The sequence below is a fragment of the Anolis sagrei genome, chromosome 6, assembly GCF_037176765.1.
Source record: "Anolis sagrei isolate rAnoSag1 chromosome 6, rAnoSag1.mat, whole genome shotgun sequence".
Classification (NCBI taxonomy): Eukaryota; Metazoa; Chordata; class Lepidosauria; order Squamata; family Dactyloidae; genus Anolis; species Anolis sagrei.
The window spans coordinates 23,833,513-23,905,601 of record NC_090026.1 but is presented as its reverse complement, the minus strand read 5'-3'; the positions used below and the strand labels follow the sequence as shown (position 1 = coordinate 23,905,601).

The window sequence follows — 72,089 nt, the reverse complement described above, 5'->3', positions numbered from 1 at the left end:
TGGGGCGTTTTGAATGCAATTTTCCTGCTTCTTGGCAGAGGGTTGGACTGGATGGCCCATAAAGTCTCTTCCAACACAATGATTCTATGATTTTCTCCTTCCAACTTTCTGAGACCTCAGTCTTCATCCTCACTCCCCTTAAATCCACACAATTGTATTTGCTCCACAGTTATTGCTTCGTCGAAGGCTTTCATGGCCGGAATCACTGGGTTGTTGTAGGTTTTTTCAGGCTATATGGCCATGTTCTAAAGGCATTTTCTCCCGACGTTTCACCTGCATCTATGGCAAGCATCTTCAGAGCCCGAAAAAACCTACAACAACCCAGTTATTGCTTCATTTACCCCCACCCCCAGCCTGATAAACTTCACATTCTGTCTGTTTTCAGAAGGTAAACAGAGTCAGCCCTAGGCTTGGAGACTGCCAACAAATTCCAGGTGCCGTTCGGCTATATTTCAGAAGAAGGACCTGGCAAAACCGCTTTTGAGTATTCATTTCAAAAGAAAACCCCATGAAATTCATGGGTCACCAGAAGTCAACAGGCAACTTGAAGGCACACGCATAAACGTTGTTTTTCCTTCCACAGCATCAGCATCATCCTGTTATCTTCCCCCATGGTCAAGTTCAGATTACACGATTGCTAAGAGGACTTTTTCCACTCCCCTTTCGATTATCAGAAAACTTTTTTAACACCCAAGAGTTGTTATCTCCTTCCCACGTACCTCAAAATTCCCTCTCTATCTTTATGTAAACCCTCCACTAGCTAGAGCCAAGATTTTTTTTCTTATGTCTCCAATCCACATTAAATTCAGGGCTCTTGCATGTACACAAAAGAGCAGTGAGAGTCTGGAAAGCATGTTTAGATACCATTTGCTGCAACATGCTCTACTGCTTGAAGCACTTCTGGAAATGTCTGCAGCTTTCCTGGCTCTCTCCCCATTATTTGTCAAACTGTAACTTCCTCATACTCCTTCCACAAAAATGAGGGGTTTCATGTGCAGAGGATAGAAACTGGTTCAAATTCAGAGCAGAAATGGTTGTTTCTACTATGTGTGTTATGTAGAATACAAGGCCTGTAACTAAGGCGGCATTTGATTTTAAATGTGTTAATTCAAGTTGGTTTAGGTCAGTGTTTCTCAACCTGGGGGTTGGAACCCTGGGGGGAAGGTCATGAGAGGGTGTCAGAGGGGTCACCAAAAACCATCAGAAAACACAGTATTTTCTGTTGGTCATGGGGGTTCTATGTGGGAAGTTTGGCCCAATTCTATTGTTGATGGGGTTCAGAATGCTCTTCGATTGTAGGTGAACTATAAATCCCAGCAACTACAACTCCCAAATGTTAAGGTCTATTTTCCCCTAACTCCACCAGTGTTCACATTTAAGCATATTGAGTATTTGTGCCATGTTTGGGCCAGATCCATCATTGTTTGAGTCGACAGTGCTCTCTGGATGTATGTGAACTACAACTCCAAAATTCAAGGTCAGTGCCCACCCACCAAACCATTCCAGTATTTTCTGTTGGTCATGGGAGTTCTGTATGCCAAGTTTGGTTCAACTCCATCCTTGGTGGAGTTCAGAATCTTCTTTGATTGTAGGTGAAATTTAAATCCCAGGAACTACAACTCCCAAATGACAAAATCAATCCCCCCAACCCCATCAGTATTCAAATTTGGACATATCGGGAAATGCACCCACCCCCCCACCCCCCGCAACCCAACAGTATTTAAATTTGGATGTAGCGGGTATTTGTGCCAAATTTGGTACAGCGATTGAAGATACATCCTGCATATCAGATATTTACATTACAATTCATAACCGTAGCAAAATTACAGTTATGAAGTAGCAATGAAAGTATTGTTATGGTTAGGGATCACCACCACATGAGGAACTGTATTAAGGGCTTGCAGCATTAGGAAGGTTGAGAAACACTGGTCTAGGTAAAGGTTTTCCCCTGACATTAAGTCCAGTCGTGTCCAACTCTGACGGTTGGTGCTCATCTCCATTTCTAAGCCAAAGAGCTGGTGTTATCCGTAGAAACCTCCAAGGTCATGTGGCCGGCATGACTGCATGGAACACCATTACCTTCCTGTCAGAGGGGTACCTATTGATCTACTCACATTTGCATGTTTTCAATCTGCTAGGTTGGCAGAAGCTGGGGCTAACATCGGGAGCTTCACCCCTGCTCCCCCGGATTTGAACAGCCAATATTTCGGTCAGCAAGTGCAGCAGCTCAGCAGTTTAACCTGCTGCATCACCAGGGGGCCCAAGAGATTCAAAGTATCTTACAGTAAATCCAATACAATATACATACCTCAAAACATACAAACATTAAAATAGAGTTAAATATTAACAGTATTCCAAATAAAGTTAAAACAAAACAGATTTTAAAACCTATTTATAGCTAAAACCACAGCATACCCCTAACTTGAGCTTAAAAACCTTCTTTAAAAGCCTGCCTGAACAAAAAGATGTTGGCTTTCCATTGGAAGGATAGCAGGGAGGGGACTATTCTGGCTTCCACGGGCAGGGAGTTCCAGAGTCGAGGGGCAGCCACCAAATGAGCTTGCAATGGAAGCGGAACTGAGAGAAGGGCCTCCCCTGAAGATCTCAGGAGCCAGGCAGGCTTATATGAGGAAATATGGTCAGCTAATTAACCTGGATTTGAGGTGTACAGGGCCTTAAAAGTCATAACGAGTACTTTGAATTGTGCCCGGAAACCAACTGGAGCTGCTGCAGCAAAGGGGTTGCCAGCAGGACAAGTTGGTCTAGGAAAAGCTTTTTGTAAAGACTGCAACCCACAAAACTCTCCATTCAGCATATGAGGGAAGGGGGGTGAGTAGTAAGATGTCAGTCATGGTATCCTTCTCAGACACCGCACAGGAATGGGACTTGGAGGCACTGTTATGCAGTGGCTCTGCTCTTTCCTGGAGGGCCGCTCACAGAAGGTGTTATTGGGGGACACCTGCTCGACCCCACAACCTTTGTCCTGTGGGATCCTGCAGTGTTCAGTACTGTCTCCCATGTTCTACTTAGTCCTAATCTTTTTATATACTGGTTTTAAACCACTTCATTAGATATGTTGCAATAGCAGATTCCCAGATAAGTTTAGTGTTTACCCCTTATTTAATTTTTCTGGTTATTTAATCTTTAATGTTTATTTTACTTCAGTGATATTTGCCTTTACTGTTCTAATATAGCACAAATCCTATGTAAAATCATACTACGTATTTTTGACATTAATATTGAAATCTGAAATATATACAGAAAGTCTGGGAGAGATCATCTGGAGTTCTGAAGTTCAATGTCATCTGTATGCCCCTTTTCACCTGCTTCTAAGGAAGCTGTCCAAGTCCTGAACCAGTGCTTGGCCGCTGTGACGATCTGGATGAGGACAAACAAATTGAAATTGAATCCAGACAAAACAGAGGTACTCCTGGTCAGTCAAAAGGCCGAACAGGGTATAGGGTTACAGCCTGTGCTGGACATGGTTACGTTCCCCCTGAAATCACAGGTTCGCAGCTTGGGAGTCCTTCTGGATTCATCGCTGAGCCTGGAACCACAGGTTTCAGTGGTGGCCAGGGGAGCTTTCACACAATAAAAACTTGTGTGCCCATACCTTGAGAAGGCACAATGGTCCATGCTCTTGGTACATCTTGAATAGACTACTGCAATGTGTTCTATGTGGGGCTGCCTTTGAAGATTGTCCAGAAGCTCCTAGTAGTTCAATGGGCAGCAGCTAGATTCCATCCCTGGAGTGGCATATAGGGAGCACACAACTTATGTGTGTGTGCGCGCACACACACACCCATTACGTCAGCTCCACTTGCTGCCAGTTTGCTACCAGGCTCAATTCAAAGTGCTGGCTTTGGCCTATAAATTCCTAAATGGTTCTGGCCTAACTTACTTGTCTGAACATATCTCCCTCTATGAGCCAACCTGAGAATTAATATCTGACAGGGAGGCGTTGCTCTCAGTCCCACCCCCTTCGCAAGCGCAACTGGTGGGGAAGAGAGACAGAGCCTTCTCATTGGTGGCCCCTCAGCTATGGAACTCCCTCCCCAGTGAGATCAGATTGATCCCCTCCCTCCTGATGTTTAGGAAAAAGCTAAAGACCTGGCTCTAGGAACAAGCATTTGGGGTGTAGTTTAATAATGGAATATGGAATATACAATATGGGATTGGACATTATGTTTTAATTGTATTAATTGATTATATGCATTATTGGCTTTATCATTATGTTTTGATTTGTATTAATTGCTTATTTGTATTTTATAATGCGCCATTGAATCTTGTGTTATTTGTAAGCTGAGTTCCCCACAGGGTGAGAACAGCAGGATAGAAATATAGTAAATTAAGAGAATAAATAAATATTCAATAAAGTAAATTTTCCATTTTCCATGTTCTAGTTTTAGCCTATGGAGCTTGATCTTCTGGTTCATCTATAGTGATTCAGCCTGTGGTTGTTTCGTTGCCTGAGATTTTAAGAGAATACTGACCAAGATCCTGCAGACCCACAGGAGTCTGGAAATGGGGATTTTGGGCAGGAGAGTGCTGTTAGCCATGATGAAGCTGAGGATTTTGGGGTGTTAAGCCTGCATTAGATGTTCCAGTAGAGACAGAGAAAGAGGCTGATAGGTTTGTGTTAGATTTCCCAAGGGAGTCAAGGTCGCAATGTGAAAAGAATGTGTTAATTGGGGATCCAGGGAAGGATCAGGTTTGTCAAGGGGTCAGGTTTGTCAACAGAGACATCTGGCCAGGGAGAGGCACCGCTCCCAAAGATTAATAGACAAGAAGAATCCTTCTGAATCTTCTCAAGGGAAAAGGCATGGGTTCTTGAGTATATGTGAGGGCAACTGAGATTGATTCCTCAGAGGAATCAAAGTTTGGTTAAGGAATACCTTTCTCGTGCCTTGGATTTCATATTCATGTTTATATTTCTGTAACTTCTCGTGCCTTGGATTTCATGCTTCAAGTTTTTGTTCCTGTATCTTCATGTGTCATGGTTTGCTGTTCCTGGATTATGTTGATGTCACAGACTCTTGTAACTTTTGGATCTTGGTTATGGTTTTATGCTTTCCTGTTTCCTGAACTTAGTGTTTAGATTCCTGTTTTTTTCAAGTTTAAGTGACTCTTATCATGGACAATATCCTATACATCTAATCACCTCTCAACAAAAGTTTGCTCCAGGCACTGTTAGGCCATTATATGCTAATCAAGGTGGTCAGTTGTAACATTCACACCTAGCTCCAGCAGACAAGAGTCCTTTGTCCCACCCTGGTCATTCCACAGATATATAAACCCTTTTTCCTAGTCCCAACAGACCTCACTGCCTCTGAGGATGCTTGCCATAGATGCAGGCAAAACGTCAGGCGAGAATGCCTCTAGACCATGGCCATATAGCCCGAAAAAACCTACAACAACCCAATATCCAATACTACTTTTGATCCTTTTGCTGAAGCTATTTTTATTCTTTAATAAACTGCTTTGCTTATACTCTGGAGTGTGAGATTGGTTCAGAGGTCCCTTCCCAGACCTGGTGTACAACATCATTGTCCTTCAAAACCTTCTTGTATCAGTCCTCCATTCATTTCTATATAACAAATCAATCCCTACTTCAACAGAAAAGATTGGCAGTGTGGAAAATACCCCTCTCCCTTTAAAAAAGTTCATAAAATACTTCATGGAAAAGAAATTACTAAGCAAGTATAAAACTGGAACATGACCTGAGTGCAGAAGAATGAGCTAGAGAATACAAGAAGGATGTACAGTGTTCCCTCACTTATTGCGGGGGTTCCATTCCAGGACCCCCCGCAATAAGTGAAAATTCATGAAGTAGGGACGCCATATTAATTTTAATATTTATGCATTATTTTATATATTATTTTCTTACCCACGCTTCCTTACCCGCCTCCCGGCCCATCCCAAGGGTGTCTGCCTGCCTCCCTGGTCTCCACAGACCCCTGCAGAGCCTCTGTAGCCATGCAAGCAACAGCAGGCCAGGGAGGAAGGTCTTCCCTGCTGCACCTCAGGCCACCGCACTCCCAGGGTCTATGGAGTCCAGGTAGACAGGCCTTCCCTGCTGCACTTCAGGCCACCACACTTCTGGGGTCACTGCCCTCCACTGGATGTAACTATTTTATATTAATATTTTCAAAAACCCGTGAAACATTGAGTCCACTAAAATCGAACCACGAAGTAGCGAGGGAACACTGTACTCAATAAAGATCCAAAGCAAATTATTCTCAAAGTCGAAAGAGGAAATGTTCGTCTATCCAATCTCCTAACCAGCACCCTGCTTACAAATACAACATTATCACAGGATGAGAGTAATGGCTCATTGTCTCTCAAGTTCACAAAAGATGAAAAAACCAAGTGATGATTATCCAGAAGATGTTCAAAGTACACCTCTCCTAGCTGAGAAATGTATAAAAATTGGTAGACCAGAAGTTGAAAGCATTTGAGCTCCAAAGACCCTCTAATTAGCTCGCCTGAAAATCAGATTCCCAAGCTTTATCACAATTAGTCTGTCTAAAATTAATGAGAAAACATCAGTCTATTGGTAGAGCACATGCTTTGCATGCAGATGGTCTGGGCACACTCCAAGCATCTCCTGTTGAAAAGGGCAAGGCGCAGATGATGGAAAAGGATCTTTTCCTAACAGTTTGGAGAGATGCTCCCTGTCAGAACTGACCAACTATCTCCATTTCAATGCCTGTTAAATATCCTTCACTCTAGCTCCCTGACCCTGAGTACTCGCCATATCTGAGTTCAGGAGCTTTAGCCCAAAACATCTAGAAGATATCCAATTGAGCAAAGCTGGAGTGGACAACAGCAGGTTGAACTACAAATCCAAGAATCTCCTGGCTAGAACAGTTACTGGACAAGCTGGCTGAGGCCTTCGGGGAGTCTGCAGTCCAAACTTCAGAGTAGACAACACTAGCCTAAATGAAGTAATAGCTTGACTTGGTATATCCAGGTGTTTGAGTAAAAACATATAAATGAATCCCTATCACAGAATGGTAGCCTCCAGTAGTGCAATGGGCTAAACCGGTGCTTCTCAACCTTCCTAATGCCATGACCCCTTAATACAGTTCCTCATGCTGTGGTGACCCCCCAACCAAAAAAATATATTTGTTGCTACTTCATAACTCTAATCTTAATGTAAATATCCGAAATGCAGGTTGTATTCACTGGACCAAATTTGGTACAAATACCTAATATGCCCAAATTTGAATACTGATGGGATTGGGGGGATTGATTTTGTCATTTGGGAGTTGTAGTTGCTGGGATTTATAGTTCATCTACAATCAAAGAGCATTCTGAACTCCACCAACAATGGAATTGAACCAAACTTGGCACACAGAACTCCCATGACCTACAGAAAATACCGGAAGGGTTTGGTGGGCATTGACCTTGAGTTTTGGAGTTGTAGTTCACCTACATCAAGACAGCACTGTGGATTCAAACAATGATGGATTTGGACCAATCTTGGCATGAATACTCAATATGCCCAAATGTGAACACTGATGGAGTTTGGAAAAAATTGACCTTGACATTTGGGAGTTGTAGTTGCTGGGATTTATACTTCACCTACAATCAAAGAGCATCCTGAACCCCACCAATAATAGAATTGGGCCAAAATTCCCACACAGAACCCCCGGCCAACAGAAAGTACTGTGTTTTCCTATGGTCTTTGGTGACCCCTCTGACACCCCCTCATAACCCCCCAGGTGTCCTGACCCCCAGGCTGAGAAACACTGGTGTAGAGGCCTCTGACACCCCCTCGCTACCCTCCCAGGGGTCCCCAGGTTGAGAAACGCTGGGTCAAACCGTTGTGCCAACATACTGAAGACCAACAGGTAGGAGGTTTGAATCCAGGGAGATTTTGGATGAGCTCCCTCTGTCAGCTCCAGCTCCCCATGTGGGGGCATGAGAGAAGCCTCCCACAAAGATGGTAAAACATCAAAACATCCGGGCATCCCCTGGGCAACATCCTTGCAGATGGTCAATTCTCTCACACCAGAAACAACTTGCATTTTCTCGAGTTGCTCCTGACACACACATACACACACACACACACAAAACATTGGTGAGCTGTTGTGGCTGTTAGGATACTGTCGCTTCTCTTTCCAAAGGAGTAAAGAAATGGAAGGGCCACAGGGAACCACATCTTAAAGGAGTGAAAGGGCTCTATCTTTCAGGTCACCTCTTATACAAAGAGCCTTGGTAGATCAGGCCAAATATCTATCTAGATTAGCATCCCATTTCTCAATGGCCAAGCAGTTCTAGAATGTCCACAAACAAGTGCCAATGGCAGTCGGGTTTTTTTTCCTCAGTGCAACTGGTACACAGTGAAGTATAGCTTGAAGACACAGAGGTTTCATTGTCATTACTAACAGGAATACCATGTTTGGACCTCCAAGAAGAGGCTGACCCAGTCAGGATGGTATATATTTGTTTGTGAGCACAGAAACTTGGTCTTATAGTGCACACATGCACCTGCACACCAACTCTTAATGCAGAAAGCAGTAACAGAAAAATCTGACTTGTTATGGAGTCAGAATTTCAGCTATGACACCATTTCCTGCCTGCTTCAGTGAATTAAAATAAATTCTCATCCCATCAGATAAGACTTTGGTTAGCATTAAAAAGTCCCAGTTGAGGAAAAACAACAGGGTTCCCTAGTATTAATACTCTTTAACCACAACACTAGGACTCAGAAACCTTGAGTAAAAGGAAAATATAATACCAGTCACAGTATAGTTTAGGGCCCATAAAGGCGGAGGGGGAGGGGAGAGAATTAAACATAAAGGGAGTTCTAGTCTTGCATTTCCAACTTCTCATCTGGGTCGCGTTCCGTTCCTCTTTGCAAAAGTACATCCCTTCTGAATTTGCTCCCATTTTCAATGAGATCATGTTATACCATTGCAGGTTCTCCTTTCATCTGCTGTTGGGAGAGGAACTGTTTTCTCTGTGGTCAACATGGCCATACAAAAAGGATTAGGACAGGCTGTCCACAGGGATGTTCACATGAACCCTGGAGTGAAGAAGCCTGGGTTCCTCTTCACATCACGTTTTAACTTGCTTCATGAATTAAAGCAGAACCACAGTTAGGGAAGCAGGAGGAGGTAAATATGGCCTCCAGATGCTTTTTCAAGTCTGCTTTCATACCATTGCTTATACTGGTTTGGACTGGGGAAATTTTAGGTCCAAACCTCTGGAGGGACTCAGTTGTCTATGCCTGAGCTATAGGAATTATCATTTGGATCTTGTATATTTTTCATTTTTTTTCTTTTCTATGAAGTGTGCATTAAAATAACTGATTAAATGGGACCTTTGGGCTTATACACGCCATGAAATATATTGGCAGTAAGGATGAAGTTATGCCACTTTAAGAACAAGATCTATTTGAAGTGGAAATCTTTCTATACATTGTGATTGCAGAAACCTAAAAATCAAGGTGTTGTCTGTCAGCACATTCTGTAGAACTCAAAGGCAGTTTAAAGGTGTTTGTACTTTATGTGAGTGTCACGTTGGCAAGTCCCTGACCTCCACCATCACATTCACACTGGCCAAATTTTACTTATCTATTCCTCTTTCAACCTCTTCTTTCTATGCTTTATATTTTCCAGAACCTCTTCAATCGTCACTATAATCTTCATTTTCAATACTGGGCAGTTTCAGAATGATATAGGGTTGAGTGAGTGGGTGTTAAAAAGCCAAGTGTCACATTACAGCTCGCCACAAAACTAATGGCATTAGCAAAGAAGGAGCATCTGCTAGAGATGTGCGCACAGTGAAGTCAACTTTGCTTTCCATAAGCCATTACTCTGAAGATGCCAAAAGGAAAACTAGACAGAAAATGCAACACAAGATAAAGCTAGAACAAGGGGAAAAATAGCTGGGAAGGAGAAGGCTAGGAGAAGAAAATACCACCAAAAGTTACAACTAAGCTCCAGCCAGAGCAGAATGGAGGTAAAACTAGGACAGAAAGGAAGAAAAAGACAGGATACAGGATTGCCCAAGACCAGATGTTTCATGAAGTTAATTTTCTAGCAGAAACTGAAGTCTAGCCAAATGAATCATCTGCCGCAATAAGCTGCCTGGAAATATAATGTAGGATTTAAGTTTTATCAATCTCTTTATTTCAGGGGTTTCCAACCTTTTTCTGACCAGGGACCACTTGGGTCTGGCACCACTTTGATCAGGGACCACTTGACCAGGGACGACTTCACCAGGGACCACTTTGACCAGGTACCACTTTGATCAGGGACCACTTGACCAGGGACCACTTTGACCAGGGACCACTTTGATCAGGAAGCACTTGGATCAGGGAGCACTTGACCAGGGACCACTTTGACCAGGGACCAGGCCCATAGCCAGGATTTTGATTCGGGGAGGGGGGGCTGAGTTTGATTGGGGGGGGGCTGAGTCTGAGGGAAAGAGGGTCTACCCTAGCAAACCTTTTGTATCATTACCCCAATACCCCCATGCATATGGGATATATTGAGCATGGTGATCAGATCATGATATGAATAAACATAACAGTTTAAATAATGCACCAGTAAGGCCTTTTTTGTGGACCACCATGAGAATTGGGGGGGGGGGGGGCTGAAGCTACATGCCTGTCAGGGACCACAGGCTACATGCCTGTCAGGGACCACTTTGATCAGGGAGCACTTAACTAGGGACCACTTTGACAAGGAACCACATTGACCAGGGACAACTTTGATGAGGGAACACTTTGACCAGGGACCACTCTCCAACATTAGTACCAAATGGGTTACAAAACAGTTTTTGGTCAACTTTAGATTCAATTTGGTTATTTGGGGTGCTGATTAAGAAAAGTTTATTGGACAGACAATATCACCTCTAGTTTCTGATACAGAAAATATGCCATCCAGTAGTTGCCATCTGCTTGACCACAGAAAACCATATTTAATCATCTAGGCTGTGGACCTTATTTTAGGTTTTGCAGCCCATCAGTGGGCTGTAGCCCACAGGTTAATAACCACTACTTTATTTGAACACAGCAAATAAGTCTTAGCGAGAGGAAGGGCCACATTTAAAAGTGGCATCAATCAGAATGAGACCAAAAGGCCATCAAACTCAATTGAGAACATGAGCTATGCAGCAAAGATGATTGAGACTTACAGGACCTCAGATGAGTGCACAGGTTTCTAGAAGAATGTGGGTCTGGATTTTGAAGATTTGCTCCATTTTTGCTTACCAAACTCAAGATGCATATTGCAGCATGTGAGTTTTATTTGCATACACATGCACGCACACATTCAAGGCAAGATACAAAATGAGGAGAAACACAATCACCAAGTGTGTATCCCAACTACAAAAGAAATGAGATAAAGGCATATTCCAACAGGAAGATTTACAGCTTTGAAAACCACTATCTAAAAAGCCAGCAGCCAGCAGCTGAACATTATCACTTAAAGGATCAGTGAAGAATGACCAAAGAGGAGACCCAAGTAAACATGTTGAGGAAGAGGGTTCCACAATGTAGAAAAGGCATGGCCCCAATAATTCGGAGGTATATGTGCATACTGCTTTAACTAGAAGAAACATAAAGACTGAGTGTGTACAGTGCATGAGTTAGCACGCATCCACCCTGTAAATGAGAAACAATGTTTTTGAAGCGATCGCGACTTTGTATTCAGGGCTCCCCAAAATAAAGGTCAGAGGACTTGCAGAGGTTGCCAGAAGGCTAGTGGGGTGACTAAGTTTCTGACACGGACTCTTCTAAACAACTATGAAGAGTGATTCAAAACTGAGGGATTTATTTATTGTATCAGAAGTGAAGAGGGTACAGTTGTAATGTATTTAAAAATACAAACAAAGTTTAGAAGCTTGACATTATACTAAATGTCCTTTGACCCGTAGCTGGCCACTTAGAGTGCATCTGGTGTTGCTATATGAAGGTCCTCCATTGTGCATGTGGCGGGGCTCAGACTGCATTGTTTGTGGTTTGCTCTTCTCTACACTCACATGTTGTGGACTCCACTTTGTGGCCCCATTTCTTAAGGTTAGCTTTGCATCTCATGGTGCCTGAGCACAGTCTGTTCAATGCCTTCCAAGTCACCCAGCCTTCTGTGTGCCCAGGGGGAAGTCTCTCATTTGGTATCAGCCATGGCTTGAGGTTCCGGATTTTAGCCTGCCACTTTTGGACTCTTGCTTGCTGAGGTGTTCCTGCAAGTATTTCTGTAGATCTTAGAAAACTATTTCTTGATTTAAGGCACTGGCGTGCTAGGATGGGCCAGATATGTCACTGCCTTAGTCCTTTCATTATTGGTTGCTACTTCCCAACAGCTGTCAAGTGCTGCAATACCAACTAAACAGTATAATTTCTCCAGTAGTGTAGGGTGTAGAACTCCTGTGACAATGAGGCATTTTTCATTAAGAGCCACATTCACTGTTTTGACATGGTGAGATGCATTCCACACTGGGCATGCATACTCAGCAACAGAGTAGCAAAGCACAAGGGCAGATGTCTTCACTGTGTCTGCTTGTGATCGCCAGGTTGTGCCAGACAACTTTCGTACAATATTAGTTCTAACAGCCACTTTTTGAGGAATGCTAACAGGGGAAAGCATTGGGAAATACAAAATTTCTGGGTAGAGTTTGCTGCTCTGTCCCCAATCAAATAATTTTCAATTCTCTCTCTCTCAAACACAAAACAAAGGGGGAGAAGGAGGAAGAGACCACTTCTTAGATCATGTAATCTTCTGGCTTCTTCCATTATATCAGTGAAGTAATCAATAATGAATCTTGGCCCTCATCTAGCATCTTTAATCTCCCTCAGTTAATTTTGCTTTGGCCAGCTGCAGAATTGCACAAGTAAGCAAGTAACTGAAATACAATGAGGGCAAGAGAGGCTAGCCAATGCTCTTATGTGAACACAGAACAGAGGTCTTGGCAAGGGGAAGGGTGACATTTTAAAATGACATCAAGCAGAATGAGCCTGGCCCAGGACAATGTTTGAGCCATGTAACAAAGAGGATTGAGACTTAGTCCCCTTCCATACAGCTGAATAAAATCCCACATTATCTGCTTTGAACTGGGGTATATGGCAGTGTGGACTGAGCTCTGCAAGTGCAGCATTCTTCCGAATGAAGCAGAGAGCGTTTGAGGACTGAGACACCTGTAGGGATACCAAGGTGCTTGTTTATAAAGCCATTGTCCTCCCAACCCTGCTATACGCCTGCGAAATGTGGACTGTCTACAGACGTCATACGCAACTCCTGGAACAATTCCATCAACGCTGCCTCCGAAAATGCCTGCAAATCTCTGGGAAGACAGACGGACAAATGTCAAAAGACATTGCGCTGGAAGAAGCAAAGACCACCAGCACTGAAGCGATGCTCCTTCACCATCAACTCCATTGGAGTGGTCATGTTGTCTAGAGTGGCCATGTTGTCTGAATGCCCGATCACCGTCTCCCAAAGCAGTTACTTTACTCCAAACTCAAGAACGGAAAACGGAATGTTGATGGACAGGAAAAGAGATTTAAAGATGGGCCAACCTCAAAAACTGTGATATAGACACTGATAACTAGGAAGCCCTGGCCCTTAAGCACTATAATAATAATAATAATAATAATAATAATAATAATAATAATAATAATACTTTATTTATATACTGCTCTATCTCCTCAGGGGGACTCAGGGCAGATTCTAAGCAGCAACATCAAAACATAGTCACAACATGAACAAATAATAACAGTAACATAAGCATGGAATTACTCAACAACACATAAATATTTTAAAAATCTTGCCTGCACTTCATGTCCATTCTTTAGGACATGGAAAAGGAATGGGTCAGGACAATTAAAAATGCTGGGTCAAGACTGATTCTAACTGGAGGTCAGCTGTGACCAGCAGTGCTACAGAATTCGAAAAGAAACGAATGAAGGGCAAAAGGGAGAAATGTGCCAAGAGAAAGGCACATCAAGCCAACCCTGACTGGGACCGCCTTCCATCTGGAAATCGATGTCCTAATTGCAGGAGAAGATGCGGATCAAGAATGGGGCTCCACATCCACCTAAGGACCCACCGCCAAGACACTACATCTGGAAGACCATCATCCTCGAGCTACAAGGGATCGCCTAAGTAAGTAAAGTAAGTTCAAAGCAGATATTGAGGGGTTTTCTGCCTTGACATTCTGGGATATATGGCTATGTGGAAAAGCTCTTAGAGGGCCTCAGAACAGTGCATGGTTTCTAGAAAAATGTGGGTCTGAATGTTGATGTGTGTTGGTTCCTATCACAAACTCCATGGCCATGAACAAAACCACAGATCGACATGCCTCGCTCCTCGTCACTGTTGCCACCACCCTAAAACGCCAAGGATTTTGTTTCAGTTCTGCGAAAAGACTTCCATAGCCCAGCCTTTGCTACAGATGCACACTTGAAAGTGCAGCCTGCTCTTCACAAGAGGATGCAGGTGTCTGAGCCACCCCCACGGGACCCTCTTACCCCATGCTTTTCGCTGGACCCTAACAAAGCCAAAAGCAACCCCAACCCCCATTCCCAAACAGGCTTAACCACAGCTCCTTCGAACTTTGGGTGGAGGGGGGACATGAGACTAAGTTCGAGGGTGGGGGGAGGTAGGGTAGCTGCAACTTCCTGCCCCAGTTAGAGAAGAGGCCTCTTGACATTTCCTGTGGTTTGGAGCAAGGAGGAGAAAGATAGCAAGTGTCATGTGATGATCGCCCAGAGTGGGAGGAGACGCACGGTAGGCTGGGTCAGCCAAGGCGTCTATAAATGGGCCCAACCCCACTGCTTCCATCTCTTTACTGCAGCTGGCGACCTGTCTCCTGAGCTGGCCTGATTACAACCAACCAAAAGGTAGATCTTCCGTAATCCCTATGGGCTGTTGGGTAAGGGTCGGGGACAGTGGGCCAACATTTTGGCTTGCAACACTATTTATGAATGGAGAATTAGGTTATTTATTTATTTATTTACAGTATTTTTATTCTCTCCTTCTCACCCCTCAGGGGACTCGGGGAGGATTACAATGCACATATACATGGCAAACATTCAATGCCATTTAGACATACAACACATATAGACAGACACAGAGGCAATTTAGTATTTCAGCTTCATGAGGGTATGCTCAGTTCCAACCACAGGGGGAGCTACTGCTTCACCCTCTATTTGTGACACTGGGTCCTTTGATGGAGTACTTCCTCATTCTTCTGCATGCTGCTGGAAGGTTTTATGGCATTGTAAAATAGTTAAATTAGCCTTCTCACATAAAGCGGTTCCTAAATTTCCTACTTGACAGATGCAACTGTCTTTCGGGCTGCATAGGTCAACAGCAAGCTAGACTATTAATGGTCGAGAGCTTACTCCAATCCGGGCTGGCTTTGAACTCATGACTTCTTGGTCAGTAGTGATTTAATGCAGCTGGCTACTAACTAGCTGCACAACAACCCTGTAGGGAGGTTTAGCAATGATCAGGGGCCAGATCTCTTAGATCAATGGTTCTCAACCTATGTGTCCCAAAGTATTTTGGCCTACAACTCTCAGAAATCCCAGCCAGTTTACCAGCTGTTAGGATTTCTGGGAGATGAAGGCCAAAACATCTGGGGACCCACAGGCTGAGAACCACTGACTTAGATTCTTTGACTACAGCATACACTGGCATATTTCAGGAGTGTTATGGGGTCAAGAATGTTTAGAGATCAATTCCTGTATCTGGGAGGATCTTTCAGATACTTTGGTGCTTTCAAGACAGGGAGAAGAGGTGGAGAAACTCTAAAGTTCTCTAAGGTTGCTTTATTTGAAGACATGGATTTGCATCTTTCAAAGTATGCAAAAGGAACTGGAGGAAGGGCTGGGCGGCAGCAGATAGGACATCAATCCCAACGCTGCGCACTGTCTTAAGCACACTTAAAATGGGAAGCAAGAATGGGGAAGTTGCACCAGTCAAACCGCCGTGCAGCTCATGCATGGAGAAATATGGCGGATGCAACAGCCAGTGGGGGAACAGTCATGACTCTTCAAGCACTTGGCTGGTGAGAAGGGTGATCTGGGAAATATAGTGTGCACACCCTCTAGCGTTAGGGAAAGAAACTGGTTGTTCTTTCTGGCGGCAAATGTGGTTGAAGCTTCCCAAGTTCAGATCTACCTTTCACTTGCTCCTCCTTTCTATGCAGAAGTGTGCAGCTTTTCAAGAGATGGAAAAGGAACGAAACTTGCACCTGGCCCTTGAATAAATCTGGGTGATTTAGGATCCCATGCCAGGAAATCCAATCTCTCTGCCTTCATGAACCCTGTTCTAAGACAAGCATACAGACCAAGGCAACAGGTAAGGCATGAAAATCCTTTCTTCACATCTGGAATTCAAGTAGGATCTAACTGGGTGGAATGGGAGAAAAACACACCATTTTAGAAGGCTTTTAAAAACCAAAATACAAAATACTCACTGAAGGAACAGCAGACTTGTTGCTGTACCTGAAAATTAATTCCAAAGTGAATTCAGTAAGAGAAAAGCAGAGGGCCTTCTTGCTAAAGTCATGGGAAATGGTGGAGAAAGGAATATGAATAATGCAGGAAAAAACCAGTTATGAATTCTAATAAGGAGCAGAAGGGGGGAGGAGGAAAAATACAAGATTGTCACAGGAAACAATTTGAGATATGAATTGTAGATCCATGTGAGGAAACGGTTACATATAGGCTTTGAAAATGCTTAATGTTCTTTAAAAAAAACTCTTGAATTTATTGTTGAAGGCTTTCATGGCCGGAATCACTGGGTTGCTGTAAGTTTTTCGGGCTGTATGTCCATGTTCCAGAAGCATCCTGAGGATGCATGCCATAGATGTGAGCAAAACGGGACTATACAGCACAAAAAACGTACAGCCCGAAAAACTCTTGAATTTCTTTAACAGAAAATAGTGATTTTCCTCCCTGTTTCTTTCCTTTCCTCCATTGTTAACAAATGCACAATCGTATTATTATTGTAATGCAGTGTAAAACATTTCAACTTTCGTTACAGAAAAAAAACATCCAAACTCTGCAATCCTCCACATGTCTACTTAGAATAACTCACTCAGTGGCATTTACTTCCAAATAAATAGATATAAGATTAGGTTGTTGTGAGTTTTCCGGGATGAATGGCCATGTTTCAGAAGCATTCTCTCCTGACATTTTGCCTACATCTATGGCAGGCATCCTCAGAGGTTGTGAGACCTCACAACCACTGAGGACGCCTGCCGTAGATGCAGGCGAAATGTCAGGAGAGCATGCTTCTGGAACATGCCCATTCAGCCCGGGAAACTCACAACCCAGTGATTCCACCCATGAAAGCCTTCGACAATACATGAGATATAAGATTGTATGCTAAAAAGTTCCACCCCTTACTTTGGCTTAACACCCAAGTGGTATGTGGATAGTATTGCAGCTAAATACACCGCCATTTTGTACCGCTGTTCTCTGAAACGAACAATAGAATGTGTTCTCACTCAGAAATATGTGGTATTTAAGGAAATGAAGTGTACTTCCAGATGAATATAATTACAACTAAATTTCTTACTCATTTCTTCTCTCTGTCTTTTAATGCATGAATCGTTTTTGTATTTGTTGTTAGCAGGGCCTCCAATTATCGTGCCATTTTATGGGAACAGAAACTTTGCTTAAAATGTAGGACACCATTCTTCCCCAATTAGTCATAACTGCTGGGGATGATGGAAGCGTTAATCCAACACTTTTGCAAAGCACTGGTTTGGCACAAAGTTATCTTAAAAGAAGACAATTATATTCTATTATAGGTAAGGCATTTTTTTCAGTTGCTTGTAAGTTTACACATTTTTTGAAACTAAAACAGGAAATAGAATTAAGTATTCCCTCTAAAATCCTATGTATTCTTTTTTCCTACTAAATTCCAATGTATTGCTAAGATGGGACTGTTCCAACACAAGATCTTAACAGGTGATATATGGTTGCAAATGATGATTCATAGCAAAACTCTCAGGTTTATTGCCTGCCTAAATCTGCAAAAACTGGGAAGCTGCAGGTTATATTACATATTAGATGAATTCCAGAATTGTGATCCATTAAACCAAAGTATTTTAATAAATCCAGACAGGAACCAATGAAATGTTTGCCTTTGCCATCCAAGGCACATGGCATTTGCTCAACTCCTGTACTATTACCAATACTCAAGAATACATGGGTGTCAAATACAGTTGCATCTCTAAACTAGAACAAACTTACTCAAATCCATTCAAATTTAAGTTCCATTGATTCAGTGGGTCTCCTTTAGTTTTTTATCAGCCACTGGATTTGATATGTTGCATTACACATTGTGGGACATGCTGATTTTATTGTGCTACTTCCCTATATATGTAACTCAAATTGCACTACAACTGAGATTTAAATTCTGGTAAATATTGTTATGTTGGACAGGGGAAGGTTTTCCAGCACTATTCAGTAGGTGACTATTTTTCTCAATCCTCACTTTTTAACTGCACTGCATTGAGTGTTAGGAAAAGCAGGGATTTCTCCATCACCATGCAAATTTTGTGGAATTCACTCCAGAGATACACCAGAAATATACTATATGTTAGTGAGAGAGACAGTACACTATCAGGTTACTGATGATACATTGCTAGGAAATTCAGTGGCTGTGTTATCTGGATTTGTGATGTACTTTCCTTATTTAAAGTGTGGAATGATGGATCTCTTGCCCCTTAGACCAAAGGCAGCAAACTTTCCAAATGTTAGAGCCCAACTCCCATCGTCCCTGCCTGCCATTATCAGAATTGTGGAGCTGATGGGAGCTGGAGTCCAACAACATGTAGAAGGCCACAGAATTGTGGAGCTGATGGGAGCTGGAGTCCAACAACATGCAGAAGGCCACAGACTCCCCCCCCCCCCCCCGTATTAAACCAAAAAGCAGTGATACATATTTCAAACAAAGAAGCAATTCATATGCAACAGAATATTATAATACTTAAATCTCAGAACTAGTTACGATTCCTTAGATCCACAGGTTTTGGGATACGAGCCTTAACATAATAGCCTACAGTATTTTGTTGTTCTTATGGGAACCTAAAGGTGACCCTATCACAGGGTTTTCTTAGGCAGATGAATTCAGATGAGTTTTGCCATTGCCTTTCTCTGAGGCCGAGAATGTGATTTGCCTAGAGGGTTCCTGTGGCCAAACGGTAATTTGAATACTGGTCTCCAGAGTCATAGCCCAATGCATGTCCTATGAATTTGGGGACATTATGGAGTCCTTTGGGATCGATAATAAATTTTGGGATTTTATTTCACTCGAAAATATTATTGGGGGGGGGGGGGTCCCTGGGCCAAACCCCCACCTTCCCAGTGCTTTGGGAACATGAGGGGTTTGATTTTTTTTTCAGAAGTCCATGGTTAAATTCCCTAATTACTAAATTCCCAATATCCCCTGCTAGCACAGCCAGTGCAAGCCTCCCAATTAAAATACCTGGGTTTTCATCCCAGCTCTGAAGAACTGAGGGCCTTTCCACACAGCCCGTATATCCCAGAATATCAAGGCAGAGCATCCCACATTATCTGAGTTCAAAGCAGATATTGTGGGATTTTCTGCCTTGATATTCTGGGATATAGGGCTGTGTGGAAGGGCCCCTAAGATAGGTGAGAATGTTAAAGATGTTGTGCAAGTGGCTCCAAAGAAAACTGAAAACTGTGAGGTCTAACAAAGAGATTTAAAGTGAACTGTTCCATTAAACTTGGAATCTACTCTGCTCTAGGCAGAAAGGTTAAACCCATATTCTATTTCCTTGACACACAAATTAAGATTCACTGCAGCAGCAAAAGCTATTTGAGAAGCAGTATGACACACATTTTCTTTTTTCATATGTTCTTTTGTTAATGCATACATGCCAATTTAATGCTAATTTAACCAATAAAGGAATGTTTTGCTTTCTTCATATAGATAAGAGAGAGCGAGGCCTATGCAAAGTAAGTGTGGAAGGAAGAAGTGTTAGTGCAGTGTTTCTCAACCTGTGGGTCCCCCCAGGTCTGTTGACCTACAACTCCCAGAAATCCTAGCCACTTTATCAACTTTTAGGACTTATGGGAGTTGAAGGCCAAAACATCTGGGGAACCACAGGTTGAGAAACACTGCATTAGTGGATAGAAAGGAATTGGGTCCCATCCTAACTTATACTATTGTGTGTATATATATTGTGTATGTTATAAATCCACACCAATGTAGTTCACCCACTGTCTTGCTCTGCATTCCGCAATGCAGTGTAAACCCAATGCACACTGTGAACCAACACAGGTATATGATGGATGTTTTTAGTGTTGTAAACCCCACCCGACAAAAAAAAGCGCATCAAACCTCCCTTCCTACTAGCAGCTCCCTGTTGTTTCCTATATTGGGAACTGCCAATGGGATGGGGTAGGGGAGATGAATGGGGAGAAACCAGCTCCGAAATCTTCAGAAACGGATATAGACAATGACAAGAGCCAAGATGAGAACCTGAAGCTGTGTTTTTAAGGACAGTGGACTCATCCATAAAGTAGAAAGCACTACTAAACGCTTGTGCCCAAGTGTAGTGTTTCCTACTTTATGGATGAGTGTACTGTGAGCAACGGAGGCAACACAAGAGAAGCAGAATCCAGCACAAGGATGGAAAATGAACGTCGGGAACACAGGTTTGTCCGTGTCATGCATCGCATCTTGTTTTAAATACACATGCCGTTTGTCACACTGTTGTCACATCATGTTCGCCTCAAATAGTGCAGGTGATGTTCCCAGATATAGGTTATGCTTACAATGTGTAACACTGAACTCAAGTAAATGTTGAACAGGAAGGATAAGAGACAAGAGTCAATTTACTGGCACAAAGAGTAAGTATGCCTGAAAATTATTCTGCCTCTGCTTTCTTTCCTCACCCCAATTTGCTACTACCTCTTCCACTCGTAGCATAACAATGAATGATACTCTGCAGTATATCTACATTTAGTAAGCGGAAAGAACTGGGATGTCTGTTGCATTTGCTTACTCAGGGAGAGAGCCCAAAATCAGGATTCTGTTATATTTACTTCCTTCATTAAATATGCTCCTTTTACAGCCATGCACATAACATACTTTTAAAGAACAGGAAGGTCACAGAATCATAAAGTTGGAAGAGACCTTGTGGGCTATCCAGTCCAACCCCGTCAAGAAACAGGAAGATTGCATACAAAGCACCCACGACAGATGGCCATCCAGCCTCTGTTTAAAAGCCTCCAAAGAAGGAGCCTCCGCCACACTCCAGAACAGAGAATTCCACTGCTGAACAGCTTTCGCAGTCAGGAAGTTCTTCCTAATGTTCAGGTGGAATCTCCTTTCTCATAGTTTGAAGTCATTGTTCCGCATCCTCGTCTCCAGGGCAGCAAAAAACAAGCTTGCTCCCTCCTCCCTATGACTTCCCCTCACATATTTATACATGGTTATCATGTCTCCTCTTAGCCTTCACTTCTGCGGAGTAAACATACCTGGCTCTTTAAGCCGCTCCTCATAGGGTTTGTTTTCCAGATGCTTAACCATTTTAGTCACCCTTCTCTGGACACATTCCATAGAGTCTGTCATAGAGAAAACTTAAAACGCCTTAAAGGTTGCTGTAAAGAGAGAATTCCAACAATTCCTATCACACAACCATGTAGCAAGCCGCACCTGCTAATATTTCCTCTCCTATGTAGGCAATTAAAAGTACAGGAACCATCTCCAGTTCTCAATTTGGCAAGCCTAACTGGAGGGACTGGTTACCACCACTGCTAATGTGGGTTAGTTGAGCATATGCTTCTGAAATGGGGGGGGGGGGTTGATAGTGCTACTACATTTGTATTTAATGTCCACAAGCAACATTAAAAGCAAATATAAACACAATGATGTTGTTGTATTCATTCATGGGGAGAGGTATTGGCCAGATTACTCACATGTAGTTAATTTTTAAAATACCAGTAAGAAACAGCACTACAAATATTTGGAGCCCTGATGTAAAGACAGTGGGGTTCTCAACCTGTGGGTCCCCAGATGTTTTAGCCTTCAACTCCCAGAAATCCTAACAGCTGATAAACTGGCTGGGATTTCTGGGAGTTGTAGACCAAAACACCCGAGGACCCATAGTTTGAGAACCACTGATTTAGAGACTGCTGCACTTTGACTCTACTGAAATCAACATGTACTATCAACTATAACTAAATACAGCAGGCACTAAGTTCAACTAAGCTCCTTGGAATCTAATCCATTACTTATAGTTCAACCAAAATAACCCCCACACACTCACATTGCATAACTACACTGTCTCTAAACCTGGCAAGTAGACTAAGTGCCATGAAACCAAACTGGAGGAGGGGGTTTTTTTTTGGGGGGGGGGGTGCTCATGATGGCCTTCTTGGCCTGCATTCTTTGTTATACATACATTTTAATATTCTGTTTAAAAAGGGACAGTCTGTCGAGTATCAATCATCAGAGAAGAATTGGCAGCTGCTAGCAAAGCCCTAAACAAAAGCAGAGATATTTTGAACAGAAGGGAAGGGGCAAATACTACATTCCACACAATCTTGAACTCCTGACTTACTCTTGACTCAGCCCTACACTATGAACACTAAGTACAAGGAAGAAGCAAAGCTCCTACTTATATACTTCACCAAACTGTTGGGGAAGCCATTCTAGGGACACAAATGGGAAACACAAAAGGTCTCAATGTTCTTGTGATAGGAACATTGCTCCCTAAGTGTTCTTGAAACTATATATTTCATTAGTCTCAGCCAGAATACCACAGGAGTTCAAGAATACCTGGAGACAACGTATTCTTCTTCCCTGCTTCATGCAGCGAACTGGAATGTCTGTTATCCCGAATCATTTCTGGCTAGAGCTGATGGGAGTTGAAGCCTGGAGAGTCCCATAATCTCCACCCTAATATAAGATGTGTATGCCTTGAAAACAGGCAAAGGCAAAGCTACCCAAGGCAGAATCCTGGTGATGATTGTCAAAGGATCTACTAAAAAAGTTTGGAGAACTTTTGAAATATTTTATCCTTTGAAAATTTAATCCATGGAAATAAATACATTATTTAAAGGCTTCAATTCTCTTATTTCCACACAATATTTCTGGACGTATCAATATAGTGACAAATTCTCTATATTACAGATTTTAAAGACTAACACAGTTCTATGCTCATGATAATCAAAAGAAACCAGTCCAGAATTATTTCCAACTTCTTACTGAGCCTGGGCACGAACTGTTTTATAGCCCTGTAATTCTAACCTGGTGAAGCACTCTAGTTTCACATTAAAACACACACAACTGCTTTGAAGCTTCATAGCTGTGCAATGGGTAAGCGGAAAGGGGGGGCAACATAAAAAACCGAAGAGCACACAAAATAAGTGTGGGTATGGGGGTGACAGGAAGAAGGACAGCGGAAGAGCAAAGAAACTTTCCTAGTACTCATGAACCTACACAACAAACTACATGGGTTCAACAATATGAAGGCCAACTTACGTGTCAGAAAAAGTAGCTTTCAAACTCCTTTTGAGTTTTCAAAAATCCATTTTGAGCAGAGAGCAAAAAAAAAAACACCTTTGTGACACAAAACAGCCCCTTAGAAAGTATGTGGCCATACAAAAAGGTAAAGGTTTCCCCTGACATTAAGTCTAGTCATGTCTAATTCTGGGGGTTGATGTTCATCTCCATTTCTAAGCCAAAGAGCCAGCGTTGTCCGTAGACACCTCCAAGGTCAGGTGGCCAGCATGACTGCACGGAGAACCATTGCCTTCCCACCAACATATTGATCTACTCACATTTGCATGTTTCTGAACTGCTACGAACTGCTAGGTTGGCAGAAGCTGTGGCTAACAGCGGGCTTCACCTGCTCCCTGGATTCGAACCACCAACCTTTTGGTCAACAGGTTCAGCAGTTTAACCCGCTGCACCACCAGGGACCCTGTGGCCATATAGTGGGATTAAAGTCAGAAGGTGGATCTTACCAGAAAGGGTGAATAAACTCTGTATGTCTAACCTACCTTGGAGAAGAAAATAAATAGAAAATAGATGCTTTCCATATGGAAAAAGGAAAAGAGGAGAAGGGACTATCATTTTTAGTATTGCCCAAGGTATTCCAGACACAGAATAATTACCAAAGAGCAACAGACAATCAAACTTAGGAGCATTGTGTAGTAACAACTTCCAAGCAATTCAGCAAAAACACTAAGGGACAAGAAGGAAAAGGCAAAAGCCAAGTACAAAACAATGTGGGAAAGGACAACAGAAATAGTCTTAGTGACAAAATAAAACAAAGAGTGTGTGGTCAATCTGGGGAGTTCTGCTTACAAGAAATGCATGAGCTTTTACAAAACAAAAGGAAACATCCAAAATAAAAAAACACAGGCAACAGCAGAATCTAGAGACTATTAATGAGCACGACAGGTAGGAATCAGCTCAAAGAAACTTTTTTTGTCCTCTTCTCCAAACCTCTCAAATGAATCCACTCAAAAATCCTCAAGCAGTCACTTCCTTCTACTGAAGACGAAGGAAGAAAAGGAACAGAAGAGAGACTCACCAGAGAAAGTAAACTAGAAAATATTCCAGTAAACAGTTTGTAAACAATAGTCAGCAACAGAAATATATGGCAACAAGGGGACTCAATCAAATGTGATGTAGCTGTAAAGAAAGTAAATTTCTAATCTTTCAGGAGCACTAATATTATAGAAAGTTTGCATCATATTTAGTCAATAAGATAAGGAATGTTTGAAACAACAGGAGAGAGAATACCCCAACTTTTCCCCACATCAGACCCAAAGGAATGCCTTACTTAGCAGGAATATGAACAGTCCTACTTCATTCACATCTGATATCTTGTTACTGAGGCTTATATTTGTTGCCCCTAAAGAAATGGCTCAAAGCTTTGAAGAACGATGGCCACTGGGATGCAGTGCAATATCAAAGGGTTGTAATTTGTCCCCTGCCATTTTAGAACTACTGGGGGTCTTCCCTGTCCATATTAATCATACCATTTCAATCAAGGTAGTGGAGGCTCCTTCTCTGGAGGCTTTTAAGCAGACGCTGGATGGCCATCTGTTGGGGGTGTTTTGAATGAGATTTTTCTGCTTCTTGGCAGGGGGTTGGACTGGATGGCCCACGAGGTCTCTTTCAACTCTATGATTCTATGGTTCGCTTCCTCAGGTCTGCCAACTGAAAGGAGCAGAGTGAATCCTTACCAGAGAAGGGGGGTTATATTTTGTTACTTGGCTGGAGTAAGCTGTGGTAGAGGGAGGTGAGAATCATGTATATATTTGAAGAGAATACATGTATTCTTAGCCTCTGTGGAAAGGGTATAGTTTAAAACAGGGGTCCTCAAACTAAGGCCCAGGGGCCAGATACGGCCCTCCAAGGTTATTTACCCGCCCTCGCTCAGGGTCAACCTAAGTCTGAAACGACTTGAAAGCACACAACAATCCTATCTCTTCAGCAAAAAGCAGGCCCACACTTCCCATTGAAATACTAGTAAGTTTATATTTGTTAAAATTGTTCTTCATTTTAATTATTGTATTGTTTTAAAGTGTTTTTTGCACTACAAATAAGATATGTGCAGTGTGCATAGGAATTCATTCATGTTTTTTTCAAATTATAATCTGGCCCTCCCAACAGTTTGAGGGACTGTGACCTGGCCCTCTGTTTAAAAAGTTTGAGGACCCCTGGTTTAAAACATTCAAGCTTCCCCGAAGAAACAGAAATATGTTGGAAATACTTATGTAGCAACTGAAGACCTGTTTCTATTCCATTCTGTAATAAAATCTCGGCATCTGAAAAAGTAAGTGCTCATAGACCAGTGGTTCCCAATCTTTGGGCCTCCAGGTGTTTCAACTCCCAGAAATTCCAGTCCGCTTAACAGCTGTTAGAATTATGGGACCTCAACAAGCAAGAGTCCAAAAGTGGCAGGTTAAAAAACCGGAACCTAAAACCATGACTGATATTGAATGAGAGACTCCACCCTGTGTACACAGAAGACTGGACACCTTGGAAGGCGCTAAACAGACTGCACTCTGGCACCACAAGATGAAGCCAACCTTAAGAAATGGGGCCACAAAGTGGAGTCCACAACATGTGAGTGTGGAGAAGAGCAAACCACAGACCACCTATTACAATGCAGCCTGAGCCCTGCGACATGTACAATGGAAGCAACACCAGAGGCACTCCAAGTGGCCAGCTACTGGTCAAAGACTATTTAGTATAATGACAAGGTTTTTAAACATTGTGTCTCTTAAATATATTACAACTACCCTCGGTTCACTTGTGATACGAAAAATCAATAAGGAATTGTGGGAGTTGAAGTCCAAAACACCAGGAGAAACCAAGATTGGGAACCACTGTCATGGACAAAAGGTTGCATGGCAGAAAAAAGAAGAAAAAGAACCTGTTCCCATATAACTGGAATTCCCCTTTGATGAGGCCTTGCTGTGTGTGAAAAAGCATATACAGTATAAAAGTCTCAGGGACACAACAACAAATGAGTGCATTTCGTAATTTTTTATTTGACAGAAAAAATCTCCTTGCTGTACATATCAAAAAAAATTAAATGCTTTTAAGAAATATGAAGAAACTTCTGTTCCCACCCCTCCCTGATTTAGGGTTTCTCAGCTTCTTTCCAGCAAAATCTCCATTGCCTTCCCCCCATAAAATGACTGACTGCCCAGTTTCCAGTCCCCATTCTTGACCCCTCCTGACCTGGCTCAGCTGATCAATATGAAAGAGTCTGCTTCGAGGGAGGGATGAAAAGGAAAAAAAAGAGCACAGCATATTAAAATCTGTTTCTTTTGGGGGATAGGAATGGTCTGATTCTTAATTTTGCTACCATCCAAAGTCAACCCCAGTGCTGCAGGCTACTACTTAAAAAAAAACCTTTTCCCTTCTCCTTAAAAAAAAAAAAACAAAAACGTGCCTGCTTCCCCGAAGGCAGCAGAGGGAGGGGAACTGAAGAGCCTCCCTTCCCATAACTTGCCCCTCATTGAACTTTAGGAGATCTTCAACACCAACATGCACTCCTTCTGGGTTTCATTTCCTACAACCCTCTGCCGTTTCAGACAAGGGTGCCTGAGAAACACTAAATCAAACAGATTAGCTCACATATCTCCCTACTCCCCACCCACCCACCCACCCCCTTTTTGTGTTTTCTTTTTTAAAAACCTTTTATGTCTAAATCAACGAAAAGAAGACCCCTCTCTCAAAACACAGAAGTAAAGATTTTTTAAGCTGTAAAACGCACAGGAAAAAACGCTCACAGGAGGGGAGGGGGGTCAAATGAACGTCACCAACTGTTGGAGGAGGAGGAGGAGCGCAGAGGCAGCGGATCCTGGTGGGTGCTGAGCAGAAATGTCCAGGGAAGAGGGGAATGTAGCTGCCAACAAATGATGGGCAATCAAGACGGGGACAGTGAAGGAAAAAGAACTAATGAGAATAAAAAGCCAATGGCAAAGGAAGAACCTCCTCCCTCCTCCCATGCAAACACATTGGTTTCCAATGGGCATCAGAAGGCAGGGGGCTCCCACCTGGGACAGCACTGAGGGAGGCTGGATGGCGCAGTCTATGGTTGCATGGGCAAGGGCTTTCCAGACTCTCCAAGAAGCTTAGGGGGACCTAAGGAGGTAAAACAGAGATAGAGATGGTTAAGAACAGGCTTTACCACTACAGCTGGCTGCCCCCCTAACCGACGAGCCCTGGAACATGTTATCTCCCACATGGAATAAGCCAGTCACAGGCACATGTTACCTTGAAGTTCTGCGGCGGAGGGGTCGGGGGCTGGGGGATTTGCGTCGCCGCTTCCGCCCTGGGGACCTGCTGATGCTTCGTCTGTTTCTCTGCGTGGACCTGTCCCTGGACCTGTCCCTAAATAAAGGGGGCAAGGCAGAAATAAATAAATAAATAAATTTAAAAAAAACTTTATTTATACCCCGCTCCATCTCCCCCAGGGGGACTTGGGGCGGCTTACATGAGGCCACACCCATCAACACAATAGACACAGTATACACAAAACATAAAATGCAAAACCAATATAATAAACAACACAGCAATATAAAATCAAACTTCAAACACAAGAAATTCCACAGGGTAGGGCCACTTCAGAATTAAAATTTAAAATATAAAAAACACTGGGAGATAGGCAGTGTAGGATTGTCATGACGGGGAACCAGGATGAGTAAGGATTTAATTGCACGAACCATAAACTAAAGTGCTTCTGAAAGTTGAACCAGATCCTATATCAAAAGTTCCTCCAGTTACTTTTCTCCTATTCAAGCAGATCTACCATCAGCAGGGCCTCCAGAGCCTCCACACAAGAAAAACTCAGGGTGGATTCAGATACCTACCTACGTCGGTCCCTTGAAGTCAGGGGTGGATGCACTGGAGGTGAAGCACGGCGCCGTTCTGCTGGGGAGTAGCTGAGGGAACGTGAATCACGCAGCGAATCAATAGGTTTCCGGGGGCTGCGCGACCTACGTACAGAGAAAGGATAACTGGTTAGAACGACATGCAATGGACAACACAGCAAGGCCCACATATCTCTGGAATGGGCAAATATTGTTGGAAACAGCAACCTTCCAAGCCTTCGCTATTTGTTTGTTAAGGTTTGTATTTGCTAACCTGTATTGTATGCATATATTGATATGCCAGTTTGACTGACCTCTTTGGTGTGGGAGGGACTACAGACATGTGATGGTACTGGACATGTTCCGACTCTATTTTATCATCTGTTTGCTTTTGGACTTCAATGTTAGCAGTTTGCTTTAGACCTCAGTGGAGGTGGATGCATTACAATGGACTTCAATGGAAGCAGTTTCCATTTTGGACTTATGCAGGAACAGTTTACTACTGTATTGAGAAGCGGTGAGTACAGTTATACAGTTTGGACTGTCATAAGATGTATACTTAAAAACTTTGGACTATAGACTATTGATTAAGAATGATGCCCTGTGTTCTCAACACAAAGAAACTACACTGTATCTGTAACTGAAACTTAATAAGAAATGTGCATGTATGCTAAATTAATACAAGATGTTTATGAGTAAACAAGATATTTTACCCTTTTAAAGAAGACTTTGTTTTTTTTGTCTCTGAGTGATTATTTTTAAACTAAAAGATTTCGAGAGAGTGTGTATGTTTTGGGCAACTACAATTTCAATTTCAACTTCAAAGAAACATTTCAAAACTCTGCTAGCCAAGTACATGTTTTTTGTGCAGTGCCATGTCTTTGTTCCTGGAAGTTCAAAGACATGGTTTATCAGTTTAACAGCTGAGTTGCCATTACACAAATGCTTGTGAACAAATGCTGAGTTGCCATTACACAAATGCTTTTCAAAGGGTTGACTTCTAACAAGGTCATTCCTTTCCTTGACTAGTGGTTTTCAAAAGGTGGTCACCAGATGTTCATGAAGATTCAAAAAGATATGACATCATTTTTCTTTTCAAAAAGGTTATGAATGCCATTTTTCCAAAACATATTGCCTGTTCAGAAACCAGAAGAGTCTACAATAATTATTTTTGTTGATTCTAACATGACCTGCTCTTCCATCGTTTTCATAATGACCATGTACAGCAGTTAGCACAGATATTACCTCACATACTTGCCACTGTTGCCACTCATTTGCTCGACCCCTCTGAGAAAGTGTGATGGAGGAGGTGCGGCAGGAGCAGCAAACTGTCCTAAGAAGTCCCCCTTGAGGCCATGGGGCTAGGCCAAAAAGCCTGCTGCGAAGAACAATTTTGTCACATCAGCCTTCCAAGGCTTGGCACAGGACATAGTCAAACTAGATGAGGTTGCCATCCAAATGTTATTGCTCATTTTCCTTACTTTCCCTTATCAGTTCAAAAATAACTCCAAGATTAAAAATGCAAAGGTACGGTTAAAAATAAAAAATGTTACTACACAAGTATACAAACGACTTGTTGGGCATATCAAGACAGTAGCTTCAATTCGCATTACTTTCAACATTGATGATCAATAAACATTTTCAAAATCTTATAATGTGCCATGCACACATGTGTTCTCACATCTCGAAATTTCACATTTTTTTACTCCCCCCCCCCCCCCCAAGCAATCCTCACTTCCCTGACTTTTCAGAAAGCAGCAACCATGAGTGAAAGTCAGAAAGCTGACTTCCCATATTCACTTCGTAGATTTAAAAATGATTCTCCTTGACAAAACAGCACAGGGAGAGACAAGTGTTGTGGAACTGATCCTTTCACATACCCAGGGAGAAAAAAAAGTGAGGGAAGGAATGGTGGGCACTCCTACTGTGACCCTTACACACACTAAGAAATATGCATGACAAGGTCTCAGAAACCACATTTCAGGCCATGTAAAAACAGTCTAGTAAAGGGTTGCTGTAAGTTTTTCGGGCTGTATGGCCATGTTCCAGAAGCATACAGCCCAAAAAAACTTACAGCAACGCAGTGATTCCAGCCATGAAAGTCTTCAACAATACAGTCTAGTGAAGAGTGCTACACCACGCAGCTTCCTAGTTCTTTTGATGGCTGGCTGGAAGAGAAGAATATAAGCCAGCAAACATATACAACCTTCCTTAATAGTAATGTTAGTAGACGCTAGGCCCAGGAGTCAGATTCTCACAGCACTAATAAGAATTTTAAAAAGTAGTACCCACCTCTGCTCAAGGCTTGAGGTAGGGCACAACACAGTTAAAATACATAATCATAAAAATACATTCAATAATATGCATATTTTATAGAAATATTTCTATAAATACACATATTTAAAAAACATGGAACGAAGACTAAAATACAATAGACACAGAATATGAATTTAAAATTCATAGTTAAAAATTGATTGGGCAGGCCTGCTGGAAGAGATAAGTCTTCAGGATCTTAAATTCTGATAGCTGATTTAGCTGTCCAATTTCTTCAGGTAGGAAATTCTACAGATTCTGGGCAGCCAATGAAAAGGTCTCTTGGTTGATGGATGCCAGTCGGGTTCTAGCCGGCTGGAGGTGATTGGGCACACAGTGCTAGCAGTCACTCTTAAGGGACTATCTTGCCAGAAGACAGAACCTGAGTGTTCAGTCAGGAAATTCCTGGGTCCAATCCACCCGCAGTGGAGCCAAGAGAAACATAACCAATAGAGAATGTCATCACCTTTGGGCAACAAACAATATCTACTACCCAATAATCAAATACGTACTTCTTCTTTTCAGGAGAGGGCTTCTTTTTGGGGGCCACCTTGGCTGGCACCTGGGATCCAGTCTTAGCAGGTGATGGTGAGGATGACGAGGACGACGAAGAGGAAGAGGCTGAAGAGGAGGAGGAGGAAGAAGAGGAGGAGGACGACGAAGAGGAAGATGAGCTACTGCTGGAACTGCTGGAGCTTCGGGAATGGCGTTTACGCTTGCCCACTTCTGGAGGCTTCTCATCCTGGTTACTCTCCTTCAGCACTGGGCTTGGTGGCCTGGGCAGATTAGAGGACAGAAGTAGTATCAAGCTCACACACACAGAACATATTTATCAGAAAAAATAAGAAGAGGTTTTGGTTGGTTAATTCAAGATTCTTAGTTTAAAAAATAAGAATACAGATATTTTAAAACAGGAAAGTTATGGGGAAAGCCTGAGAAACTAGCTATCTTAGCCTTACTTCAAAGTTCCTTTTACAATACAGCTGTTGTTGCTTCTCTCACATTTTGAAAATATCTAAAGTCTTCCCACTACTTGGATTACTGCTGGAGTGTGCTGAATATCTCCAAAAGAGGGAAAGGAACTGTCACGTGAATGGATAACTAGGACAGAAGGGAAACCCAGTGAGTGGGAGACTTAAGATGTTCTTAGACCAATATAGGAACAAACAGAGGAGAAGCAGTAATCCTGCCACTAAGACCATGTCTTTGTTGGGGAAGCAACCTTCTCAAGCCTCCTCTATATGATGTTTGTCTGTTTTGTAATGTGTTTTATAACCTGAAGTGTATATCTTATTTGATTTGCAGTTTCCTTATCTCTATATACCTAAAGCAGTGGGTATATAAAATACAATACAATGTTCCGGTTAAAACAGGATGACAGTTAGGGAATGTCTTTTGATTTTGAGAGGTGTGTTGTGTCGTGAATGAGCTTGAGTACAGAAGCCTGTCAGAGCGCAGAAGCTCATGTTAGGAAGTTAGAAACTGTTGAGGCTTTTATTTGAAAGTAAATTCTTATTAAAGAGAGCTGTATAAAGCAAGATGGTTTATGAAAAAACTGTTAAAGACTACAAGTTCAAGATACAAACTCTCTAAAACGTTACTGAAGTTTTTAACCCTAGACAAGAAATGTGTCTGTATATTTAAATACATGAAGTTATCAGACAAAACTTGTTATTGGGTTGTTGTGTGTTTTTTCGGGCTGTATGGCCATGTTCCAGAAGCATTCTCACCTGACGTTTTGCCTGCATCTACGGCATACCTCCTCAGAGGTAGTGAGGTTTGCTGGAAACTTGGAAAATGGGGTTTATATATCTATGGAATGTCCAGGGTGGGAGAAAGAACTCTTGTCTGTTCAAGGTAGGTGTGAATGTAGCACCTACCTTGATTAGCATTTAATGGCCTAGAAGTTTCCACAGATGTATTTCCACCGACCTCACAGCCTCTGAGGGTGCCTGCCATAGATGCAGGCAAAACGTTAGGAGAGAATGCTTCTGGAACATGGCCATACAGCCCGGAAAACACAAAACAACCCAATGATTCCAGCCACAAAAGATTTCAGCAATACACAAAACATGTTATCTTTAAAAGAAGTCTGCTTGCATCATTGACTGCTGAAAGCATCAAACAAAAACAAAATGCCTACATGCCCAACGATCATTCATTACCAAATAAACTCTGCTACCCCAATGGTCAGTGATCCTAACAGGACATGACCCATTATCCCAATAGTCTTAACAGAGTCTGTAGCATATGTTGAAAATTCTATAACTTAGGATATTTTGTGCAAGGTTTCCAGTGGTCAGCCTCTTGCTATCTGAACTTAAGCCAATTTCTCCGGTGTTGCCTCCTTACACACGGCCCAAACCCCAAATTTATCTAAATACAATGAAATGGGATCTGGAGAAAATATTTCAAACTGTTAAAAGCAAATATACATACAGTCTTGCCACAGATGATTAAATGGAACAAGACAATTGCCTGAAGCTTAGCTATGGTACTTGAGGCAGAAAGCAATTCTACAGTGTGACTCCTGCCAGGAATTGTAAAATGACAACAGGGTGGCCTCTTGTGGACAAATGTCACAATTGCATAATTGAAAAAGATAGTGGACAGAAGCATTTTGGAGAAGCAGCTATGTCAAGCCCATTAGAGCAAGCCCATTAGAGCACATGAGGCACCTTAAAAACTATGAGAAGTGGTTTTCCCCTAGCACTGTGGTTCTCAACCTGGGGTCCCCAGATGTTTTTGGCCTTCAAATCCCAGAAATCCTAACGGCTGGTAAACTGGCTGGGATTTCTGGGAGTTGTAGGCCAAAAACATCTGGGGATCCCAGGTTGAGAACCACTGCCTAGCAGATTTACTTTGTAAGAGGGAAAACGCAAGCAGTACACAATGCATAGACAAAATGGAGGAAGCACTTCTGTCAACTTGTCAAGTCTACAAGGTAAACACAGGGAGTATTTATCTGAAAAACACATTGCATTATCTGTAGGCTTGGCTGTTACAAATCTGAGCCTGTACAGCTCTAACCATATTATTCCTTACTTGTTTACAGCACCCTGTAGTCAAAAGGCTGCCTAACTGCCAAAAATGACAAGAAATTGTATGCACGAGGGATCAGAAAGAATAGAATGCACCATCTCTGTTCTGTCATCCCACTTGTATACCATTGAGGGGAATGGCTTCTATGGTTCTGTTTTAAATGCTTGTTTAGCTCTCAACCAGAATCCAAGTTCTCTCACCCCACCACGCCATATGTGTGATAAGCACAACTATGCTAGGAAGACAAGTTATCAGACTGTAGGAGCCTCCCTTTTTTATAAACGCCTGTCTGAATGTGGTTTGTTAATGTTACAGGATTCAGTTTCAAGAAAGCATAATATAGTACAATTAATTCAGAGGACTGGTATAATAAGGTATAATAGGCCATGGTTTGTGAGGGAGATGTAGCAATACACCTGACTTATAAGTGGGGAGTGGATGCACAATTCCAGCGCTAAAGTAAGAGCAGGCATGGGCAAACTTAGGCCCTCTAGGTGTTTTGGATTTCAACTCCCACAATTCCTAACAGGCTGTTAGGAATTGTGAGAGTTGAAGTCCAAAACACCTGGAGGGCTGAAGTTTGCCCATACCTGAACTATAAGGCTATTTAAGAGAGAGGAAGAAAACTAGGCTCTTACTTTTTCAGTTCAACTTCAGCCACAATTTCCTTTGATGCTTGATCTTGAGGACTTGATTCAGAGGAGCTGGATTCTGAATCAGAAGTTGAAGAGGAGGACGACGATGAGGAGGACGACGATGAAGAGGTGGAAGAAGCAGATGAACTTCTCTTTGCCTTTGAGGGGACGGAGGAGGGTGGTGGGCAGGGAGGAGTGGGTTTTGGGACTGTGGTACAACTGCCCTTGGAATTCCCTTCTGTGGCATCACAAGCTGACTGTGGCTCAGCCTCAAGCATGGGGAGGTGGCCTTCAGGCCTTTCTATTACATTAGCTTTAGCAACCGACTCTTCTTCTTTGGGGACTGAGCCAAGAACAGAAACCAGGGCTGGCAAGGGACTGGAGGAAGCAGAGGAGGAGGAGGCGGGGGATGGCGACCTAGCTTTGGACAGAGAAGGGGAGCCTGCATGAGAACTGCTTCTCCCTGAAAACTGTGGAGCACCAGCAGCTGGATCATCTTTAAACAGACCAGACTGTACGGTCTGACCCTTATCTCCTGGGATGTTGTCTCTGAGAGTGGTGGAACTACCATTCTTCAAAACTGCAGGGGACTCCCGTAGCATGGATGGTGTAGGAGAAAGGATCTTTTGGGATTTGGGAGAGTTCTCATGAGCTGGACTTGGAGTCAGAGCAATGGCAGCGTTGCTTTTGCTGTGCCAGAGGGAAGAGACTGCTGATTTCTCCTGGCTGTCAGCTTTAGGGTATCTCTCCAGCACAGGAGGGGAGCGGGATTTCCTTGCTGGAGAAGTGCAAATTTCCCTGGAGCCTGATCTGGAATGCTTCCTCACAGGAGATGTCTGAAAATCAGGAGATGCTCTGGACCCGGTGCTTTTATAGGCTGCTGTGGCACGTGAAGCATCTAACCTTGGAGGTGAACGGGATGCATTCCGGCTGGCAGAAGACTGCTGAGGAGAGAGCCTTGACATCTCTCTTCGTGCTGGTGATCGGGAATTACCCCTGCGTGGTGAGCTGATAGAGCGCTCACCCTTCCGCTTGAAGTGAGATTTATCCTGGCGAGATGGGGACCGTGAATGACTTCGCCCTGGGGAGGAAACAGACCTTTCTCGCCGTAGCAACCCCCTAGACTTGTCTCGTCGCCTGGAGAGTGAAGGAGAGCGGCTCCTCTGTGAGGGCGAGCGAGATCTTCCCCGGCGTAAGGAACTTCTCCTTCTGTCACAGTGGGATGATGATTTAGACCCACGTAGATTCATGCTGGTGTTTGACTTATCTCTGGAGCGTGATCTGGATCTTCCACGCCTCAGAGGTGTTTGAGACTTCCGTTTGGGGCTCAGTGGTGACACAGATCGACGTCGTCTTGTAAGCGGTGTTCTAGATTTTTCTCTTGGACGCGGAGATGATCCAGACCTGCGCCTTCGGGGAGGGGTTCTAGATTTTATTCGAGGCCTGGGGGAAGATCCAGACCTATAACGGCGGTGAGGTGGAGTTCTGGATTTCATTCGGGGCCTTGGAGATGACCCAGACCTGCGCCGCCTTGGAGGAGTTCTAGACTTCAGTCGCGGCCGTGGAGATGACCCAGATCTACGTCGTCTTGTGGGTGTTCTGGACCTTATTCTTGGTCTTGGTGGTGATCCAGACCGGCCACGTCTTGGTGGAGTTCTGGATTTTGCTCTAGGTCTAACTGGTGACCTTGACGTTCGGCATCTTGGGGGTGTCCTTGATTTTACAGGTCTCACTGGTGACACAGATGGGCTAAGAGATTTTTCTTTCCGTTCTGGGGAGGAGTCTGAACTGCTGTCACTGGACTGCCTTCTTGGCTTCTCCTTGACTTCAGTATATGACCCTGATCTGCTCCTTCGAAGTGCATCCCGCATTGTGTCTTTCTTCTCTAAAGGCAACCTAGGACCCATCACTTGACTTCTTGATGTTTCTCTTGCTTCTGGAGAAGCTGCAAGTTTGGTGTGCTTTGCAACTGCTGCTGATGTGCCATTCTTGATTTCTGGGGAAGAATCTGCCTGCCTGTGCACTGGGGATGGCATAGATTTACTTTTGTTGATTGACACCGCTGCAGAACGACTCAGTTTGGGGGGTGATCGAGATTTGTCATCTTCTGGAGAAGATGATGATGAAGAGGAAGAAGAGGATGAAGATGATGAAGACGAGGAGGAGGAGGAGGAGGAGGAAGAGGATGAACCAGATCTACTTCGCCTCAATGTAATCTCTGGCTTTTTCAATCCTGAGGGTGATTCCAGCTGGCCTTGCCTTGAGGGAGACTGTGATTTATCTTTTCCAGAGAGAGATGAACCTGATTTACTCTTCTGGCATGTTGAGGTAACTTTTGCTGTTACTGCCAAGGAACCAGATTTGTTGTGTCTTGGAGGTGACCTGGATTTTTCCTTGGCTTCTTGAAATTTATTTTGCTTTTGGGGAGATTTAGATTTGCCATTGAGTTCAGGAGATGATCTTGATCCACTTCTCCTGGCAGGTGACGTAGACTTCTCTTTCACTGGTGAAGGTGAAATGCCAGATTTCACCTGCTTCAAAGGTGATTTAGATTTCTTTGCATCAGGAGAATATCTGGACTTGCTCCTGGGAGGTGATCTAGACTGTTCTTTTACCAGTGGTGAAGAGCCAGACCTCCTTCGTCTTGGAGGTGATCTGGATTTTTTCAAATCTGAAGAGTCAGGTTTGCATTTCTCCAATGGTGGAGTGGGTTTCTTTTTCGGTTCAAAGGAAGATCCAGATGCAGTTCGCCTTGGAGAAAGAGATTTCTCTCTCAACGCTGGAGGTGATCTACTCTCCCTTAGGTGTGGAGACTGAGGTTTTTCCTTTGTTGCAAGAGACCTCCCTGACCTGCTTCGCTGCAATGGAGATGTAGACTTTGTTCCTGGTGAGGCTGTTCGTGTTGGTGATAAGGAATTTTCCTTTGATGACTGAGAGGAACTAGATCGGCTTTGCCTTTGAGGTGAACTTAACTCTTTCTTCAGTCCTGGTGATGTTCCTGATCTTGACTTCGTTTTTGCTTCTGGAGAACACTCAGACCTGTTTCGCCTTCTTGGCAATCTCTCTTCCATATCTGAAGAGGATCCAGATCTGTTGCTTCTCACAGGTGACTTAGATTGCTTCCTCTGTCCTGGAGATGAACCAGATCGACTTCTTCTGGAAGGTATCTTAGACTTCTCTTCAACCACAGATGAAATATCAGGCTTCTTTGTGACTCTTGGAGATGAACCAGATCTGCTCCTTGGAGATGGTCTGGACTTATTTTTGAGTCCTGGAGGAGTCCTGGATCTGCTACGTCGGGCAGGTGATCTAGATTTCTGCTTTGGGGTTGGAAAAGAACGAGACCTACTGCGCCTTGGAGATAATCTTAACTTCTTTTTCAACCTTGGAGAAGAAGTAGAACGACTGCGCCTCAGAGGTGTTCTTGATTTTTTCTTCCTAGATCTTGGAGAGGATCCAGAACGACTTCTTCTGGGAGACAACTGAGATTTCTTTTTTGCCTTTGGTACGGAACCAGATCGACTGCGCCTGGGAGATGCTCGCAACCTGCTTCTTGGTCCAGGAGATGATCCTGAACGACTTCGTCTCAGTGGTTTTCTGGTTCTGTCTCTTATTCTAGAAAAAGAATCAGAGCGACTTCTCCTTGAAGAAATTCTAGAGGCTTTACGGCCTGGAGATGACACAGACCTGCTTCGTCTTGCTGAAAGCATAGATTTCTCTCTTCTCGGTGAAGAGCTTGACCTTCCTCTCCTGGGAGGGGTTCTGGTTCTAGACCTGGCTCTTCTAGACTGAGTCCGGGATCGAGACCGTACTCGTCTGGGCGGAGTCCTAGATCTAGACCGGCCTCTTCTTGGTGGGGTACGTGAGCGCGATCTTCCCCTTCTAGGTGGGGTTCTTGACCTTCCCCGTCTCCCACTATTTCTGCTTCTAGACCATCCATGCCTTTGAGGAGTTCTAGAACGAGACCAGCCACGCCTCTGAGGTGTACGAGACCGTCCCCATCTGGGAGGACTGCGTGATCGTGACCTTCCCCAACGATGGGGCGTTCTTGACCGGGCACGCCATTGTGGACTGCGAGAACGGGCCCTTCTCAGAGGAGTCCGCGAACGGGATCGGGCACGTCTCTGTACCGAGCGAGATCTTCCCCTTCTTGGAGGTGTGCGTGATCTTCCTCTCTTAGGTGGGGTGCGAGACCGTGATCTACCTCTGCGAGGAATGGGAGTTGGGGAAAGAGACTTGTCTCTGCGGCTGGTCCTTGGCCTGGTGCTCTTGGATGGAGGCGAGCCTGATAGTTCACGTCGAGATGTGGTCTTGGAGGATTGTTTATGCCCAGAGTGGGAGACTTCAGGGGATGAACTCAACCGCTCTCTCTGGGTAGAGGCCTTCTCTTTGTCTTGCCTTTTTGGGGGCTCCACTGGGGAAGAGCTACGAGAAACTGGGGCTGGCTTTCTTGCTGGGGAAGGGGAAGAAGAGGAAGAAGAAGAGCAGCTACCACTCTCTGATGGAGAACGGGAGTGCCTGGAAGTAGAACCTTCATGGGAGACTTTCCTTGACCTGGTTTTAGAAGGAGAAGATGACGAAGCCACTGGCTGCTCCTTCTGGTCTGGGGACATCTTAGACTTGGTTAGTGGAAGAGTCCCATTCTGATCCTCTGCTTGCTTTTTAGGGGGTGGAGAGGCATAGGTAGGAGACTTGCTCTCTTTAGAGGAAGGACGATTGTGCCCTGAGACTTTTTCCCGAGGAGGATCATTTGGCCCTGGAGAGTGATGCTTGAGTCTTGATTCCTGCTCAAATGAGGGAGTAGATTTCCGACCCCCATGCCGAGAAGACTTTCTCTCTTTATCTTTTTCCTTCTCTTTGACAGGAGATAAAGGACTGGCTGATCGTTGACGGGTTTCACGAACTGGAGAATGCTTGGAAGAGGTTTTCTGAACAATAGAAATATAACAATAACAACTTAGACAACAATAACAACTTAGACTCCATGGTTTCTCACATACAACTTCAATGGCGTTAGGCCAGTTATTTTCTAAGTCATTAGATTAAATATGCATACCTCCCGCTTTTCTCTGTTTTCTCGAGGACTTGTGCTCCTGCCCCGCCGGGCAGGTTCAGAAGAAGATGAACGAGCTCTATCTGGCCGACTCTTTGAAACCACTTCACTTTCTTCTTGTTTCCGTGAAGATGTTGAGGGAGACTTGCTCTGATGTCTTAAGGCAGATCGTTTCTGGGTAGAGACGCTGCCTGACCTGCAGGTGACAGGTAATAAAGAGATACTTGCAACTAAGCTTATCTTCAAGACTCTACCCAAAGCTTGATATCTGGTTACAAGCTCTTGGATGTCCATAACAGTACATACCTGCTGCAGGAACCATCTGAAGACGAAGAACGATGTGCCGAAGAAGAACGATCCCGACGTCCTTTTTGAGAAGCAGATTCACTAGTGGACCTAAGCGAGTGAGTTTTTTAAAAAGTTGCACATATGCCTCAGAAAGAAGGGAACTATACAGTAGACAAACAACTATGTTACCTCTTCCGTTTCTTGTCCTTAGATTTGTGTTTGCTCTTAGGACTTGGCGACCTGGGAAAACAAATTTGCTTTGAACCATTCTGGAAATAATTAAGAGCTTTATGTACACCCACTGTTTCCTTTCTCAGTCCCTACGCTGTTGGCTACAAAACTTTCCTACCTTTATATGAAGATGAACTTGCCCCTAAACTAGCTCCAAATTCATAAACAAGAGATCAACAATATAGTCATGTAGTCCACTACATTCATGTCACCTTTCAGCTAAGCAGCTTTGGTATTCCTAACTTACATTGTGATTAACACTCTAAGCAAACAAAGTAAATGCTGCAATTTACTCTTTACGTCGAGGAACACTGTACATACTAGAGCACAGGTCCTCAAACTATGGCCCAGGGGCTGGATACAGCCCTCACAGGTCATTTACCCGGCCCTCGGTCAGGGTCAACCGAAGTCTGAAACTACTCGAAAGCACACAACAACAACAATTCTATCTCATCAGCCAAAAGCAGGCCCACACTTCCTATTGAAATACTAATAAGTTTATATTTGTTAAAATTGTTCTTCATTTTAATTATTGTATTGTTTTTAAGTGTTTTTTGAACTACTAATAAGATATGTGCAGTTTGCATAGGAATTCATTCATGTTTTTTTCAAATTGTAATCCGGACCTCCAGCAGTTTGAGGGACTGTGACCTGGCCCTCTGTTTAAAAAGTTTGAGGACCCCTGTACTAGAGTATAAGCCAAGCTTTTCAACCCTTTTTAGGCTGAAAAATCTCCCTTCAGCTTATAATTGAGCCAAAGTTATTTATTATTTTACTGGGTTATTACTATTTTTATTATTACATTTATCATTTTACATTATTATTATTATAATTATGTTTACATTATATTTACATTATATTATTATATTTACATTATATAAGGATATATAAGCACATTTATATGGAGGAAGGTTAGAAGAATTATTTAATCAGAGTTGGACAGTCTTATCTTAAATTACAGTTTTATGTAAACATTCAAAAACATTTAACCTACTAATCCCTCAATTAATGTCATTTTATTGGTATCTATTTTTATTTTGAAATTTAACAGTAGCTCCTGCATTTCCCACCCTCAGCTTATACTCGAGTCAACACATTTTCCCAGTTTTTTGTGGTAAAATTAGGCACTTCGGCTTATATTCAGGTCAGCTTATATTTAAGTATATGTGATATACTACTGCAGCTTACCTGTGCTTCCTTTTCTTTGACTCTGACCTGAAAAAGAAGAAGCAAAGAGTTTTTACACATACAGCATGTGGTCTAGAAAAAAAGAAACGTGAGGAGAACCCGAAATAATGGTTTGACAAAACAATATCCCACAATGCTACTAAAGTACAAGTGTGACTTCCAAACACTCCAGTCCAGATTGCCAACACATAATGCTACTCTAATAAAGGAGACTACAATGTATAGGGAAAGAATAAACTGGACTATTCCATGCCCCCAATCACAATTAAACATTTTTTCACAAAATTAAAAATACGGTATATTCATTTACTTACTTCATTATAACCATTAACTCAAATGACAAACAGTCTGAAATGATTCCCAACCATCACCACAAGCCTGTCAACTTTTTTCCCAGTGGAGTCCTCACCTGTGTTTCTTTTTCTTTGAACTTTTCTTCCTCTCCCTTCGAGAAGGTGACCGGCTCTCAGACCTTGAAAGAATAACCAAAAGGAACACATCACATATTTCCAAGTTCAGCTGTGAGCCCACAAATCCAAACTCCTTTGCCTTTCTCCCTCTCTAATGTATACTTCATGCCAAACCTACATCCAGCCCCTCTACTCTCTGCATCCCATTTCGGATCTCTAGAGTGTACTCAAGTGTCTTGACTCTCCCACGCACCTGCCTCGGTCTTTCTTCTTTTTCTTTTTTTTCTGTTTTGGAGACGGTGATCGGGAGCTGCTGGACTCTTTGACAAGACTGGGGAGATAAGGACAGGAAGTGAAGAGTCATGTTCCCAACAAGCAGCTAAGCCAGCAAATGAGAATTCTCCTGAGCCTTAAACTCACAAGAAAATAAAGTGGACCAAGTCTATGACAAAACTGTCAGAAATACTAATTAACTAGGTATTTTAATTACAAAAATGTGAGTCAAGCATTGAAAGTGTTCAATGGATGCAATGACTTAGCAAAAGCTACATTTCAATATTAGTAAGCCTGTAGCTTAGTACGCTTCAGTGTTAGTTGCCCTCAGTATGAGAGAAGCCTCAGTATGAGAAGGCTCCAGTATTAGTTTGCCTCAGTATGAAAATGCCTCTGTGTTAGTAGGCCTCATTGTGTGAGAAGCCTGGTGTGAGAAGGCTTCAGTGAGAGAAGCCCCAGGTTGAAGGCCTCATGTGTCAAGCTCCAGTGTGAAGGCTGTTGTGTGTAAAAAGCTACTTTGTGAAGCTCCTGTGTAAGTTCGGTGTGAGAGGAAGCTCAGTGAGAGCAAAGCATGAGAAAGAAGGCCAGCATACAAGCAAAGAAGTATAAAGAACTTTGTGTTATGGAAATCTTGTTCTTGTAAACAGTGCAACCATTTTATTTTGCTATAAAGAAAAGCCTCCTAAGGAAGATATAACATTAACCTGTGCATTTTTGTTCTTTTTATCACTTTTGGCTACTAGTCCTGGGTCACGTTGCTGCTAATAAGTTAGCCTGTTGTACATTTATGAGAAGGATCTTTGGTTAATAAGCCCACTTCCCCAACATAATTGATCTTGAGTATATCCCTTACAGAAACAACCCCCTTTTTTTAAAAAAAAAAACTTTTAATCAAGCAAGGAGACCAAATACTTTGTGGTCTAAATCAACTCAACTAAATCTAATGGATCAATGGGAACTTTATGTAGTTCCCACAGATCCTGACTAGCAATTGAATTAAAACCAGGTTTTCCTAATATAAGCTGAGGAATACATTTCATATGTCTTAAATGATATAACTTTAACATCTTTAGATGCTGTATTCTATATGTTTCATTCATTTTAAAAACTGTTTAGAGAAACTGCATTAAATTTAGAAACTAAAAATAGAATGGAAAAATATTTCCTCTTTAAAATAAAAGTGCTAGAACCTTTTCCTCGGTCACATCCAAACCACTCATTTCCTCTCCTACCTGTACTGCTTTTGCTGCTCCTGCTGTTGCTTGGCTGCAGCAGCTGATGCCGCCTCCTTGGCCCTGCGGTTGGGGTCAAAAGAGCTGCCATCCACGTAGTTGTCACTAATGCCAAAGGCAGCTCGAAGCCTCTCATTCTTTTTCTCGTTGGCCTCAGCCAACTGATGGGTCTCAGTGACACTGGAAAAGAATGACAGCAGTGATTAGAGAGAGAAAAAGGCAACTGTGAGAGACATGTGGAGAGAAGAGCAGAGAAATAACATCATAATCAAGAGGCCTTACTTACGTTGGCTTCTGCTGCTGTTCTCCCTCCTTGACTACCGCTACATCCTTCTCAAGAAGCATCATCCGAAAAGTGGCTACCTTCTCTTGGATCTCCCCAGCTCCATACCTAGGTTGTGTAGATCAGAATGTTTAGGGAGCTTAGCAGATCAGATTCACACATAAACTACCACATCTTTCATGAAATTGTACAAAGTGTTCCAAAAATGTATAAATAGCAATTGATACAAAAAATGCACCACATTGACAATTTTACATATATCTCAACAGGCATAAATGAAATATAAACCACCAAGTCTTTTCCTTGATATGAGCCTTCAGGAAGCCCCTGTTTTTACAGTTTCCACTCCCCACACCTAAATGCAGGGATAGTATTAGCCTGCATTACAAAGTTGTTCTAAGATTACAGTTATTTGACTTTACAGGACATTTTAAAGTATTATACCACCTGGCTGGGAATATTGTGCAAGAGCTGGAATGGTTGTGCTACATAAATATTCAGCACTGATAGTAAAGTATTGCTACGCATAGTATTATTTTCTCCAGAGTAAGAAAAATTATTTATTTCTATCATCGGAACTCTTCAATTCACGTACTGCTGCAGGTTCTATGAGTTTTTCACATCCTACTAAACACATTTCCCTACAAGCTTGCTGTCAGGGAAGGGAAAACATTGTTTAAGTAGTTTATCTATCTATCTATCTATATCTATATATATATACATACACACATACACACATACATACACATACATACACCATTATGCAGGGATTCTTGAGCATGTCCCAATGAAATTGCTAGTGCCACATCATTTTTACCTAAATTATAATATTCAAAGGCTTCATTTTAATAGTTCTGAATAATTAAGTAACCCAGACTACTGCAAAGATCCAAAACCTGGTGAGCTACTTTCTCCTTTAATTACTGAGAGTCTCCTTCAAACCCTTAGTTACAAGTCGTTGTTCTCACTCAGCCTCCCATCTATTCCCATAGTTATGTTACAAGTGTTTTCACCTCTACTCTTCTGTAACCACCTACCCTTGCTCTTCCATTAGCTCAGCCAGTTCTAAGCATTTCAGCTCAACTTTCCGCTTGCGCTCGTGGTCCAGGATGTCCTGATTGGGTTTTTTAACTAGAGACGACTCCAGCTTCCTCAACTCTTCTTCTGACTTGTAGTCAGTGCGATCCTTCTTGTGGCGCACAGCCGAGAGGTTGCGCTGCACGTAACCGTTGGTGCCACTGCCCCGGGGAGTGGGGAGTCCTATCCCATTGTACATGGCTCCCACAGGCTAGCACCACTGGTGCTTTTGATACCTAAAGTAAAATACAGGGAGTATGTCAAAAGAGGGGAATGAAGAGAAAGGAAGAGCAATGAAGCGTTTTTGCCAAACATTCCTCGTACTAGGAAAAATAACCTTCCTCTACTTCTGCAAACTGAAGCATGAAGAGACAAGATGTACAGAGAACAGCAATGAACAAAACTGAAAACAAGTATGCATCCTTATAGCTCCAGCCTGCATCTAGCCTGACATCTGCACACACTTTCCTTTCTTCTCTATTTCTGATAGAAGTCTCAGGATATAGCCTGCTCAGCTTTTCCTTCCTATTAAACACCTCTTAACCCCCAAACTACGTTAATACATCGTGAAGGTTGCCCCATCATCACTCTTATTCCAATATTTCCTGTGTAGACCCCATCTACACAGACTATTTAAATGCAGTTTGAAGCTGGCTTCCACCTTTTATTTTCATGTCAGGAGCAACTTGAGAAACTGCAAGTCGTTTCTGGTGTAAGAGAATTGGCTGTCTGCAAGGGCGTTGCCCAGGAGACACCCAGATGTTTTGATGTTTTACCATCCTTCTGGGAGGCTTCTCTCATGTCCCCACATGTGGAGCTGGAGCTGACAGAGGGAGCTCATCCATGCTCTACCCAGATTTGAACCTCCGACCTGTCGGTCTTCAGTCCTGCCTGCACAACAGTTTAACCATTGCGCCACAGTGGGCCCCCAGATTCTAACTGTGGGGGGCAGACAACAAAATCTCACAAAAGTGTGCAAAAGAAAGCCCTCAGTGCATATCAATGCCACTCAGGTTTCAAAGTGGTCCCAGTATTTCCTATGTAATCATATGCAGAGTGAAACCACTTTCTTCAATACTGGTTTGATGCCTCTTCCACACTGCCCCTATATCCCATGATCTGATCCCAGATTATATGGTTATCCCAGGTTAACTGGAAGTGGGGACACATATAACCCAGTTTAAAGTAGAAAATCTGAGATCAGATCCTGAGATATAGGGTAGTGTGGAAGGGACCTGAAAGTGCATTAAATAGTCAGCACAGCCTGTCCCTAAAGCTTATGGATTTTTATATATTTTTAAATATAAATGCATACTAATAATGGCTGAAACCATCCAGAACTGGGGAAACCAAAAATAACATTTATTTCAGACAAACAATAGGATTACATATATAGACACCCTTTCAAATATAGATTAGAGTCCAGAATTAGCCCAAAGCAATTTGCAGCCTGGGGAACAACATCTCTATAAACACATATGGTGACAATTGTCTCCTCCTCAGAAAGGCTTCCTTACTCTTTGAAGGAATTTATCTCCTGTCATGATGTTCGTTTGCAACCTTCCCCTCCCCTTAAGCCTTATTATTTGAAGGGATATATCTACTGGCCTGATGTATGATTGCAACCTTCTCCTTCCCTTAAGTCTCCTTACTTTTAGGAAGGAATATATCTCCTGCCTTGATGTTTGGATGCAACATTCCCATCCCTTTAAGCATCCTTACTCTTAGAAGGAATATATCTATTGTATGGATATTTGGTTGCAACCTTCTCTTCCCCTTAAACCTCCTTACTCTTTGAAGGAATATGCCTACTGTCCTGATATTGTCTTTACTTTAAATAGTAACATGTCTCCAATCTTGAAGTTTTCTTGCAACCTTCCCTTCCCCTTAAGCGTCCTGATTCTTAGAAGGAATATGCCTACTGTCCTGATATTGTATTTCCCCTAAGAAGGAATATGTCTATTTTCCTGATATTTGATTGCGTCATTCCTCTCCCCTTAAGCCCCCTTATTCCTTGAAGGAATATATCTTCAGGATCATGATGTTTGGATGCAACCTCCACCCCACCCCCCACTTTAAGCCTCCTTACTCTTTGAAAGGATATATCTACTGGCCTGATGTTTGGTTGCAACCTTCCCCTCCCCTTAAGCCTCCTGATTCTTTGACAGAATACGCCTACTGTCCTGATATTGTCTTTACTCTAAGGGCCTTCCACACAGCCCTATATCCCAGAATATCAAGGCAGAAAATTCCACTTTATCTGAGTGTGGATCAGATAACCCAGTTCAGAGCAGATATTGTGAGATTTTCCACCTTGATATTCTGGGATACATGGCTATGTGGAAGGGCCCTGAGAAGGAATATTTCTCGTCTTGTTGTATTTACATTCAAGAAGGAACATGGCTCCCATCTTGATGTTTAGTTGCAACTTTCCCCTCCCCCTAACCTCCTTACGCTAAGAAGAAACATGTCTTCCATCTTCATGTTTGGCTGCTACCTTCTGTTCCCCTTAAACCTCCTTACTCTAAGAAGGAACATGTCTATTGTTTTCATATTGCATTTACTCTAAGACAGTGGTTCTCAACCTGGGGTCCCCAGATGTTTTTGGCCTTCAAATCCCAGAAATCCTAACAGCTGGTAAACTGGCTGGGAGTTCTGGAAGTTGTAGGCCAAAAACATCTGGGAACCCCAGGATGAGAACCACTGCTCTAAGAAGTATCATGTCTCCCATCTTGATGCTTTCTTTGGAACCTTCCCTTAAGCCTCCTGATTCTTTGAAGGACTACATCTTCTGTCTTGATGCTGCATTTAGACTAAGAAAGAACGAAAACATCTCTTGTCCTGATAGTGCCTTTACTCTAAGAAGGAATATGTTTCCTGTCTTGATACTGTATTTATTCTAAGAAGGAACATGGCTCCCATCTTGATGCTTGGTTGCAATCCTCCCCTCCCTTTAAGCCTCCTTACTCCGAGAAGGAATAGGTCTATTGTCTTGATGTTTGACTGCAACCTTCCCCTTTCCTTAAGCCTCCTTACTCGGAGAAGAAATATGTTCACTTTCTTGGTATTGTATTTACTCTAAGAAGGATCATGTCTCCCATCTCGATGGTTGGTTGCAACCTTCCCCTCCCCTTAAGCCTCCTGATTCTTTGAAGAAATACATCTCCTGACTTGATACTGGATTTAGGCTAAGAAGGAATGTGTCTACTGTCCTGATATTGTGTTTACCCTAAGAAGGAATACGTCTCCTGTCTTGATACTGGATTTAGGCTAAAAAGGAATATGTCTCATGTCCTGATATTGTATTTACTCTAAGAAGGAATACATCTCCTGTCTTGATACTGGATTTAAGCTAAGAAGAAATATGTCTCCTGTCATGATATTGTATTTACTCTAGGAAGGAATAGGTTTCCTGTCCTGATATTGTATTTACTCTAAAAAGGAATCTCTCCTGTCATGATATTGTATTTGCTCTAGGAATGAATATGCCTCCTGTCCTGATATTGTATTTACTCTGGGAATGAGTATGTCTCCTGTCCTGATACTGTATTTACTCTAGGAAGGAATAGGTCTCCTGTCCTGATACTGTATTTACTCTAGGAATGAATATGTCTCCTGTCCTGATATTGTATTTACTCTAGGAATGAATATGACTCTTGTCCCGATACTGTATTTAATCTAGGAATGAATATGTCTCCTGTCCTGATACTGTATTTACTCTGGGAATGAATATGTCTCCTGTCCTGATACTGTATTTACTCTGGGAATGAATATGTCTCCTGTGCTGATATTGTATTTACTCTAAGAAGGAATATGCCTCCTGTCCTGCTATTGTATTTACTCTAAGAAGGAATATGTCTCCTGTGCTGATATTGTTTTTACTCTAGGAAGGAATACATCTCCTGTCTTGATACTGGATTTAACCTAAGAAGGAATATGTCTCCTGTGCTGATATTGTATTTACTCTAAGAAGGAATACATCTCCTGTCTTGATACTGTATTTAAGCAAAGAAGAAATCTGTCTCCTGTTGTGATATTGTATTTGCTCTAGGAATGAATATGCGTCCCGTCCTGATATTGTATTTACTCTAGGAAGGAATATGTCTCCTGTCCCAATACTGTATTTATTCTAGGAAGGCATAGGTCTCCTGTTGTGATATTGTATTTACTCTAAAAAGGAATATGCCTCCTCTCCTGATATTGTATTTACTCTAAGAAGAAATATGTCTCCTGCCTTGATATTTGGTTACAACCCCCCCCCCCTCCCGTTTTAAGCTTCGTGCTGCCTTCTACCTTCGTATTGACTTGCAGATGCCCTCCCTCCGTGGGCCTAAAAGGCTCCCTTATCTTCCCACCCACACCTTCTCCGGCCTGGCTAAAACCACCCCATTTCAACCCCGCTCCCCTCGGCGAAAACAACCCCACCGCGCAGGTCCCTCCAGCTCAAGGCCTGGCCAAAAAAAAAGCCCGCCACTCGGCGTCCTCGCCGCCCCCCCGCCCCAATCCCCACCCTACCAATCGCAGCTGGGAAGACCGAGGCCTCCTCGGCGGAGTAGGCCTCTCCCTCACCCAGCCTGCCTCCCTCGCGCAGCCCAAGGGAGGCCGCGGCCTGCGCCACTGGCTCGCGCGACTACCTCATCCGACGCGGCAGCACGAAGCCGCGGCGGCGCAGGGTGACGGGGAAAGGGGGAGGGCCGCCTGCGCTGTCCCCTCACGGCCGTCCAGTTCGCTCCCGTCTGCCCCTTCTCCTCCCCCGTTGGATCATGGGAAACGTAGTCCTTCCCCTCAGGAAGCCGGGCCCGCGGACGCTCACAGGAAGGGCGGGAAAGACTACGAGTCCCGGCAGGCCTCGCGGGCAGCGCGAAGGTCGCCCGCCATTTTGTCAAAGCGCTCCGAGGAAGGGTTGCCCTGAGGAAGGAGGGGGGGGGGCTTTCCCTCGCTTCTCGCCCCCGCTTCCAGTCCCGTTCTCCCCAAACGCCGAATGATCCGCGGTGTAAATCGGCAAGCACCAAGCCTCGCGAGGGGAACGAAGAGGAGAGAAACCCTTGCTCCCGTCGGCCACCGCGCGGCCCCTAATTAGAGTCAGCGGGGGTGGGACGCGGAGATCGCAAGGGGAGATCTCGCGAGATTTGCTGAGGGACGGCTGCGGCGTGCGTTTCTCAATTCGCCTCGGAGCACTTTTCCGTGATGCATGCCGGGAATAGTAGTCTTGCCAATGCCATTGGCCGTATCAAGCGCTTGGGGCTACTTGCAAACAGACTACAATTCCCAGCAGGCACCGGGTTAGAGGCGTCCCCATCCTTTCACTCCGGCAAAGTAACAAGCGGGGAGTTCTTTCCTAGAAGAACTTCCTGTCAAGAATAATAGGGAAGTTTAGCTAACGGCAGCCTTTTCTACACTACCATATAATCCCTAAAATCTGCTTTGATCTGGATTATATAAGTCCACACTGACATATAATCCCTGATATGTGTTTTGATTGGGATTATATGAGTCTACACTGCCATATAATCCCTGATATGTGTTTTGATTCGGATTATATGAGTCTACACTGCCATATAATCCCTGATATGTGTTCTGATTGGGATTATATGAGTCTACACTGCCATACAAATCCTGATATGTGTTTTGATTGGGATTATATGAGTCTACACTGCCATATAATCCCTAATATGTGTTTTGATTGGGATTATATGAGTCTACACTGCCATATAATCTCTAATATGTGTTTTGATTGGGATTATATGAGTCTACACTGCCATATAATCCAGTTCAACAGATAATCTGGGTTTTATGGCAGTGTAGAAGGGGCCTCCTATAAACCAGTTAAGATCAGATAATCTGGATTTTGTATGGCAGTATAGAAGGGACCTCATATAATCCAGTTCAAAACAGATAATATGGATTATTTTAATCTGGATTATATGACAAGATACAGACAGATACCAACACCCCTTCTATACTGCCATATAAAATCTAGTTTATCTGATTTGAACAAGATTATATGGCAGTATAGACTCATAATCCATTTCAAAAGCAGGTAATGAGGACTATCTGCTTTGATAATCTGGATTATATAATAAGTAACGATTAAAATAACTGATTTAAAATGAAAATAGTAGGATTAATTAATAAGTAAAGGTAAACTGTGCAGAAAGCTAGTATTAAACTGGGGATAATTACATCTTCCAAAGAAACTCTTCCTGCTAAACTACTGCAGCATATATGACAAATAATAATAATAATAATAATAATGGGTTATTATTACAGCCCGAAAAACTTAAAGCAGCCCAATGATTCCGGCCATGAAAGCCTTCAATGACACAATAATAATAATAATAATAATAATAATAATAATAAATTTTATTTGTTACTGGGCTCTCCTCATGGCTCCTAAAATAGAAGGGCTCAAAGAAAACAACAACTATCAAGCATTAAATAATTACCAGAAACTGGATTAAAATCAAAATGTAAAAGCAGGATTAAATACTAAGTTAATTAAAATTGAGAAGAAAAATCTACAGCCAAACCTCCCTTCCACTGAGCTATTGCAGAACAAGAAAAACAAAGAAGGGGTCAAAAAGGATCAGAAATAAAGTGAAGGGGAAAGACTCTCTTTAAAAGCACATGCCTGGCTCCAAAATAATTTAAGGCAGGCCTCCCTTAGCTGTGTTTTTGAATATATTCTTTCCCCTTTCCTTGATGAAAATGAGGCTATAAATCTTTTGACATAATCATGAAGAGGCATGACTCACAAGAAAAGGCAATAACGCTAGATAAAGAGGAGGGGAGGGCCTGTGTTACAGGTGGATTGACTCAGGCCCCACACAGCTGTATAAAATCCACATTGGACTGGATTATATGGCAGTGTGGACTCAGATACCAGTTCAAAGCATATATTGTGGACTATCTGCCTTGATATTCTGGGTTATGTGACTGTGTGGATGGGCTCTCAGTCAAGGAAGCTGAAGCGCTGAATATGCAAAACCAGAGCAGTGCTGTTATGTATGACTCAGTGAAAGCTATGATTCATAAGATACTCATAAGACTGACTTGATGGCACATAGCAACAATAACAAGGGTTCCCAGAAACCCCGCCCCTTCAGAACAAACCCTCCCAAAATATTATGTATTACAATAAAGACACTCCAAACAGTGTATTATTGTTTGGACAACCCCCTTTCCCCAACCTGCAACTAGTATAGGGTTTTCATCTCTAAAGAAAAGGCGAGAACTGAGTCAAAGAGGAGAGATGACATTGTCACTCTGCTAATCAGAAAGTCCTGGAATTTTAACCTTAAAGACCCTGAGACCAGTACAACACTGTCCTCAGGCCACTTTTCCTGTAAGTGTATCAATATAATGTCATATTTTAAAGTTGTTATTTTCATAAATGGCTTTTCATTTATTTATATTGCATTATCAGTCATCATCATGGGCGATCAGTCCCTGCCAAGTATGATTGTCTTCCAGAGGTAGAGTCTTGGCGGTCAGTCCTAGCCTGGAACCACATGGTCTTTCACATTGAGGACATAAATTTCCAGATGACAAGGGTTTGCTTCATGTCTTCCTCTTAGAATGATGATTCTCCACCATCAACTTCACTGGACTAGCCATGTTGTCCCAATTGTTGTTGTTCATTCGTTCAGTCGTCTCCGACTCTTCGTGACCTCATGGACCAGCCTACGCCAGAGCTCCCTGTCGGCCGTTACCACCCCCAGCTCCCTCAAGGTCAGTCCAGTCACTTCAAGGATGCCATCCATCCATCTTGCCCTTGGTCGGCCCCTCTTCCTTTTGCCTTCCACTTTCCCCAGCATAATTGTCTTCTCTAGGCTTTCCTGTCTCCTCATGATGTGGCCAAAGTACTTCAGCTTTGTCTCTAGTATCCTTCCCTCCAGTGAGCAGTCGGGCTTTATTTCCTGGAGGATGGACTGGTTGGATCTTCTCGCAGTCCAAGGCACTCTCAGCACTTTCCTCCAACACCACAGCTCAAAAGCATCGATCTTCCTTCGCTCAGCCTTCCCTAAGGTCCAGCTCTCACATCCGTAGGTGACTACAGGGAATACCATGGCTTTGACTAGGCGGATCTTTGTTGCAAGTCTGATGTCTCTACTCTTCACTATTTTATCGAGACTGGACATTGCTCTCCTCCCAAGAAGTAAGCGTCTTCTGATTTCCTGGCTACAGTCTGCATCTGCAGTAATCTTTGCACCTAGAAATACAAAGTCTGTCACAGCCTCCACGGTTTCTCCCTCTATTTTCCAGTTGTCAATCATTCTTGTTGCCATAATCTTGGTTTTTTTGACGTTTAGCTGCAACCCGGCTTTTGCGCTTTCTTCTTTCACCTTGATTAGAAGGCTTCTCAGCTCCTCCTTGCTTTCGGCCATCAGAGTGGTGTCATCTGCATATCTGAGGTTGTTAATGTTTCTTCCAGCAATTTTCACCCCAGCTTTGCATTCATCCAGCCCCGCACATCGCATGATGTGTTCTGCATACAAGTTAAAAAGGTTGGGTGAAAGTATGCAGCCTTGCCGTACGCCTTTCCCAATCTTGAACCAGTCTGTTGTTCCGTGGTCAGTTCTGACTGTTGCTACTTGGTCCTTGTACAGATTCCTCAGGAGAGAGACAAGGTGGCTTGGGATGCCCATCCCACCAAGAACTTGCCACAATTTATTATGATCCACACAGTCAAAGGCTTTAGAATAGTCAATGAAGCAGAAGTAGATGTTTTTCTGAAACTCCCTGCCTTTCTCCATTATCCAGCGGATATTGGCAATCTGGTCTCTCGTTCCTCTGCCTTTTCTAAACCCAGCTTGAACATCTGGCAACTCTCGCTCCATGTATTGCTGGAGTCTTCCTTGCAGGATCTTGAGCATTACCTTACTGGCATGAGAAATAAGGGCCACTGTACGGAAGTTTGAGCAGTCTTTCGCATTTCCCTTTTTTGGTATGGGGATATAAGTTGATTTTTTCCAGTCTGATGGCCATTCTTGTGTTTTCCATATTTGCTGGCAAATGGCATGCATCACCTTGACAGCATCATCTTTTAAGATTTTAAACAGTTCAGCTGGGATCCCATCATCTCCTGCTGCCTTGTTGTTAGCAATGCTTCTTAAGGCCCATTCAACCTCACTCCTCAGGATGTCTGGTTCTAATTCGTTCACCACACCGTCAAAGCTATCCTCGATATTGTTATCCTTCCTATACAGATCTTCTGTATAGTCTCGCCACCTTCTCTTGATCTCTTCAGCTTCTGTTAGGTCCCTGCCATCTTTGTTTCTTATCATACCAATTTTTGCCTGAAATTTACCTCCAATGTTTCTAATTTTCTGGAAGAGGTCTCTTGTCCTTCCTATTCTGTTGTCTTCTTCCACTTCCATGCAATTACATGTAATTGTCCCAATTACTGTCTCCCAAAGCAGTTACTTTATTTCAAACTTAGGAAAATGGAATGTTGGTGAATAACAAAATAGGTTTAAAGATGGGCCTAAAGCTAACAATATGTGGCAAAAGAATGTACCATCAGTATGCAATGCATGATGCAAGAGGAAAAGTAATTGTTCTGAAAATGTTACAGGATACCAATACAGGTTGAATATTATTATTATTATTATTATTATTATTATTAACTTTATTTGTACCCCGCTAGCATCTCCCGAAGGACTCGATGCGGCTTACAAAGGCCAAGGCCTCAAAATATAACATAACAATACACAACCTAAAGCAAATTAAAAACAGTTTAAGCAATATTAAACAACAAGCAATAAACAATATCCCTTATCTGGAACTCTGAAATCCTCTAAGTTCAAATATTGTTCACATGAGTGGCTTGGATAGTGACACCTTTGTTCAATGTACATAAACTTCCTTTCATACAAACATTTTTTAATACTGTGACTAATAACTTTCAGGCAATATGTACATGAAACATAAGTGAATTTCATGTTTAGACTGGGTCCAAGCTTGAAGATATTTCCATATGTACATGTACGTGTTCCAAAATCTGCAAAAAGTCCAAATATTTCTGGCCCCAAGTATTTCAGATAACTCAACTGGTACTGCAATTGTGTCCTGAGCTACTGAGATTTGAATGACCTGCCTTAAGTCCCACTTGGCAGAGAAAGTTAGAGGATAGGTTTAATAAATTAACTAACATATATACACACCGTTGTCTGGGTGTTCATTTTCCTTCTGGCTCTTTCTTTTCTCTTTCTCCCTCTTGTTGGGCTGTAATTTCATCATCCCAATCTTGCTTAGTAAAAGAGTAAGGATTTTAGGAGATACAGCCTGGCAACAAGGCTAAGCTATCTGACCAGAAAGGGGACAAGCCTCAGTCATGAATGATAATCACGTGGCTGGACTCCAACTACTATCATCCTTTATCAGCCGCCCAAATCCTGCCAGTGTGTTAAGGTGGATCATGAAGGGTATGTGTACCACATTTGGTCCAGATTCATTGTGGATGAGATTCACATAGCTCTCCAGATGTGACTAAATTACAACTCCCATCATCTACTATCAGCCTCTCCCCAAACCCCACCAGTTTTTAAAGATGGATCATGTTGGGTATGTGTACCAAGGTTGATCCAGATCCATCCACCTGTATAGGAAGGTTTGTGGATTAAACAAACACACATACAAAGTACATACATCATACTTTGACCTTTATATCTATAAATTAATTGTCATGTGCCAAGTACTGAAAAGTAACACCATTTTGCAATTACATAGCCTAGTTTCTCTATAACTATTGAGCAATCCCACGGTATCAGTTCTGGATGAGAGGACAAGTGACACAGTACGGGAAAACAGTCATCGTCATCATGTTTCCTCAACAGCATACGGTTTCCAGTGTGTTGTATTTCTCCTGCCGTGCCCTTGTGAAACAAAAGGGAAAATAGATCAGATCAGAAATATGTAATGCATGATGCAAGAGGAAAAGCCAGACGAGATGGCCATGCTTAGTCAAGGAAGAGATAGTTAAAATGATGACAGTGCCTTTCAAGTATTTAAGAAACTGGCCTAGAGAAAAAGAAATGTGTCTACGCCAGAGGGGACTTCCAGTTGTAATCCTGCTTTCCTTACCAAACAACTGTTTCCTTTATGGAAAATCCCATCATCATAATTTGAACTTCTCCATTTGGGCTGCCATCAAGGTGTTGGATTTGTACTCTTCAGGCTGTATAAATGTGGTACTTTATATATACAAGTTTTACTCAAGGTTCCTGATGGATGTTAGCATATAAACTCATGTATAAGTCTAGGACAAATTTTGGGGCCAAAATTAGGGATTTTAGAATGACCTGTGGATAAGTCAAGAGGCATTCCATACAGAGGAGAAGCACTAGGTGTTCAAAAAGTCCAGAAATGGTGCTTTTAAGTTCTCTCAAGTGCTTTTCACCACTCAACTCAGAAAAAGGAATATTCCATTTTTATATAGAATAAGAATTTCCGTTATGCAACCCCTCATTGATGGCCTTCCAAGTGTAGGGTTTTGATGGTGGATTGGTAGATGACTGTAGAGCCCTATTCTTGACCCACATTTTCTTCTACAGTGAGGGTATCAGTTTTCAGGTGGAAGACGGATCCGGTCAGTTGTCTTGACACACCTTCCTCTTAGCACGTTTCTCCCTTTCGTCCTCCTCTTCGAATTCTACAGCACTGCTGGTTACAGCCGACCCCCAGCTAGAGCACTCAATGGCCAGGGCTTCCCAGTTCTTAGTGTCTATGCCACAGTTTTTAAGATTAGCTTTAAGCCCAGCTTAAAATCTCTTTTCCTGTCCACCAACATTCCATTTTCCTTTCTTGAGTTTGGAAACGGTGATCAGGCATTTGGACATGTCCAGTCCAGTGGAGTTGATGGCATAGGAGCATAGCTTCAGTGCTGGTGGTCTTTGCCTCTTCCAGCATGCTCACATTTGTCCACCCCAAGAAATTTGCAGGATTTCCGGAGGCAACACTGAAGGAATTGCTCCAGGAGTTGAGTGTGACATCTGTAGACAATCCACATTTCGCAGGCATATAATAGGGTTGGGAGGACAATAGCTTTATAAACAAGCACTTTGGTTTCCCTAAGGATGTCCTGACCCTCAAACACTCTCTGCTTCATTCGTAAAAATACTGCACTCGCAGAGCTCAGGCGGTGTTGTATTTCAGTGTTAATGCTGACTTTTGTGGAGAGGTGGCTGCCAAGGTAGCAGAAATGGTCAACATTTTCTAACATTATACCATTAAGCTTTATTTCTGGCATTGCAGAGAGATTGGCTGGTGACTGCTGGAAGAGCACTTTGGTTTGCTCAATGTTCAATGAGAGGCTGAGCTTCTCTTATCCTTCTGCAAAGTTGTTTAGAGTGGCTTGTAGGTCTTCTTCTGAATGCGCACAGACTACGTTGTCATCGGCATATTGGAGTTCTATTAACAGATGTTGTTGTGACCTTAGTCTTGGTTTTCAGTCTGCTGAAGTTAAAAAGTTTCCCATCAACAAGATGAAGTATTGCAGTATTGCAAGAATTAGAATTAAGGTACAGCACTCACATTGACCTGGAGATAAGTTGACCAAGGATTTCTTGACTAAAATTTCTAGACTTCAGTTTGACACTTCTCTGTGTTTTCAGGATGGAAGGTTCTGCATTGCACCATAGATTTTCAGCTTCATTGTTCGTTGTTCTGGTTTGCCCCTGATGTTGTGGGACTTAAATAGAGCTGAACATAAGATGAGCCTTGCTGGATTGGTTTGAAAGTCTGTTCAAGTCATGTAACCAGCCTAGATGGCTTTTAAAAAGGTGATTACCCAAATTGATGTAGGCTATCCATGGATACTAGTTAAGTTAAGACGAGAGGCAGTTTCCCAGTTAGTGCTGGGCTGCATTTACACCATAGAATTAATGTAGTTTGACACCACTTCTGGTTTTTTGTGGCCATGGAAATCATCATATATTATTTTTGCTCCAGAATACACCCATAACCCCTGAAAAGCACTGTGGGATACTACCATTTGGAGGTCCCTGGAGCTTTCAAGGTCCAAGACATTATCTGTAACAAAAAAAGTTTTTAATATTATTGTACTTCCCACAAATTGTCCAGAAATGCCCCAGAATGTCCACTGGGAGGCAGAGTGTCCCTTTCACCCTATTTTGCAGCCTCCTTGGGCCAAATGAAGCCTGGGAGGGGCCTTTGTTGAAATAGGAAGCATGCAGGAAATTATTCTGCTCAATTCCTGTTTTTAAAGGCCGCTCCCAAGCCTAAAATGGCCATGGCTACTCTGACTGTTCCTTTGAAAAAGCTAGAATTTTGCTTCCACTGTGGCTTTCCCAGCGTCTGTAAGATAGCCCATTCATTAGGTAGAATGGAGCTTCTTGCAAAACAAAACAAACAAGATAAAATATTCAGGAAAAAATACAAGACCCACAAGCAACAATATCTTTATTGGGCCAACTCCAAAGCATAAAATATGTTATGCAAGCATTTGAAGCTTCAATGGCTTTTTCATCAAAGATACTAAAAACTATACAGGATTAAAATGGCAATGGTGTTACAGGCCTATATTCTGCCAATTATGATAATATTGGATGATTTAAAGGCAGGCAGATGCTGCTCCCCATATTAGTCATGCGAGGACTAGAGAAAAAGGTCAATAAAAGGTATACCAACACAAAAGTAACTCTAGGGCAGTGGTTCCCAACCTTTTTTTGACCAGGGACCACTCTCCAACATTAGTACCAAAAGGGTTACGAATTAGTTATTGGTCAACTTTAGACTGGGTTTGGTTATTTGGAGAGCTGATTCAGAAAATATCATTGGATAGACCACATCAGCTCTAGTTTCTGATACAGAACATATGCCATCCAGTAATCGCCATCTGCTCCCCAAGGAAACCTATATTTAATAATCTATAGCTGATATGGTAATAGTAATCATTCAAAACTTCTCCAGTCTCGACATCCCCGTTGCCTCGGCACTATAAGAGGGTTTTGCGAGACCATTTGCTCTCGTTGCTATGTGGTTTTGAGGCAACAATGTAGTAACGGTGAGGCCACAGATCATACTTTCATTCTTGCGGACCACTGGTGGTGCATGGACCAGAGGTTGGAAACCACTGCTCTAGGAAACCAGCTGTCCCTGTCCTATGAGAAACTAATGTTTCCTTTCTTAGTCACAGGACATCGAATTTTTAAAGGAGTTTCTGTACTGTTACATCTAGAATAATTCTTAAGTACTGTATAGATAAAATGTGTCAAATTGTGGTCTCACTTTGTAGTGCAGTGAAAGAGTTTAACTTTTAGCTGGATTTACAATGCCATATAATGCAGTTTCAAAGTGCAGCTTATTTGCATTGGCTTGGGGGCTCTATTACACTGCCATATAATCCAGATTACCAAATCAAATAATCCACATTATCTGCTTTGAACTGGATTATATAAGTCTACACTGTCTAAGTCTATATGAGTCTACACTGCCATACTGATTGATAACTGGCAAATAGAGGGAGAAAACGTGGAGGCAGTGATAGACTTTGTTTTTCTAGGTGCAAAGATTACTGCAGCTACAGATTGCAGCCAGGAAATCAGAAGACGTTTACTTCTTGGGAGGAGAGCAATGACCAATCTCGATAAAATAGTAAAGAGTAGAGACATCACACTGGCAACAAAGATCCACATAATTAAAGCAGTGGTATTCCCTGTAGTAACCCACGGGTGTGAGAGCTGGACCACAAGGAAGGCTGAGCAAAGGAAGATAGACACTTTTGAACATAAAGCCCCTCAACCCCCCCCCCCCTGAAATTCTCAGGATGGTCCATGAGAAGGCCTTACTAATACATTATTTAAACTGTTACGTTTATTCATATCATGATCTGATCACCATGCTCAATAAATCCCATATGCATGGGTGTATTGGGATAACGATACAAAAGGTTTACTAGGGTAGATCCTCTCTCACTCAGACTCAGCCCCCCCCCCCCCCCTCAAATCAAACTCAGCTCCTCCCAAATCAAAATCCTGACTATGGGCCTGCTTGGACCGCAAGAAGATCCAACAAGTCCATATTTCAGGAAATAAAGCCTGACTGCTCATTGGAGGGAAGAATATTAGAGGAAAAGATGAAGTACTTTGGCCACATAAAGAGAAGTCAGGAAAACTTAGAGAAGACAATGATGCTGGGGAAAATGGAAGGAAAAAGGAAGAGGGGCTGACCAAGGGCAAGATGGATGGATGGTATGCTTGAAGGGACTGGCTTGACTCTGAAGGAGCTGAGGGTGGTGACGGTGTGGGCTGGTCCATGAGGTCATGGAGAATTAGAAGTGACGGAATGAATAAGCAACAACTTCCATATAATCCAGTTCAAAGCAGATGATCTGGATTTTATATGGCAGTGTAAAAGGAGCCTGGGTTATATGAGGCTGGAACTACACTGCCATATAATCTAGTTTCTGAATTAATATTACCTGCTTAGAACTGGATTATATTACACTGACAAATTATCCAGTTCAATGCTGATAATCTGCATTCTGAAACTGCATTATATGGCAGTGTAGATCTAGCTTTTGTTGAAGGTTAAAAAAAAACCTCAAAGAGTTCAATACCAATGATTTGTTGCTCTTTTCTTTATATTTCCCTCAATATCTCAAAATCCAGGTAAAATAGTTTCAGATATAGTCATGCTGACTATAAAATATCCACCAACAGTAATACCTTTACTGGGACAACTCCAAGGTGTCTACTCTGTAGAATTGATGCAGCTTGACCACACTTTAACCATTATGACTAAATGTTATAGAATCCTGGGATTTGTAATTAGGTGAGGCACAGTACTCTTTGGCAGGGAAGGCTAAAGATTTTGTAAAGCTAAAACTCCCAGGATATTATAACCTTGAGCCATGGGAGTTAAAGTAATATCAAACAGTATTCATTCTACAGTGCAGATACATCCCAAGATATCTCAAGAGTTCCATGTTCTAGGCAGAGTTTTGTATGAAAAGGACTATGCCATAAGATGGCAGGCAAAAAAACCCTTCTTGGTTTTACTTTGCTGGGAATGTTTTCTTACCAAGATTGCTTGTAAGGGCTTCAGGGAAACAAGAGGAGAACTTTGTATAACCTTGCATATGGTCTACTTCACCCTCTCCTGCAAGGAAGCATGCAGAGAATGCAAAGCTTTTAGTCAAAATGTGGGGCGAAGGGTGCAGGCGAAAGGCCCTCTTGAATAACTCTCCAATCAAGTAGCCCTCTCAAAGTCTGAACAGCTCTTGGAGAAATGCTTGGCTACTTGTCCAGTGAACACAACCTCTGCTCTTATGAAAAGAAGCCGAAACTTGGGCCAACATGCCTTTGAGATAAGTGGGTCCTGCAGTTAACATATTTTTCAGGGTTTCTCCTCTTGAGCCTATTTCTGTCTTCAACTCCATCATGACCACAGGAAGGAGCTGCAGGTTCATAACCAAATAAGGGACCATGTCTTTATTGACAAATTAACATGCAGAAAACACACAGTGCAGGCTTTCAATGCCCTACTGGCCTCTTCATCAGACAAATATTGTTTTAAAAAATAAAGTGTTTCAGTCATAGGCTTACATTTCATCTTAGGAGGCATCTACACTGTAGAATTAATGCAGTTTGACTCCACTTTAAGTGCCACAATTCAATGCCAAGGAAATATGGGAGCTGTAGTTTTACAAGGTTTTTAGCCTTCTCTGCCAAAGTGTGTTGGAGTATCAAAGAGTGTTCACTTGAAGGATCTCCTGCAATCAGAGGCTACTCGTTCCATTTGGCCATGCAGAGACCAAGATAAATGGCAGTATATTTTTTTTCCTAAACATTGCAGTCCAAAAATGTAAATTTCCTAAACTCTGCCCATCTCTACAGGCTGAGTTTCACACTAAACTGTGGAGTGCTACAGCTGTCCAGAAGAGGGCAGGATGGGGCAAACATGGAAAAATTTGAAAAATCTTCCCAAGAAAATAGGTTTCCGGGAGCAAGTGTATATGTACCTTTTAAGTCAGTATTCGAATTTGGGCATATTGGGTATTTGTGCCAAATTTCATCCAGTGAATGAAAATACATCCTGCATATCAGATATTTACATTACGATTCATAACAGTAGCAAAATTACAGTTATGAAGTAGCAATAAAAATAATTTTATGGGTTTGGAGTCACCACAACATGAGGAACTATATTAAGGGGTTGCGGCACTAGAAAGGTTGAGAATCACTGTAAAATTATGCACAGGTATAATTGTGTTGGCCACACAACAAAACCAAACCAAACCTGTAATCAACATATGTCAGGAATGACTTAAAGGCGCACAACAGGAACGACTTGAGGATACAAAACAAACAAGAAAATGGTATGTGCTGCATTTTGCAGTAGGGCCACACTGAAATCAGTGATGATCTCAGTGCAAATCTTTAGAGGAAAGTTTGGACATACTGTTACTATCTTCTCACCGCCTCTTCCTAGAAAGGAAATGAGTAAAACCTTTCCCATCACTGCATTTCCATCCCTGGAAAACCATCATCAGCCTTCTTTGGTCTCTGCATCAAACTCAGGCTGTCTGTAAAGGCCTGAAATCAATCCAAGGCATGCTGGATTCACAACACCAGTCTCCAGGATTCTTCTTGCAAGCAACTGGAATTCATTGGGACCTGCAAGAAAATGTGACCTTATAAAGTGCCCCAACTAACAATACATCCAATTATTTTGTCTTCCAGTATACAATCTATTCCATCCTCCCTCCATCCCTAACTTGCAGTCCACGGGAGTTGTGTTTCATCTCATTTTGCTTCCTCCATCAGTCAGAATACTGTAACTACTAAGAATGCTCATTGAATACTAAATTCAAGATTGTCATGCCATCATATTACCAATTTTTGCTTGTGGAACACATCTCACCACACTAAAACAGTGGATGTGGTTCTTAATTAGACATGCCGCATCATCACGGGATGTCTGCGCCCTACACCACTGGAGAAATTACACTGTCTAGCCGGTATTGCACCACCTGACATCCGCCGGGAAGTAGCAGCCAATAGTGAAAGGATCAAGGCAGAGATATCTCCAACTCATCCCCTGTTTGGGTATCAGCCAGCACGCCAATGACTTAAATCTAGAAATAGTTTTCTAAGATCTACAGAGACACTCGCTGGAACACCTCAGCAAGCGAGAGTTCAAAAGTGGCAGGCTAAAACCCAGAACTTCAACCAATGGCTGATACCAAATGAGAGACTCCCCCCTGGGCACACAGAGGACTGGGAGACTTGGAAGGCGCTGAACAGACTGCGCTCTGGCACCACGAGATGCAGAGCCAACCTTCAGAAATGGGGCTACAAAGTGGAATCCACGACATGCGAGTGCGGAGAAGAGCAAACTACAGACCACCTGCTGCAATGCGCCCTGAACCCCGCCACATGCAACATGGAGAACCTTCTTGCAGCAACACCAGAGGCACTCCAAGTGGCCAGATACTGGTCAAAGGACATTTAATCAACTACCAAACTCACACGTTTTGTATTCTCTCTGTTTGTTTGCTTTGTTCTGTTAGAAATGTAATATATTTGACTGGCTGCCCTGATACGAGAAATAAATTACCAATTTTGAAGTAAAGTTATAAAAGCTGAGCAATAAAGAGAGATGATAGGAAGAGAATCGACTAATTTGAGATGTAGTGCTGGAAGAGAGTTCTGCTGATACCCTGGACGCCCCCTAACAAAACCCATAAATGAGTCTGGAGTAGATTAAGTCTGAGCTGTCCCTGGAAGCAAAAACAAAACCGAGTCTAGTGTACTTTTGAAATATCATGAGAAGACACATGGGGGAGTTGCAGCATGCCGGTGGTCAGATAAGTCGCTTCTGGCGGTAGCTCTGTACAAGGAATGTGAGTAATATAGATATCTTGTATCAGAATTACCAAGACTCCTAGCTAATAACGGACTGTATGCAGCTTTGTAAGAAGAACTCTCTATCTCACAATATTTTGTGATGGAACTTTATAATTGAACAGTTTACTGGCTTTAAAGGAGGGCGACTGTGGCAAGAAATTTGCTATCTATCTTCTGCAACAGAGAGCTCAGGGGCCATTGATAGCTCTAAAGAAGTTCAAGTTGCAATCTAGAAGAACTGAAAACAGTAACATTGGTATTTCGGTGGAAATAAACAAAATGGAAACAAAGCCTAAAGATAAGAGTGTACAGTGTTCCCTTGCTACTTCGCGCTTCGCTTTTTGCGGGCTCGCTGTTTCACGTTTTTTTAAATAAAAATATGAATTTAAAATATACAGTACAAGTAGTGAGGGAACACTGAATATCAAGTCCCTGCCAATGCACTCTGGATGCAGAGCTGGATGCAGGACTGGGAGCCTTCTCGCTCTCCCTTCCCACCAACAGGCCTGGCTGTTGCTGCTCCAGAAGCGGCGGAGGAGAGAGATGGAGGCACCGAGTCAATGCCTGGGCTTCTTGCTACCCCATGGGCCCTGCGACGCCTCAGTCTCCTCCTCAAGCAAGGTGCCTCTATCTCACTCATGAACTCCCCCCTTTATTTTTTTTCTTCAAAAAAATCTTCAAACCTTTTTTGGGCAATTATGTTGCCATTTTATTCAACGGGGATCCAGGCTAGGATCTATAACACTCTAAATCCTATCATCTCCAGCTCACATTCAGATACTGAATGTGGAAGTTTCACAGCATTTAATTGTCATTGTGCAATGTATGGCAGGAAACAACTTGAAGGTACACAACACATACACAACCTATCTTCCATGGATCTGTCTAATCTCTTTTTACAACCCTCTAAACTGGTGCTGCATTTATGTACCAACTAAGTAAACTGCAGCTGAGAACATCAGATTATGAGGGGCCAATAAACAAATAAACAACCAGCCAAAAGCAACTGAGAATCATATTGTTATGAGACTTCTTAGACCTGTCACAGTTCAGAGTCGCGGCAGGTTGTATTCTGGCCCAGGTCATAGTCTGGCCTTGGTATCTGGAGACAGCAAACCCCGCACATTATTTGTGCATGTTGTGTGAAGAACGACTTCCCTTTGTCTGTCCTAATCAACTATTTGCTATCTCATATCAGTGTCTACACACACACTGGTCATAACAAAAAGGAAGTTACCTCAAGCCACATTTTGGGAGTGAGGAATAGCAACATCCCCCAAACCATTCCCTTTCATGGGGTGAAAGCGATGTATGGTCTGTGTGCCCATCCTTTGCCTCCAAAGCTAAACAGCTATACTCATAAGAGGACCCTGTCACACTATTGTTATAGCACTATTGTTCCATTTTAATTGTAATGGAATTTTGGGATCTGTAGTGATCCCCAAGAGCTCTTTGGATAGGAAATTTAAATGTCTCTCCCTAAAATGCAAATCTCAATATTCCATATGATGGTATATTGGCAGTTAATATGGAATAATAGTGCTTCAACAGTGTAGCACAGTAGTTCTCAACCTTTGGTCCTCCAGGTGTTCTGAACTTTGTCTCCCAGAAATCCCAGTCATCTTACCAGCTATTAAGAATTATGGGAGCTGAAGTCCAAAACACCTGGAGGACCAAAGTTTTAGAACCACTGGTTGTAGCATGATAAGAGTTTTGAGAGGGACAAGGTTGTCCTATCATCAGCAGTGAAGAAATATCCAACAACTAGTTCAGTCAGGTTCTGTAGTTAGATGGTAGGACAGGTGAAAGGGATTTTTTTTTCTCTTTCTCCATTCACTTGGGCGGGCAGGCAGTGGCCAACTGAAGAAGCCACTTAATACAGATAATGAAATGAGATGTGGTCCACAAATAGTTATGTCACAATGCACCTGTATTTAAGGCATCACAAGACAGATTTTCCTGTGATAAACTAACATGGTTCCACATACCGTACAATAGTTCAAATTTAGAAGAAACAATTGTAATTATTCCCCTATTGTCCCACTATTTAAGCTGCTTTCAAAATGATCAATTTTTTTCTCCCATCCTCCCATTTCCCCCCACTACAGATTACTTCAATTTCTGCAAACAAGAGTGCATCTACACCAAGCATCCTGAAACTGCGGCCCTTCAGCTCTTTGGGCCTGCAACTCCCAGAATTCCTAACAAATGAACAAGTTGGGGACCCAAACAGCTGGAGGGCCACAGTTTCAGGATGCCTGATCAACACTATAGAATTGAGTTGGACCCCACTTTAATTACCATGGCTCAATGCTATGGAATTTAGAGTGTGGTGAGCCACCAGCATCCTTTTGGTAGGGAAATCTAAAGACATTGTAAAACTACAACTCCTATGATTCCATAGCATTGAGTCAAGGCAATTAAATTGGGTCAGATTTCATTAATTCTGCAAAATGCACCCCAAGTTCAGAGAGCAAAAGTAGTTTGTGCTCCCTTCAATAGGACCTTATCAGAAAGGCCCATGGATTCATCCCAAATCATGGTAAATTCATGGGCTCCTGGCAGGGGGCAAGGAGATGCTGTACCTCCATGTCCCACATAAGCACCTTACCTTGCCCCTCATCTTATGGGAGGGAAAACGTCGCCTCTTAGCTTCCCCTCATCACTGGGAAACCAACACGGGAAGGTTCTGTGTGCTGTTTTCTCTTCCGTTCTAGTACAGAGCTCATCTGGAAGTGCCTGTACATTATGTGAAGAGCCCCATGTTGTAAAGGGAGGTGAAGAAGCATACGATGGGCAAGTTGGCCCATCTGATGAGGCTCTAGGTTCAGCAAAGGGCAGAAGAGAGGCAGGTTGTTTACCTTCCCAGCAGACTCAGATAAAAGCAAACTGCTACAGTGTCTCCTAGCTTGTTTGTTCTTCCTCAATAATAACTTTTGCTATCATGCTCGCAATCTGGCATTTTCTAATTACATGTGTCCTAATGTTCACCTGTGTAATGTACACAGAAGCAGGACCAAAAAAAGGTTGGAGAGATATGAAGCCACCATTGAATATACATTGGGGACAATACGCCAAGAAAGCAAGTTGTGATTGCCAATATGTAGTTTGAGCATTGGACTACAACTATGGAGACTAGGATTCGATTCCTCACTGGGTTTTGGAAATCCACTGTGTGAACTTCACCAAGTCACACACTCTCAGACCTAGAATCCACCAGGATAAGCTTTGCCTTTGCGTCACAAAATGAGCAGTGTAAGTACATTTTGGGCATAAACAAGGAGCTCACATTGGTACCCGAGCCACCATAAAAGGTCTTACTGGGCACTCTGGAACAAAACAAGGAAACTCCCTTGGCACCTGTGGCTTTAGGCTCCACGCTCTCCATCTGTGGGCACTGTAAACCAAACACAAAGCTATGCTGCAGTGTTCTTTGCAGGATCAAAGTCAAGGAAAAAACAGTTCCCGGAGACAGATTCCAAGATAATGAGTCCTAAGGAAAAAGAGAGAGGTTGGACCTCAACTAATACACACAGTATAAGTGGCCTCTCAGATGAGTAACTAAGGCAGTAAATGGGCTCTGCACATATTCAACAGTCAACTGCACCCATTCCTTGCAAAGAGCCAGAAGGTCAGGTTGCAGGAGCTGGCATGTTCAAACAGCAGCCTGTAAGCCCTATACCATAATAGGATCCAGGATGATTGATGCCTTGCCTGAGCCACTGTCAAACTGAATGCAAACTACTTTTGCATTTCAAATTCAGTTTGCAGCAACAGTAATTAAGGACAAAGTAGGGAGAAACTGGGCATTTTAATAATAGCTGAAAAAGTAGGGTAGCAGAGGTTTAATCAGAACTATCTCTGACAAATTGGGACAGTTGGAGAGGACCCCACTAGTGTCACAAACACAATATGGACTTATATTCACTATGTTTTATTTCTCCCAATGACTGGCATTCATTGTGAAAGATTAAAAAAAATGGTAGCACTTAAAGCATGATGGCTCGACACTCATTCCATGTCAGAGAAGAGGGATATGAATGTTTTGGTACTTTTAATATTATTTGTTTTATTTCAACATTAATATTCATAGATTGCAAATTGCTTCCACTTATGTGCATTATCTTTCTCAGAGAAGACAGTAATCCAAAATTCAGAATTTTCTAGCTGGCTTTGTATGTACAAACAAGACTATATACAGAAAACTTTTTACCCATTTTCGCTTTTCTTAAGCTTAGCAAGCCTACGTTAAAGTCCCGTTTTTTTGAGGATGAGAATTATGTGGCGTAATGTAAAATAAACCATGTGTAGTTCATGTTTTATCATCCCACACACTGCCTTGCCAGAGAAAGAAAATATGCCATGCAGGTGAACAATAAAGAACAAGTTTACTCATCGTAGTTCAGAAAAACATATGTATAATGTGATCAGTTGCATCAACTTGCATAATGTTCTTTTATGAGAGATTTAAAATGGTCTTTCTTTGTCCATGTGGAGAATTTTCCTTCAGCAGCTCATGAAGCGAGAGCACACCCAAACTCTGTCTCTGCACCTGCACAGCTCAAGCCTGAACAAAAATGTAACAGTAACCAAAAGTCCCAGGCTCAGCTTGCTCCCCAGGGATTGTCCGACCATTCAGCTTCATGCATCTTATTTTAAAATTGACACACACACTCACTGATACCTTGCATGCTCCAACAAATTACCATGACTGATGACTAGTATATGACCAGTATAATGGCCTTCTGCAGAACCATGGAGAGAGGTCATATAGCCTTTCACTTAGTCCTATGTACGTATATATTTAGCTTTTATCTTGTAATCCTGTAGTCTGTGGATGGTGGGGAGGGGAGTACTTCAATGTATTTGGAAGATTTGGAATCATTTTGGGATGACAAAGTCAGAATGGGGACACCTATGCTTGAAAGTTCACTCACAATACTCACTGAATAATGATCTATAGCTAAACCATTTATATTTGTCCTAAGGCACTTTTATTTGCAACTAGATGGGAGGGAAACAACTTGAAAGCAATATTGATAAATGAAGTGGCTGCCTTGAATACACCAGCTCCCTCCCTCCAAATGTATTGAATTACAACTCCCATCATCTCCAACCACAAAGCGGTTAACTAAGTTAACTAACGAACTCTTCCTGAGATTGCTTTCTGTGATCCTTCTCCCATTCAGACAGTTCAAATTATGGTACTTTCCTAAAAATCTGGCACCTGAGATTTCCATTCTCCTTGCAGCAAGTCTTCCTCAGATTGTAAGATTTCACCCATTTTTGATCTCCCTCACACCCAGAAGAGCAAAACCGAAGCATGATGAGGTGTGGTTCAAGGCTTCTATGTCACTGTGACAGTGAATGCAAATTCAGGCATCTCAGTTCCTCTGGACTCAGGTTTGACTCAGTTCCAATTACTGACTCATAGCTAATTATGAATTGTCGATGATTCAGCATAGCTATTTTGCACGTCTGTTTTTTGGTTTTGCCTAGATTTACATCCTGGAGCAGATACTTTTCACTCCTGATAACAGGTAATTCCACTTCTAACCCTTTAGAAGTGTCAGACCAGAGTACGCTTCATCTTCAAGGAGCTTGGCATGGCGGCTGGATTGATGGGAGTTATAGTCCAACACATCTGGGCATCTGCCCTAAATGCAGAGCATCGGTAAATTATTTTCAAAAATATAACTTCCAAGAAGTTATGGTAATAGTTCTGTTGGTTAGAGATATTAGAAACTAGTTCAGTAACAACAAGCTAAGCTCAGACTAAGTGCTGGGGCTCTGTTATAACAAAGGCAGAACAACCCTTATACAGAATTCCAAAATATTCCCAATTCCAAATTGTCTAATGCAGTGGTTCCCAGCCTTTTTTTGACCAGGAATCACTTTGACCAGGGACCACTTGACCACAGACCACGTTGACCATGGACCACTTTGACCAGGGACCACTTAGATTACGGACCACTTGACCAGGGACCACTTGACCAGGGATGACTTGACCAGGACCCACTTCCACTATGGACCACTTGACCAGGGACCACTCTCTAACAGGGACCAAAAGGGTTACAAATCAGTTTTTGGTCAACTTTACATTTGGTTTGGTTATTTGGGGTGCTGATTCAGAAAATTGCATTAGATAGACTACATCAGTTCTCGTTTCTGATACAGAACATATGCCATCCAGTAGTCACCATCTATTCGCTCACAGAAAACCATATTTAATTATGTGGTCTTCCCAATGCAATTTTCTGAATCAGCACCCCAAATAACCCCAGGAACAGGACTAAAAATGAAGACACCAAGTTACCCTCACTTCAGGTGCCATATGGAACAGCTACGCTCAAGAGGAGGGAGGAGGAGGAGAAGCAGCAGTCAGGAGGTTTGTTGTTGCACCTTTCATGGATAGTCAGCCTCTCCCCTCCCCTCTTCCCTGTTGCCTTGGTAATATAAGAGGGTTTCGCGAGACCAGTTGCTGTTGTTGCAACAGTGCAGTAATGGTGAGGCTGCGGACCATATTTTAGTTCTTGGGGATGACTAGTGGTCCATGAACCACAGGTTAGGAACTACTGGTCTAATGTGTGACTGAGATTGTAAGACCTTTACCTTCTGACCATTTAATGTATATACACTTTGTTAACAAAATTATTTCAAAATATTGGATATAATGACCTTCAGGCTATGCATATAAGGTGTATATGAAACATGAATTAGTTCCATCTTTAGGCTTGGATCTCATCTCTAAGAGGTTTTATTATGTATGTATATAGAAATAAATACAGATATTCCAAAATGTGAAACTTCTGTTCCCAAGCATTTCAATTGAAGTACAGTAGAGTCTCACTTATCCAACATAAACGGGCCGGCAGAGCGTTGGATAAGCAAAACTGTAAGATAATAAGGAGGGATTAAGAAAAAGCCTATTAAACATCTAATTACATTATGGTTTTACAAATTAAGCACATCACGTTTTACAATAAATCGAAAGAAAGCAGTTCGATACACAGTAACATTATATAGTAATTACTGTATTTATGAATTTAGCACGAAAACATTGAAACAGCTGTGGATCCGGGCAGGAGGCAGACAACGTTGGATAATGCAGAACGTTGGATGAGCAAAGGTTGGATAAGCGAGACTCTACTGTACACATTCCATTCTTATTTATTGGGAATAATTCTGACTTAGGAGGGCTATGTTCAAGGAAAATCAGTGTCTCTGATTTTGTCTCTACTTTTGCCTCAGGGAAATATCTTGTTAACATTGTCCTTATCCTTCATAGAATTGTAAATTTCTCAGGAATTGATGAAGGAGTTCACTACATTTAGCCTGGAGGAGAAAAGCTTGAGAAGTAACCTGATAACCATCTTCAAATACTTGAAGAGCTATGACATAGAAGCTTGTTTACATCTGCTTTAGAGGGCAGGACCAAGCCAATAGATCTAAACTTCAAAAAAGGAGAGTAAAATATGTAAAAGTACTTCCTGAGAGTCAGGACAGTTTCACAATGGACCACCTCAGAAGAGGTGGATTTTCCACTGGGAAGGTTTTCAAAAGGCGTTGAATGGCTATCTGTCAGGGTGCACCTAAACTGTAGAATTTGACACCACTTTAAAGGCTTTGCCTCAATGTTATGGAATCATCAGAATTGTAATCTGATGAGGCAGACAAGGCTAAAGACCTTGCAAAACTACAGCTCTCATGCTTCCATGGCATTCTCATGCTTCCATGGCATCCTGGATTATATAGCAGTGTAGAGTCATATAATCCAGTTCAAAGCAGATAATCTGGATTTTATATGACAGTGTAGATGGGTACTGAATCATATGCTTTGATGATATAGATTATATGGCAATGTCTTACAGTAAGGATGTGCATTATTCAGATGTCGTTGGACTCTAACTCCCAGCATTCCTCAAATTGACTCTGACAGGTAGGTTTTCTGGGAGTTGGAGTCTAATATTAGGAAAGCTGTGGAGTCACGGTGGTGCAATGGGTTAAATTCTTGTGCCAACTGAGCTGCTGACCTGAAGGTCAGTGTTTCGAATCCACAAGATGAGACAGGCTGAGCTCCCATCTGTCAGCTCCAGCTTCCCATGAAAAGACATGAGAGAAGCCTCCAAGGATAACACATCCGGGCATCCCCTGGGCAACATCTCTGCAGACAGCTAGTTCTCTCACACCAGAAGCGACTTGCAGTTTCTCAAGTTGCCTCTGACACGATTAAAAGAAAATCAGGAAAGCTGCACGATTCTCACCCGGCTTTACAACGTAGGCACATGATGATCTCCAGATATTATTGGGCTGCACTTACCATCAGCCCTAGACAACATAGGCAATCAGGTGGGTTAATAGGAAATGCAATCTTCTATCAATTCAAGAGTACACATTTCTCATCCAGGCCTCAGGAATTTAAGTAATCATTGTAGATTTCTGGTTAGGGGCAGGGAGGGAATGAGCTGTGTGAAATAACCAAAGTGACGAAGAGTCTTGTGGGACCTTAAAGACTAAATTTGGTACAAATTTTGTGTCCAACAGCCCACCTCTTAGCAATGTTCCTTTTTACGTTTCCGTTCCGTCACCTCATCCATTCACTCACACGTATTTGTGTAATAATTTGCTGAGGGAAGAAACATTCCATCCTGATGCAATGATATGAAACTTGCTGCTAAGGTGACGCAGTTCTTGTTGCTACAACTCCATCCAGTCTAGGCTCATACTAAAAATGTCAGAAACAAAGTTGACCTACAACAGCCAGAAAATGACTCATTTTATATAAGTCTCTCCTATTTTCTACAGACATAATGATATTCAAATATTAACATGTTTTTAGGG

The 72,089-nt window shown here is 42.5% G+C and overlaps 1 protein-coding gene and 1 long non-coding RNA gene across 5 annotated transcripts; one reads left to right on the top strand and one right to left on the bottom strand.

Moving 5' to 3' along the window:
• The first annotated feature begins 14,802 nt into the window (after positions 1–14,802).
• LOC132778010 (uncharacterized) lies at positions 14,803–17,954 on the top strand. 2 transcript variants are annotated; one of them, XR_009631730.2, is made up of 3 exons: positions 14,803–14,854; positions 16,168–16,319; positions 17,601–17,954. It is a non-coding gene; the product is annotated as an uncharacterized lncRNA (long non-coding RNA). The 2 variants fall into 2 exon arrangements; XR_009631729.2 differs by having other exon boundaries at positions 17,598–17,954.
• A 9,183-nt stretch (positions 17,955–27,137) lies between these two features.
• Positions 27,138–49,474, bottom strand: SRRM2 (serine/arginine repetitive matrix 2). Of its 3 annotated transcripts, none has more exons than XM_060780584.2 (15): positions 48,892–49,474; positions 44,337–44,612; positions 43,303–43,407; positions 43,017–43,196; positions 41,765–41,842; positions 41,511–41,573; positions 41,102–41,128; positions 39,872–39,922; positions 39,701–39,790; positions 39,398–39,590; positions 34,345–39,269; positions 31,177–31,440; positions 28,352–28,477; positions 27,756–27,872; positions 27,138–27,623 (listed from the first exon to the last, which is right to left on the bottom strand). In XM_060780584.2, exons 2-15 carry the CDS (start codon positions 44,573–44,575, stop codon positions 27,614–27,616), a joined length of 6,468 nt encoding a protein of 2,155 aa, XP_060636567.2. In that variant the 5' UTR covers positions 44,576–44,612; positions 48,892–49,474; the 3' UTR covers positions 27,138–27,613. The 3 variants fall into 3 exon arrangements, with proteins under 3 accessions (XP_060636567.2, XP_067326037.1, XP_060636566.2); XM_067469936.1 differs by having other exon boundaries at positions 48,946–49,474; XM_060780583.2 differs by having other exon boundaries at positions 49,011–49,474.
• Between the last annotated feature and the right edge of the window lie 22,615 nt (positions 49,475–72,089).

What these genes read in the sequence shown, in the direction of transcription:
- SRRM2 (XM_060780584.2), bottom strand. Translation starts at nt 44,575, where the DNA reads ATGTACAATGGGATAGGACTCCCCACTCCCCGGGGCAGTGGCACCAAC. An exon ending in GAGCTAATGGAAGAGCAAGG is followed by an intron (nt 43,408 to 44,336) that starts GTAGGTGGTTAC and finishes TACACAACCTAG; the next exon opens with GTATGGAGCTGGGGAGATCC. An exon ending in TCAAAGAAAAAGAAACACAG is followed by an intron (nt 41,129 to 41,510) that starts GTGAGGACTCCA and finishes CTTCTTTTTCAG; the next exon opens with GTCAGAGTCAAAGAAAAGGA.